This window comes from Schistocerca nitens, chromosome 4, assembly GCF_023898315.1.
Source record: "Schistocerca nitens isolate TAMUIC-IGC-003100 chromosome 4, iqSchNite1.1, whole genome shotgun sequence".
NCBI lineage: Eukaryota > Metazoa > Arthropoda > Insecta > Orthoptera > Acrididae > Schistocerca > Schistocerca nitens.
Genome location: NC_064617.1, coordinates 377,769,390 through 377,841,478, shown reverse-complemented (window position 1 = coordinate 377,841,478; position 72,089 = coordinate 377,769,390). Strand labels below are relative to the sequence as shown.

At 43.8% G+C, this 72,089-nt stretch overlaps 1 protein-coding gene across 1 annotated transcript; it reads left to right on the top strand.

Moving 5' to 3' along the window:
- The first annotated feature begins 13,230 nt into the window (after positions 1-13,230).
- On the top strand, positions 13,231-54,157 carry LOC126253145 (leucine-rich repeat-containing protein 51-like). The gene is made up of 4 exons (XM_049954289.1): positions 13,231-13,274; positions 25,619-25,722; positions 38,951-39,184; positions 53,784-54,157. Exons 3-4 carry the CDS (start codon positions 38,966-38,968, stop codon positions 54,093-54,095), a joined length of 531 nt encoding a protein of 176 aa, XP_049810246.1. The 5' UTR covers positions 13,231-13,274; positions 25,619-25,722; positions 38,951-38,965; the 3' UTR covers positions 54,096-54,157.
- The last annotated feature ends 17,932 nt before the right edge of the window (positions 54,158-72,089 follow it).

Below are 72,089 nucleotides of genomic sequence, written 5' to 3'. Positions count from 1 at the left end.
CGTATGGCACTGTTAGCCGGGAGGCCCCTTTCGGGGAAGTTTGGGCGCCGAGTGCAAGTCTCATTTCAGTCGACGCCACATTGGGCGACTTGTGTGCCAGTGAGGAGGATGAAATGATGATGAGGACAACATAACACTCAGTCCACGAGCAGAGAGAATCCGCAACCCAGCCAGGAACTGAACCTGGGCCCGCTGCATGGGAGGCAAGCACGTAACCACCCAGCTAAGCAGGCGGACATTGCTGGCGGTGATAAACACCCTCAAAGAACAGGACTTCCAGAAAACGTTTGACCAGTGGCAGAAGCACTGGGACCTGTGTGTACGTGCAGATGGGAACTGCTTCGAGGGTGATAGTGACCATTAGTTCAAAGATAAGGTTTCCAACAGATAGCAGCACCAGTCCCGAAAATTTTGGATAGCATCTCATATACTAAGGAGCCAACCGTTCTAAATAGCTCTAACACGGTCAAATATATAGACGTTGCGATGTAATGCACAACATTCATGGTCAGTTCTGAGCGTGTAGAGTTTTAACTAGTCGTGCTATGTTGGATTACGTCGCGATAATGGAGGTTCGGCGGAAAGAGCCATTGAACAAATATACGTAATCACATCCTGTGGAAACACAGTACCAAATTTGTGATTGGCAAAGAAGCAAGCGGAAGTCGTCCTGCACCTGGCGACAATATTTTCTACCTAACTGAGTTGCTCCTCCATGTAGTGGTAGATTAAAAAGAATGTAAGGCCGCTTATGTGTACACTGACATTGCCGTTGACAATTGCTTCAAAGAATGGACCACAATCGCATGCTATAGCCTTCAGCTACGCTGCACTTATAATACGTACTCGTAGGTTCTTGTCCCATCAGTATTTACTTCGTTTGATGCCACATAGTCTAATCTGACGATGGCTTGGGCCGAAACCGTAATCTTGTGAACTCATTATCAATCATCAGACACCCGTGCCCATATCTGAGTTGGTTCATTTTTAGGTAGATGCCCACACATACACATATTTCCATGCAGAAATGTAAATGGGCTATTCAATGGACTTTACACCTCTGATCCTCGTAAAAGTCTCTGTACTGGGCAAGAGAAAAATACGTTTCATGACACAGAGCTCGCCTCTTGTATGAATGCCGTCAACTCAACGCAATTTAGGGTATGGGATGGCAAGGTGTTCTTCAGAGCTCATTTCAGACACTATCTTTAACAGTAAACAAATCAGCGTATGAAACCGTCAAGTAGGTTTCACAACCTGAATACGTAGGGTATGGATACCTTCAACAGGGAACCATTCAGCATATGGCATGGCCAGGCAGTTCTCCTGACCCAAATACATATTTGAAATTGCTTCAGGAGATGCCTCACTTTATTAGTTGTTCATAGAATTGCGGGGATTGTTTTGGAATCAGATAACTCTATAGAGCGACAACCACAAATATATATGAAGACTTACTACGAACTGTACCATCTGATCAGTCCGTGAGTGACTTGAAACTGGTAATGAGAATATAAAAATTCTATCATTAAGAAAAGCGACTGATAGCAGTCACTTCTGAAAACATTTTTCATCGTAGTTGCAGTGTTGTACATCCGTAATGGATAAAGTTTTATTCCCTATGCAGCTTATGGGAATCTTCATTTAACAGCAGCATATGTTACTCAACGTGCTGCTACTAGAAACAACACAGCTCCGTACTGACGTTATTCGTACAAAACTCATGCGTGCATTTCGTTCGTTTCAAACACGTTGTACATTTGAACATAATTGATTTCTCTGAAACTACATTTCTATATTTTTTCATTTTGGCTAAATTAAATCAGATGCAATGTGGTATCGTATTTTAATGATGTTTTCTGACAACCGGTGTAGTTTGTCCTTTCTTCCTCTTACAAGCTGGAACACAAGTGCCCTAGATCCCGGTCAGCAATCTCGCAATAGGTTGTTGCAGCTACATATTTGGTAGGATGTCCGCCCCCCGGTAGCTGAGTGGTCAGCCGGCACGGTAGCTCAGCGTGCTCGCTCAGAGGGTTAGCTACCCTCGGTAATAAAAAATAAACTGAGTAAACGGATCAACAAATAACCTTAACGGGTGTCATCGGACGTCCGCCACGAACAAATCCAACCAACAATATAGAACAAAATGAGATCTTGCCGGCACGGTAGCTCAGCGTGTTCGGTCAGAGGATTTATCTACCCTCTGTAATGAAAAAGAAAACCTGAGTGAACGGATCAACGAACAACCTGAGCGTGTGTCATCGGACGTCCGCCACGAACAAATTCAACGAACAATATAGAATAAAATGAGGCCGGCACGGTACCTCAGCGGGTCCGGTCAGAGAACCGATTGGCCTCTGTAATAAAAAAACTGTGTGGAAGGATCAACAAACGAACTTGAACGGATGTCATGTGACGTCCGCAACGACCAAACACAACGATCAACAACGAACAAAATGAAAAAAAAAGTGGTCAGCGCGACAGAATGTCAATCGTAAGGGCCCAGGTTCGATTCCCGGCTGGATCGGAGATTTTCTCCGCTCAGGATCTGGGTGTCGTGTTGTCCTAATCATCATCATTTCATCCCCATCGACGCGCAAGTCGCCGAAGTGGCGTCAAATCGAACGACTTTCACTCGGCGAACGGTCTACCCGACGGGAGGCCCTAGTCACATGACATTTGCATTTATTTTTATTTGGTAGGATGCTCTTATGCTCTTTAGAGTAGTTCGTGTCGCTTTGTAACTGAATACAAACCAACAGTTTTTTGCAGTTGAATCACGTTATTGTACATGGAAACAGTTATTGCCAAAAGGACCCACTCGATCAGTACGACACATCAAATGCAAGTAATTAAAGGAATGATGATAACATACAATAAATAAGGATGAACCTGTAAAATCAGTCTCTCTTTACAAATTTCAGTGTCATTTCATCAATGTCGGTGTTATTTCCTGACATCTTATTTTTCCTTTTAGTTGTTTTGTCTTGATAACTTATCAGTGTTATATTAGTAACGAATGTTCATATACAACATTTTGTATCACAGTTATTAACATTACACTGAGAAAAAGAAAAAAAACATAGGAAGAAAATAATTCATTTCATGCCAGATAATTGCTCAACTCTACTGATAATCCTCCGAATTTTGAGAAGAAGTTCTCTTTTTGAGATACTGCCACGATGATACGTCAGTGTTTCGCCGTGTTAGTAAACCAGACTCTCGCAGCATGTCTTCAAACGTGCAAGGCAAATTGTGTTCAGTTCCAAAAGGGACAGTGTGAATAAATGACTTTTTCTACATTTAAGAATTTGAAAAGATCAACATTTTCTTAAGTCAAAAGAGGTGTTTTTTCACTTAATTATGAAGAGATAAATTAGTGTGAGTGAGAGCAACTCAAGTCGTAAGGATGACATCATGTGATCATCATCTTTAAGAACAAAACTATTCTCTCAAAAATTACTGCACGTGCTCGATGATGACATTTCGTTTTGTTCCGTTGACCATGAGTGAATGCTGCTGTTTAAAGTACCATAAAGAATATCTGACATTGCCGGCCGAAGTGGCCGTGCGGTTAACGGCGCTGCAGTCTGGAACCGCAGGACCGCTACGGTCGCAGGTTCGAATCCTGCCTCTGGCATGGATGTTTGTGATGTCCTTAGGTTAGTTAGGTTTAACTAGTTCTAAGTTCTAGGGGACTAATGACCTCAGAAGTTGAGTCCCATAGTGCTCAGAGCCATTTGAACCATTTTTTATCTGACATTGACATTAATTCCTGGTGTGGTTCTGTCTAGTGTGAATAGAGCTTAATTCTTTCTTATCGGTCACACTTACCAATCAAAGTTAAATTGCAGCCGACTTCCACACAAGCCAAATAATTTCATTCTGTTAAAGAAATGTTTTGATAAGGAAAAGTGAGCTGTGACAAGTCAGTTTTCAGGAGTAACTGTTGAGTCATGCAAATAATGTACTCAGTTTTAATGCGTCTACCGAGAAAAATATTGACCATCCAAACATCACATAACAACTAAATTCAGCCGATGTTGTTATAAAAACTCTCCGTCCGAACAGACCATGAAGGCCCAATGGAACCGACCGGCCGCCGTGTCATCCCCAGCCCACAGGCGTCACTGGATGCGGCTGTGGAGGGTCATGTGGTCAGCACACCACTCTCCCGGGCGTAAGTCAGTTTACGAGACCGGAAGCGCTACGTATCAGTCAAGTAGCTCCTCAGTTTGCCTCACAAGGGCTAAGTGCACCCCGCTTGCCAACAGCGCTAGGCAGACCACATTGTCACCCATCGAAGTGCTAGCCCAGCCCGATACCGCTTAACTTCGGTGATCTGACGGGAACCGGTGTTACCACTGTGGCAAGGCTGTTGGCGACGTTGATATAAACCGTGATAGGTTCTGTCACGCCCAAAGAACCGGAAACGCGCACTAGTCAGTAACTGCCCTCATATTCACAGTTTCAAAACGTGTTTATTCAGCAACATACAGAATGTCAGAAATTTCACGGTTTTTAGTAAAACCCGCAGAAATTTTCATCTCTCCAATAATGAGACTTGATCTGCAGGACACTTAAAGCGCAAGTTCGGCAATGACGATACTGTGAGCAATATGGGGAGGTACTGCGTTTGTACGAATTGCGAGCGTTTTCCTAATGAACATTCCTCATCTGCTGGCAACCATGTTGATAAATGGCCTGCATACTGCGCCGGTTAGTGACGGTTCTGGCACTCCCCCAGTATGTTCAATTGGCGAAAATTCTGTTAATAATACGAGCAAATAGAAGCCCCCACGTTTCCTACAACAAATAGAGCGCTACGGTCACGCGAGCTGTTGGACTTTGGGCATGCTGCGCGGGATTGGCTTGAAGTGGGGCTCCAGAAAATCTTTGACATACACCTCATAATATCGTGTCGGACCTTCTTTTGCCCGGCGTAGTTCAGCAACTCGCCGCGGCGTGGACTCAACAAGTAGCTGGAATTCTCCTGCAGAAATATTGAGCCATGCCACCTCTAAAGCTGTCCATAAAGGCGAATGTGTTGCTCATGAAGGATTTTGCACACGAACTGACGTCTCGGTTATGTCCCATAAATGTTCGATGGTATTCATGTTGGGTGAACTGGGGGCCAAATCATTCGCTACGATTGTCCAGAATGTTCTTCAAACCATTCGTGAACAACTGTGGCCCGGTGTCCTGACGCATTATCTCCCGTAAAAATTCCATCGTTGTTTGGGAACATGAAGTCCTTGAATGGCTGTAAATGGTCTCCAAGTAGCGGAACATGACCATTTCCAGTCAATGATCGAATCAGATCCATATAAACACAACCCATACCATTATGGAGCTGCCACCTACTTACACATGCCTTGTGGACAACTTGAGACCATGACTTCGTGGAGTCTGCACCCCACTCGGAACCTACCAGCTCTTACAAACTCAAATCGTGAGTCATCTGACCAGGCCATGATTTTCCAGTCGTCTGGGGTCCAACCAGTATGGTCACGAGCCGAGGAGAAGTGCTGCAGGCATTGTTGCGCTGTTAGCAAAGGCACTCGTGTCGGCCGTCTGCTGCCATAGCCCATTAATGACAGATTTTGATGCACTGTGCTAACGTATACGTCATCGTACGTCCCACTTTCATTTCTGCGGTTATTTCACGCATTGTTGCTTGTCTGCTAGCACTGACAACTGTAAGCAAACGCCGCTGCTCTCACCACTGCATTGTCCGTGGTGAGAGGTAAGGCATGAAATTTGGTATTCTCGGCACACTCTTGACAGTGTGCATCTCGGAATATTGAAACAGTTTCCGAAACGGAACGTCTCATGCGTCTAGCTCCAATTACCATTCTCCATTCTGAGTTTGTTAATTCCCGTCGTGTGGTCAAGATCATGCTGGAAGCCTTTTCACATGGCTCACCTGAATACAAATGACAGCTCCGCCAATGCACTGCCCTTTTATACCTTGTGTACGTGATAGTACCGCCATCTGTATACGGGCATATAGCTAACTTTTCAACTCAGTGTAGTGCTGTCCTGTTTCTTTGTAGGTGGGGAACACAGAAGGTGATTCATTGGCGTTCACAGGTATCTGACATCGGAATCTGAGCACCGTCACGTATCCTCTGGGTCATTCATCCTTGACTTTTCAGCAGTGTGCTGCATGTCGTCATTTGTGAAGAGAACGTCACAACTGGATACAGTGAGAGGCACCCACATGCCTTGCTCATACTGTGGCATCAAGCAGTCAGGCCTGCAAGATGAGTGGTCTGCCAAGCGAGTGGATTCATTCTTATTTACCAAGTAGCATGAGCTCTAGTACTCACAATTAAGTTACAAATTATTCTCCTGTCTGAATATTACGCAACGTAAAAGGATAACGCACATCTGACTATTAGTAATTCACACAACTGTGTTCACTACGCGCTGGCAATACCACATTTTCTTTCTTATTTAACGGCTTTGATCAACACGTGGCCATCGCACTGAATATGAATGGCGCACACATTATAAATTCTGGGTATCATGACAACATACTATTCGATGGAAAAGGCCACCAATCTTTTTCTTTTCACTATCTTATTTATTCCGATAAATTCTATAACCTAAACACAGAAATTCTATAACCTACAACAATAACACATGAGAAATTCCGCCCAGCGGGCATGGCTTTACATTGGTGATTCTCTATCTTATGGTCTCGTAATTATTTAACGCTACAGTGCACTTTCTGGATTGGATGGTGGATCTTTTTCTATATCTCACACTTCGACTCTCATACCCATCATCACGAAAATTTCCTCCAGACCGAGTGGTACAAAAAGGAACATGCATAACCCACTGCCTCTGAAACTATCTTGTTACTCTCCCATGCCAACCACACACACTTAAATTCCATGAAATACATCACACTGGCAACATACAATACAAAGAATAATCACAACGTTATAATCACATCACTTTCAGCTTTCACACTTCAATTAGTATTCATCCCAGTTTCACACGACACTGCCCCACTTCGTAACTTCTCTTTCCTACTATGAACTCTGGAGGATATATGCACGTGTTCCTGTGCAATGCAAGCCAAGTGGCGTTGCTGGATACACGGCTGACTCACCTTGTTTCACTCTCAGAGTATTATAATTTGAATCAAGCGTCACACGGAAACATAACACTCAAAGTAATATTAAGAACATATTCGTCACACACGCGAGTCCTCAACTGAGACTCACAAAGTACTCACCACGTGGAAGTACTCGTCTCTAATTTCAAGTCCTGCACACGCCATTTCTTAAATATTTCCAACTTATAGTACACACGCCAATAATTCAGCTTAACTTATGCACTCGGATGTATTTCAACTTATTGCTACAGGTGGTTTCATTGTGACCGTTGGTCACTTCCGAAGATTACTACCATCCCCTTAATATTACGTGCCTGACATTTAATTCTCCCCACAAAAGTTCCTGAAATAGAGAAGTTATTATTCAAACTACTCTTAAGTATTCCACATGCATACAATTCTATCCACTCTTTTGTCTTTACGGAGCACACCTAAGACAGGTCTTACCAACACAAGAACCAGCGCCAGAATGCTGAAAACATGGGCGTTCTTCAGTTCAGCTCGCACCTCCGTCGAGATGGGGGCGCACCATGTTACCGTATTGGTCAGCCACATTTCAGGCGCTCAAAGCTCAGGTAAATTTCATCTCTTTGGTTCCACCAAAGGTGAGCAAAGGACCGTCTCAAAGATGATCATATATTGAACATTCACTATCTGTGGTTAGCAGACGACCGTACATTCATTCATTTCGCAGATCTCACCAAATTGGATGTAGGGATTTATTTTGTGGGAGTGCACATGTTATCAATTAAATAAATAAATTGTCATTCTTTCCTAAACTGGTATCCGTCTTCAGTGTGTTAAGTGAAATTGAGTTATTATTACAAAAAATATATTGTTCTGACAAGAATAAGAAGAATGTTGTACCTATTTTCAATGTCAGGCGGTACTGTACCCTTTCAACAGGAATGACAACGGCTCATGTTCTCTGAAGAACCTCATGAAAGAACATTTCAGCACGGAGCTTTCCAGTAGAACCCAGTTTTTTTAGTTAGTTGCTCCTCTTATTTCTAAGATGGCTTGAGGACGCGAATAGGAAATGCTTATGTGTCTGTAAGGGTGCTGCATTTAAATCAACCTTTCCTTTTTGATACGTGCGTAAGTGACATCAGTTGTGACATCAATTGTCTGTATGTCTGTAGGGGTTCTGCATTTAAATAAGCCTTTCCTTTTTACTTAGTACGTATTACTAGTGGAACTGAAGAATGTTACTTGCCTCTTCTCTGAAAACTGATTTTTGAACTTGAGAAAGTAAAGGGTCAGGAGGCGGTCGGCATCGTCATTCAGGCATGTGGTATTGTTTTTGATCGACTCTTTCCCGTAAAGCTGTCAGACTTGTGTCTGTCCTCGGACGTTAAATATTTTAGCCAGTCCAACAGTGGACTGAACTAATCAGGTAATACGAAGGCTTACAGTAATACGAAAGCTTACAGACAAATCTACTCTGCTCTAGAGCAACTAAATTGCTTTTTATTTTTTACAGGGTTATTGCAACGGCAATGCTTCACTTATACACTCCTGGAAATTGAAATAAGAACACCGTGAATTCATTGTCCCAGGAAGGGGAAACTTTATTGACACATTCCTGGGGTCAGATACATCACATGATCACACTGACAGAACCACAGGCACATAGACACAGGCAACAGAGCATGCACAATGTCGGCACTAGTACAGTGTATATCCACCTTTCGCAGCAATGCAGGCTGCTATTCTCCCATGGAGACGATCGTAGAGATGCTGGATGTAGTTCTGTGGAACGGCTTGCCATGCCATTTCCACCTGGCGCCTCAGTTGGACCAGCGTTCGTGCTGGACGTGCAGACCGCGTGAGACGACGCTTCATCCAGTCCCAAACATGCTCAATGGGGGACAGATCCGGAGATCTTGCTGCCCAGGGTAGTTGACTTACACCTTCTAGAGCACGTTGGGTGGCACGGGATACATGCGGACGTGCATTGTCCTGTTGGAACAGCAAGTTCCCTTGCCGGTCTAGGAATGGTAGAACGATGGGTTCGATGATGGTTTGGATGTACCGTGCACTATTCAGTGTCCCCTCGACGATCACCAGTGGTGTACGGCCAGTGTAGGAGATCGCTCCCCACACCATGATGCCGGGTGTTGGCCCTGTGTGCCTCGGTCGTATGCAGTCCTGGTTGTGGCGCTCACCTGCACGGCGCCAAACACGCATACGACCATCATTGGCACCAAGGCAGAAGCGACTCTCATCGCTGAAGACGACACGTCTCCATTCGTCCCTCCATTCACGCCTGTCGCGACACCACTGGAGGCGGGCTGCACGATGTTGGGGCGTGAGCGGAAGACGGCCTAATGGTGTGCGGGACCGTAGCCCAGCTTCATGGAGACGGTTGCGAATGGTCCTCGCCGATACCCCAGGAGTAACAGTGTCCCTAATTTGCTGGGAAGTGGCGATGCGGTCCCCTACGGCACTGCGTAGGATCCTACGGTCTTGGCGTGCATCCGTGCGTCGCTGCGGTCCGGTCCCAGGTCGATGGGCACGTGCACCTTCCGCCGACCACTGGCGACAACATCGATGTACTGTGGAGACCTCACGCCCCACGTGTTGAGCAATTCGGCGGTACGTCCACCCGGCCTCCCGCATGCCCACTATACGCCCTCGCTCAAAGTCCGTCAACTGCACATACGGTTCACGTCCACGCTGTCGCGGCATGCTACCAGTGTTAAAGACTGCGATGGAGCTCCGTATGCCACGGCAAACTGGCTGACACTGACGGCGGCGGTGCACAAATGCTGCGCAGCTAGCGCCATTCGACGGCCAACACCGCGGGTCCTGGTGTGTCCGCTGTGCCGTGCGTGTGATCATTGCTTGTACAGCCCTCTCGCAGTGTCCGGAGCAAGTATGGTGGGTCTGACCCACCGGTGTCAATGTGTTCTTTTTTCCATTTCCAGGAGTGTATATTGGCTCTGTATAATAGATAATTAAACTTTCGATTCTTCCGCCACTGTAGACGGAAAACGATTTAGCGTGTGGGTATCGAACTTTATAAGACTGATATTTAGAGTGTGCGCTGCAGTACTTGCGTTGTTAGTAGTGTCAGTGTAATGACTTACCGTTAGGCACCGGTACTGGTACGGCGACGGATCATTGTGCATTAGAGTTGCAGACAGTCAACATAGGTCTTGTAAGGTGTCAGGCAAATCCAACACCTTCCATGAAAACCCTGACATGATAAGCAAATCCAGTAGTATGTCACATAGCTCCGAATAAATCGTGACATTAAATTAACCAAAGTAATACGAGTAACGAGTGAGCAAATGGAATACCACAGACTAAGACAAGAATGCCTAAATGCATGTCATACCTTCCCACAGTGAGACAGCCGCAGTTCCGAGGGGAGAAACGAGAACAGAAGCCGAGAGCAGAACCGTGTTAAGCTGGAAGGCCCTACAATAAGGGACGGACACCCACGTCGCCAGCTAACCGCTAGGACCACCCACCAGCCCATGTTAAAAGCTAGAGCCCTCCAGAAGAACAGTATAGATCTTGCGATAACACAAAAAGGGCTACCCCAGCCGCAAGTTTTAGCGTGAGACTTTTTCGCGTCTCTGTTACGTCAGGACCACCCCCCAGCCCATGTTAAAAGATAGAGCCCTCCAGAAGAACAGTATAGATCTTACGATAACACTAAAAGGACCACACCAGCTGCAAGTTTTAGCGTGAGACTTTTTCGCGTCTCTGTTACGTTGCAAACTTTAAAAACATTGCCCCACCACGAAAAGTATAACGTTTCTCATTGGATAGACAGAATTTTTGTAGGCGGAGTTTAAGGTTAAAACTGAGACCCTGATTGGTCAGATGAAAACACAGCCAGATAGTTTTTCTAAACCAACTTCGGTAAATTGTAGTAAGGAGAAGTTAGGAGAGAGTTGCTTCCGAGACGGCGAGGTGAGCGGAGCTGTGCTGTCTGCCGCCCCCTGACGAACACCGACAAGGTAATGAACGCACGCGATGCCGCATAACAGCGCATAAAGCTTCACTCAGAACTGCAGAAGTCTCATCTGTTACACCCCCTTTTTGCGTAATACTAGTGTCGATCGTCAATTAAAGCTCATGGTGTTCACATTTGCCACTTCAAGTAAAAATCTGAAACGCGATGATTTTTCTGTTATATAGTTATTGAGAAGCCACATCAGCCACTGTAATTTACGACAAGTTAGATAAGTAATTAAAGATAATTGAGGGTCACTGTAGACCATTTTGATAGTTTTCTCTCTTGTGAAACTTAATTTAAACCTAGATTATTGATGTGATATGGCATAGGTCATCCTTCGATCCATTGTAGAACTTGGAAACCCATTCAGGGAATATTCGTTCACATTTTTGTTGAACGCAGTTGGTTTTTACCATCCTGTATTAAAACATTTCCTTTTATCAACAGTGCAATTTATAAACAATGTTTTGTGAGTAGAATAAAATTTCCAGTGGTAAACTTAACTGCTTTTTCGACGTTATTTTACCAGCTAACTAAAGATAGGAAAGCCTTGAACCCCTTCCACTAAATTTAGTTAGTATTAAGATTCTTTTACAGGGAGTGCAGTGGAGCTGACGCTGAAATCATTAAGTATTTGGTTATATCATCGCTAGTCTCACTGAACTCTTCTGAACTCTACATGTCATGTGTGGTCTGGCGTCTCCTTACCAGCAACAGGTCCCAGGTTCAAACTAGTCAATTCCCTAAAAAATACGCTCAGAGCGTCGTTGCGCGAAAGTGGTAGGGAGACACGATATAGGACAACAGACACCACGCAGAATGTTAGAGTCTGGACAAGATGAACAGGGTTTTGCTCGTAAAGCTGTTTTCTCAAAACAACTGCAATAGTGCTCTTCTGGAATATCAACGCATTGAAGGATTCAGGGCATACTGTTGGTCCTCTTTCCACACCATGGTTGAAGAACATATTTCGGGAGTTCGAATTAACTGGCGATTTGGGAATTGCTTCTGGGAGAGACCGACGCCCGATTGCGTCACCAGTTGTCGAAGAAGATAATGTTGCCATGGCTGAAAATGCTGGACACCGTGCGCGAACTTCAAGCAGTGCACGAGCTGTGTCACGACAGCCATGGTTCACAGTTAGAAAAATCCTGCAAACAATTGTGGAAAGGTATCTCTAGTAGGGTTTCAGGTTGTCGTGGATACAGATGGTGCTCGCATTGAGCAACGTTTGTTACCCTATAACGTAAACATGGTACGCAATTCACAAATGTTACGCTCTCGTGTAGACATTGAAATTTGTGTTTGTTTCAATGGTTTATTTATTATTTCTCTTCCGCATGTCCTTACAAATGTTCCAACAAAGTTTCATTGTGCTATGATCACTCGTTTTTTCTGAGGGCCTTCTCAAGTAGCGGAAGTTTAATTATTAATTACTGTGTCCTTCCTGGTGCTAACAGTGCGTGCTTTGCATTTGAGACATTTAATTAATGGTAGTACTGTAGCACTCAAACCTTATGCAGCTAAATGGAGACTTTAAAAGAAACTTTGATTAGTAAGTAAAGGAGCTATGGTGGTGAAAAGCTTATTATCATTTGCCTGGGCGAAAATATTGTTAGTGCAAATTGAAATCTGTCCACAGTGTGAGTCTAAATATGTTAAAATCGGTTCATTCAGGGCTGTTGATGTTACTCCTGGTCCTTCTGGCGACTCAACCAACTTTTTTGTCATTTCTGCGAAGCATTAATCCATTGCGTGTTCGTTTCATTTAAAGCCTTAAACTGGATGCTCAGGAAGAAGGAGGCGGGGCTCGTCTCAGCAGGCAACGTGCTACGAGGCGACCCAAGCTTCCGCTCCCTGCATCCTCCCTCAGGGGCGAAGTAAAAGTGTGCAATGAGTAGAGGTATCTTCACGTAATACGAGGAGTCCTTCCAAACTACATAATAGTATAACCTTTGGGGGATCTTCCAGAAAACAGAGAGATGCGGTTCCTTTGTGGTTTCTACGAAAATTAAATATTCTAGAGAGGTTTTCTTATTTCGCAGGCAGAGCCAGAGGGATAATCTCACTAAACAGAGAATTTCAACAGCAGATACAGTAGAAGTTGCTGATGAAGAAAGCTTGCATGAAAGAAGACTGAGAGCTACACAGAGGAATAAAACGTTACTGAAGGTAAGTCTGTGTTACACATTAATGCAACAGACTGAATCCACAAAATACACTGAAGAGCCGAAGAAACTGGTTCACCTGCTTAATATCGTGTAGGATCCCGCGAGCACGCAATAGTGCAGCAACACGACTTTGCACGGACTCGACTAATGTCTGAAGCAGTGCTTGAGGGAATTGACACCATGAGTCCTGCAGCGCTTTCCATAAATTCGTAAGAGCACGAACGGGTGGAGACCTCTTCTGAGCAGCATGTTGCAAGGCATCCCAAATACCCTCAATAATTTTCATGTCTGGGGAGTTTGCTGGTCAGCGAAAGTGTTTAAATTCAGAAGAGTGTTCCTGGAGCCACACTGTAGCAATTCTGGACATGTGAGGTGCCGCATTGTCCTGATGGAATTGCCCAAGTCCGTCGGAATGCACAATGGACATGAATGGATGCAGGTGATCAGACAGGATGCTTACGTACGTGTCACCTGTCAGAGTCGTATCTAGACGTATCAGGGGTCCCATATGACTCCAAGGGCACACGCCCCACACCAGTACAGAGCCTCCACCAGCTTGAAAAGTCCCTTGCTGTCGTGCAGAATCCATGGATTCATGATGTTGTCTCCAAACCCGTACTCGTCCATCCGCTCGATACAATTTGAAACGAGTCTCTTCTGACCAGGCAACATGTTTCCAGTCATCAACAGTCCAGTGTCGGTACTGATGGGCCCAGGCGAGGCGTAAACCTTTGTGTTGTGCAGTCACCAAGGGTACACGAGTGGGCCTTCGGCTCCGAAAGCCCATATCGATGATGTTTCGTTGAATGTTTCGCACGCTGACACTTGTTGATGGCCCAGCACTGAAACCTGCGGGAAATTGCTGAAGCGTTGCACTTTTGTCACGTTGAACGATTCTCTTCAGTCGTCGTTGGTCCCGTTCTTGTAGGACCTTTCCGGCCGCAGCGATGTCAAACATTTCATGTTTTAGCGGTTTTCTGATATTCACGGTACATTCGTGAAATGGTCGTACGGGAAAATCCCCACTTCATCGCTACCTCGGAGATGCTGTGTCCAATCGCTCGTGCGCCGACTATAACTCCACGCCGGCCGCGGTGGTCTAGCGGTTCTAGGCGCTCACTCCGGAATCGCGCGACTGCTACGGTCGCAGGTTCGAATCCTACCTCGGGCATGGATGTGTGTGATGTCCTTAGGTTAGTTAGGTTTAAGTAGTTCTCAGTTCTAGGGGACTGATGACCACAGATGTTAAGTCCCATAGTGCTCAGAGCCATTTGAACCATATAACTCCACGTGCAAACTCACTTAAATCTTGATAACCTGCCATTGCAGCAGCAGTAACCGATCTAACATTTGCGGCAGACCCTTGTTGTCTTATATAAGCTTTGCCGACCGCAGCGCCATAGCTTGCCTGTTTGCATATTTCTGTACTTGAATAGGCATGTCTATATCAGTTTCTTTGGCTCTTCAATGTAGCTGGCATTGTCACTAAACAGTGAGGTGGATAAGTATATCAGTAATATCACGTTGTAAAGCAGTAGTCAGATATCCTCATTCTCTAATCAGAGCCTACATTCTGCCATTAAAATTAAGTTAGAACGGTCATAAGTCTCGAAATTCTTTTGCGAACAATGTCTCAAGTTCTTCTGCATATTACTTGCAATTCATATGCGTCTTATGAATGGCCAAAGGCTCTTTTCGGCTGAGCAAGAATAGGTTACTTGAGTCTCAGTGTGAGGCGAGCTTTCTGGTTTGATTCCGTTTCGTTTGTGCCTCTTCCGCTGCTTTCAACGGTATCACTCTGTGGATACCACCACTTAAGTCAGGGCCGGCCATGGCGTGGCAAACTTCACGCGGGCCCGGTCTGCAAGCCGTGTGTGGGCAAGGTTCTGTCTGCCTCTGCTTTGCTCGTTCCTTCCAGTAAGTACTCTGCACAGTGCGATATTTCATTTAGCATTGCGATGTGGCATTTTTCAGTCGGCACACCTATCCTCGTACATCGTTCAGGGCCACAATGAATTCAAATCTTGCGTTTTCTTTAACAGAGGCGAGCTTAGGGAACTCGACTGTATTTGTCAGAATGTGTTCCTTCCACAAAGGCATTTTTTAAATGCAACCCCATCAAATCAGAAAGACGTTGTTTCTCTCCGTGCAGTGCCTTATTGTCGCCAGTGTGCAGTCAAGCCCACTTAAAATGCGAGGTCTGCAGTTCATTTCAGATGTTCTAATTTACGGTGCTGCATTCCTTTTTCCTTCATAAATTCAACAATAGTGAGTTTTAAACCGAGAAATCGTTCCAAACGTACCCCTCGATCTAAGCAACGCACCTTTGAATAATGTACAAAGTCTCCATGCTTTTCGCTCAATGCCACAGAGAACTATTGCAACAGACAGTGGAATAATGCGTGCAAGCCGGCCGGAGTGGCCAAGCGGTTCTAGGCGTTTCAGTCTGGAACCGCGCGACCGCTACGGTCGCAAGTTCGAATCCTGCCTCGGGCATGGATGTGTGTGATGTCCTTAGGTTAGTTAGGTTTAAGTAGCTCTAAGTTCTAGGGGACTGATGACCTCAGATGTTAAGTCCTATAGTGCTCAGAGCCATTTGAACCAAATGCGTGCAACGTCACAAATTTTTCTATAAACACCACTAGTTTCTTCACGACTTCATGCCTACAAATGTAGCACAAAGTGCTTCTTGATGCAGAGAACAATGGATCTCATCTGTCGATTATTTTTGGCTTTTTCATTGTCAATTAACAAGGGGACCTTACGGTCTCAGAAATTCACTTCGGAATGAGACTTCGTACTCTAGTAGTATACTTCAATGGTGTCCGCCCACAAAAGTTGTAAGGCGCACTAGCCAGAAGATTCCCAGAAAAAGGGCTGTGAATTTTCAGGCGAAACGCTGTGGCAGCGCAGCGAAATGGCTGCAGCTGTAGCGAACTCACTTGACACGCTGGCGAACCAGTTTCGATCCTACCTCTAGATAACTTTTTATTTTATGTTTTTAATTTTGTTAAAAATTATAATACCTTTGAAGTAAAGTTAGCGACGTAATATATTATCAATTAAATCTTAAAAGTATGTTGTGTCGACTACTGTGGGAGTCGGCACCGATACAATCAAGGAAGGAGAGAAGTTGTGATGACTGGTGGCAGAAATCCAAAATGATCTGTACATAACACTTCCAAATTAACAGAAAACTTTATTTCTAAAAACAAAAGAAGCATAACGTCTCGTCATGAGGTAGCTTGGTGTGCTTCCTGTGCCTCCTAAACCAATTGCTTTACCCAATATTACTACTCACAGAATCGAGGCTAAGTATCGTCCTCCTATTACTCAGTACTGATGTTCTCGAAGTCTGCGATCAAACTGGGCCCTACCAGCTGTAGGCGGCTGGTTAAGCCAGAGTTGACAGGGGGTGCTGAATCTGTCTTCCTGGAGGTGTGGCGCTGCCCGCTCTTCCCATTGGTGCGCGGGTCAGCGCCTTCTTGGTGCCGTTTCGCAGCAATGCGCTGGTCCGTGTGCAGTCGATCTTTAGGATAGCACAAAGAATTATATATTTTTTTTAATGAAATGACTGTTACTATTGTCGTTAAAATGTTATTGCAAATTCGACAATATTATAAGCTGCAGAGAGATTAAGAATATTCTCTGTAAATTTGAGCAACCGTTTCTACGTGGAAGAACAGAGTATAGCTGTTGCCCTGTTGTACGTACAAGTAGGGAGATGGTCAGGAAGTGTCGATATCCTCACGGAACTATTGACCGTCCTTACCCGCTACTGATAATATTTTACGTATTTTTAAAACAATCAAAAAAGGAAATAAAAAGTTACCTGAAGGTAGGTTCGAATCTGGATCGCCCGTGTGGCAAGCGAGTCTGCTACAGGTGCAGCCATTTCGCTGTGCTGCCGTAGCGTATAAATTGACCGGTATATGAACTTCGCCTAAAACTTTAGAGCCCTTGCGAGGTGCCAGGGCTAGCAGTGTGTTTAACACTAAATTCTTCTAGAACCTTCATATGCAAATGATGCTCTAAGCCCCCCACCCCCTTTTTCTAACTCGGACTTTTGCTGTTGCAGATGGATTAAGAAGAAACGCGAACTGACTGTAAACGACCCTGCAAGTGGAGTAGAGTTTGGCATCTGCAATAATTTAATGAGTTTGGCATCTGCAATAATTTAATTTGATAGAAATTAATTTCATAAAGGAAAGATTCATTAACGTAGTGAGAGATGAAAGGGTTGCTCTACCAACCTACAGAATGAAAGTTCTGTTCAAAATAACAATTTAATTTATTATGACTAAACTCAAAATAAAAAAACACATGAAACATTTACAATACTTCAAATTGCATACTCAAATAAATGCTGTGAAGGTGAAGTTGTCCATAAACTAGCTCGTGACATTTATGACCAAGTGGTATGTGGAGCCAATTCCTTGCAACTCAAGTCTTAAGAGAAACACCCAGTCAACCCAACATTAATTGCTGCTGCAGTAGTGAGAAGTCAGACAATGAACACCCAAGACAGAACCACGATAGAAAAGACGGTAATAGGCGCGCTCTGTTTAGCTGTGATTATCACATAGCAAAATTCCCTATCTGCCGATGCTGCTACATTACGAAGCTGTCTTCTTAACTGCAAGGACACGACGTGGCGTACCGGAGGCGATGGCTGGTTGCTTCTGCGTCCCGTTGTGGTGATGATAATGTCGCGGGTATAGCCCGAAACAAATTATCCTGGTCTGGTTGTTCCAGACTAAAGACTTCCTAGGAATTCAAATGCGCCTCTGAGAGAGACGAAGAAGGCTCGCCACACAATCACTCACAACACAGTGATTGATTTTAACAAGCGAAGTCACACAGTAACTCCGATACAGTCAACTTTACCCAAAACTGCTCAAGACGGACAACATAGGCCGCTTGTTCACAGAACGCTCAATTGCCAACTCTATTCGGAAAGTTACGTTGAAGTCGAAACTTCAGCAACTTCGTCAAACGGGTATTACTAAACGAGAGTATATTAGACAGCCGTCGGAAAGCACGCTGTCCAGAGCATCGAGAGCTCAATGTTGTATCCTACTCGGACCTAAAAGCGAGACTCGACTCTACCAAGAGCACCTGTACAAGACAAACATAGAACATTACCTCCCCGGCCGGCCGAAGTGGCCGCGCGGTTCTGGCGCTGCAGTCTGGAACCGCGAGACCGCTGCGGTCGCAGGTTCGAGTCCTGCCTCGGACATGGATGTGTGTGATGTCCTTAGGTTAGTTAGGTTTAACTAGTTCTAAGTTCTAGGGGACTAATGACCTCAGCAGTTGAGTCCCATAGTGCTCAGAGCCATTTGACCCATTACCGCCCCCACGACACTGGCCGTGGTTAAACGTGCCAATCAGCAACTCGAAAACCGGTGGAAAATTCCACTCTATTACCGAAGCACTACTATTCCACCAATGGCGATACTTGGCGCCAATTTCTGCGCAGATTTTGCTACGTCACGGAGCTATCACCTGAACAAGCCAATCACAGTTATGATTTTTGCAGAAAACGCGGAAATTTGCCCTCCAAGATTGCCTGGGAACACAAGTCATTACCACGCCTCGCTCGTATCCCATCATAAAGTGTTTTCAAGAAGTTTCTGCGAAGTAACGGAATCTCTAACCGCAGCCGCTCCCTCAGACCCCTGTGGGCGTGTCGCCTCCGCTCTTATGACAATGTCGGCGTGTGGACAGCATCCACTCTACTCCCTCACACCCGTCGGCATAATTCTTTCATCCCCAGCAGAACGCTCCTGTCTTTCTGGACCACACAGGCGACGAGAGACGCAGCGTGGGAAGAAATAGCAACTCTTCACCGCATGCAATTAGAGAGGAAAATATTCATATCTTCTGGGTTCTCAATACAAGCCTCACAATGACCATATTCGGCTATACTTTCCCAAATCGAATTACTCAGCGCATGATATAAATATGAGAGGGGGCAACTCACTGTGTGCATTGTAAAGGCATATGCCACATCTCACCCGTTTCTTGGAATCTTATGGCTATTGCGCTTTACAACTTTTGTGGATGAGGTATACTACTACCTTGCGAAGTCTCATCCTGAACTGAATTTTCGCGACCGTAAGGTCCCCTTGTAAATCTTCAATTCTTTCTGCATGGTATTGTAATATCGTTTCATAGCAAATTTTCAATACCATGTCACTTTTGCGACTGCGTAATACATACTGAGAACTCTCACTCCTCTCTTCTGTCTTTCCCATTTATTTTTAAAGGCTTGTGACGATAGATTGCTTGTTTTTGTGCAGACTGCCACTGGACCTGTGAACGTCCTTCATACCACGAACAAACAGCGAAGGGTAAACGACGCTGAAACCACGATTCTCCCGAATCAGCCTTGACTGATCCCTACACCTTCTGTATTCCCGGTAAATGTCTTCCCTTACGCCTAAAAGCAGTGAAAAATATCGTTCGCCAGTCATCACAATGCGACATCTCACGAGCTACACGGTGTGGACGTCACAGCCCCGACGTGTTCATAATAATCAGACTCGTCAGAGTATTTTTAAGGCCATGTCGTGCACGACGGCGATTGTCCTTGTACTGCTGTAGTGGTCTATGAGTCTGCTGTGTGATACCTCATCTGCTCTGGAGACGGATGTTGCAGCTCTTGCTTTTCTTACTGAATATTCGTTCAAAGAAATCGATATTTCTTAAAGGTCTACTCCTTATTTTCGGAGTGAACAAACGGTATAATTTCAGTGTATTCAGTAGTACCTTGTTAACACAATCTATGCAGTTACGCCACATTCCAAAGTAACCATTTTCTAGCTGCTCTGTATGAGATTTAAAACTTTCACGGCGTACAGATCGTTCCATGAAATTTCGAGCGAACTGCTGCATGTCTGCAACTTGCTGCCGCGATATTTCGGCGAAGAGTTTTCTGACAATCTTCAGGCGAAAACTGAGAAGAAAGGCACTGAGGCCGCCATTGCTTAACATTGTATTTTCGTTGGTCATTCGATGAAATACTACCACAGCGAAAATTGGGGCCCATACGTCAAACTTTTGGAGCTCCGTCATCATTAAGCCGGCCGGAGTGGACGAGCGGTTCTAGGCGCTACAGTCTGGAACCGCGCGACCGCTACGGTCGCAGGTTCGAATCTTGCCTCGGGCATGGATGTGTGTGATGTCCTTAGGTTAGTTAGGTTTAAGTAGTTGTAAGTTCTAGGGTACTGATGACCTCAGATGTTAAGTCCCATAGTGCTCAGAGCCATTTGAACCATTTTTTCATCATTGATTCAGTGGAAATACGACTGTCTGAGTCCTTTATTAATCGAGACGGCGGTTTCCAGTTAAATTCTACGTGTAATCCCATTCTAGAAAAACTTCGTGTTCTGCGTAACCGGCGTCGTTTGCCATGCGAACAGAATCGATCTGATATCGATAATCCAGCTTTCACCACGGAGGGCGCGCGACGGAGCACACAGACTTGAAGAGAAACGGCGCATGCGCAACGCCAACTGGACACTCTACGCATGTAAACTGGAAATTTGTGGTAAGGAATATGGGACCAAACTGCTGAGGCCATCGGTCCCTAGGCTTACGCACTGCTTAATCTAACTTAAACTAACTTACGCTAAGGACAACACACACACCCATGCCAGAGGGAGGACTCGAACCTCCGACGGGAGGAGCCGCGCGCGAACCGTGACAAGACGCCTTACACCTCACGGCTACATCGCGCGGCACTACGCATGTGCCGGCGGGGTCTTAAATACACTGCTGGCCACTGTAAATGCAACACCAAGAAAGACAAGACGTAGCACAACAAAACTTATTTTGTAGATAACATGTTGACCAAGTATCAAATGATTACGTTTACAGACGTCTGTGACATGTGGTTCCTGCCAGAATCAGTAGCCAGAGTAGCCGCCATTGTTGGAGATCACCGCTGCCACACGTCTCGGCATTGAGTCAAAGAGACGTTGGATGTGTTCCTGGGGTACAGCAGCCCAAGCAGCTTCCACACGTTGCCAAAGATCATCTGGTGTGGCAGCTGGGGATGTAATCTGAGTCACTCGTTGAGCAACCATGGACCACATGTTTTCTATCGGCGAAAGATCCGGAGAGCGAGCCGGCCAGGGAAGCAATTCAATCTGGTCATTGACGAAGAACCTTTGGACAATGCGTGCCACGTGTGGTCGCGCATTATCCTTTTGAAATATGGCTGTGGCCGAGCCCTGAAGGTAAGGAAGGACAACTGGCTCCAGCACCTCGGATATGTAGCGCCGGCTATTTAAAGTACCGGCAATGCGTACTAGAGGCGTGCGAGAGTAATATCCAATACCGCCCCATACCATAATACCCGGTGCAAGACCAGTGTGGCGGTGCATAATGCAGCTGTCCAGCATCCTCTCTCCACGGTGTCTCCACACTCGAATCCGACCATCGTGGTGCTGCAGACAGAAGCGTGCCTCGTCAGTAAAGACAACGTCATTCCATTCTGCCGTCCACATCCGTCTGTCATCACACCATTGGCGACGGAGACGTCTGTGGTTCTGCGTCAATGGTAGACGAAGCAATGGACGTCTTGCGGACAGACCACTCAGCTGTAAACGGCGTCGAATGGTACGCGCAGACACTGGATGATGCGTTACAGACGCAATGTGCTGTGCTATGGTTCGGGATGTCACTGAGCGATCCGTCACTGCCATGCGCACAATTTGCCTATCAGCACGTGCAGTGGTGCACCGAGGTGAATGCGATCGACCACGTCGGTCCGTCGTACCCTCCTGCATCCAACGGTCACATATCCGCATTACAGTTGTTTGGTTTCGTCCAACACGACTAGCGATTTCTCTGTATGATAATCCACAATCTCGGTAAGCCACTATCCTTCCTCTGTCGAACTCGGATACTTGATCAAACGATGTTCGCTGTTGTCTACGAGGCATAACTGATCCTCTTGTGAAACAACCACAAGGTAAACACACGTGCCGAACGTACACTCGTCGAAATCGCCAAGCCTTAAATGGCGCTATGAGGTGGCGCCACAGGCGCGCGTGATGTGCGTCTGCGCTGAAATTCTAATCAGTTGCATATCTCATCGCTGCAAACCCATGGTGTAAATTTCACTTGATTCGGATGCTTCCTTCAGGGTGTTGCATTTACGGTGGCGAGCAGTGTACATGAGCGCAGTGCTTTACCTGTCAGTTTTCAGCTGAAGACGGTCAGAAGACTCTGCGCCGAAATATCGTGGTAACAAGTAGAAGACATCTGGCAGTTCGCCCTAAATTTTATAGCTTGCAAAATAGCAATTTATTCATCTCACATGAATCAGATTCTTTTCTTGCATCGTGAAGTCACAGATTCGTGACCTGTGTTTGGTAACATACTTATACATTTCCTTTATGAAGCAATGTAGAAAAGTAATGCCTCTGAATTTTTTATGTGAAAACTCATAATGCTTCGTATATAAAACAAGCACAGTGGACTCGCATTCGGGAGGACGACGGTTCAATCCCGTGTCCGTCTATCCTGATTTAGGTTTTCCGTGATTTCCCTAAATCGCTCCAGGCAAATGCCGGGATGGTTCCTTCGAAAGGGCACGGCCGACTTCCTTTCCTAATCCGATGGGACGGATGACCTCGCTGTCTGGTCTCCTCCCCCCAAAAAAACAACATAAAACTAGCGTTATTAACATTCTAAGTGTTTACTCTTCATGTCTACGTATTTATTTCTCAACATAGTCACCCTGGCGACGAACACATTTCTCCCAATGAGAGAGAAGTTGGTTAATACTGTCGCTGTAAAATGTCGGAGCCACAACGTCACCTCTGCTTGCACCGCTTCATCACTATCAAAGTGAAGTTCTCGAAGACGTTCTTTAAGTTTTGAAACAGACGAAAATCGTATGGAGCCAAAATGGGGACTGTATAAAGGATGATCGATGACTGTGAGCCAAAAAAGAAAGGCATCTCATTGTTGCAGATGTCGCAGCGCTCATGTGTGGTCTGGTAATAGTACTGTAATGCTGGAAGAGAGGGTGCTCCATGTGTGGACGAACTCTTCGAATTCACAACTCGATCACAGCACGCTGTTTCTCAACGCTGATGTAATTACATTCAAACGTTCAAATGTGTGTGAATTCCTAAAGGACCACACTGCTGAGGTCATTGGTCCCTAGACTAACTTACAACTTAAACTAACATAATCTAACTTATTCTAAGAACAACACACACACCCATGCGTGAGAGAGGACTATAACCTCCGGTGGATGGGGCCGAGCAATCCGTGACAAGGCGCCTCTAACCGCGCGGCCACTCCGAGGGGTTGTAATTACATTACACATCGCCGTGTTACACGCAACAATTTTGAGCGCTCTATCGTCAGAGGACTGAAAATATGTAGGCATGGGGGACAAATATATAAAATGCTAATTACGTTTGTTTTATTTAAAAAGCTTGAAGAGGTCTCGCATAAAAAATTCGAAGATATTACTTTACAGCAAGCCCTCTTTTTAAATTCCAGTGCTGCTTAGTTATTTGCTTTTGTTTCAGTGCTCCCACCAGTAAGAGCGTCACCAATTATTGTAGCAACACAAAAAACTATGGTTTCCACACTAATATTGGTCGTTTTCGACTCTTTTAACGTTTTGCCCCAAGAGTATATTTTTCCATATACCAATCCTTAAATACACCCAGTTTAGTTGAAATAGCGCCAGACATAGCAGTGTCATGCCTATATGTCACCACTTTCTCAGCCACACTTCCACAAGTACGTATTTCTCCAGGTATCCCGAACCTATATTAGAACACATTCACACACACATACATGCACACACCCTTTTTATATGCAAAGACGTTAGTTTTTCTTAATGTTCAAGCAAAGAAACAGTTTCCAATCCTGCAAGTTTTCTCTATCGGCCCCCAAACAAAGATGAAAATTAATAATATAAGGCATTTTCCATTTTTGATACAATCATAACCGATTTCGATCTAAAAAGGTCATCTTTAGATGCTAGAATAGAGAAAACGGAAGCTTATATTAAGACCTGAAACAAGTACAAATCTTTTCACTAGGCCTACTTGTAAGGCAGGTAAAGTACTTTTAGCATGCGTATGGTTCACATCTAGGAGCGGCATTGGTGTACACAAGTTCATGCGTTCACCAAATGCCGTCTACATCTACATGATTACTCTGCAATTCACATTTAAGTGCTTGGCAGAGGGTTCATCGAACCACAATCATACTATCTCTCTACCATTCCACTCCCGAACAGCGCGCGGGAAAAACGAACACCTAAACCTTTCTGTTAGAGCTCTGATTTCTCTTATTTTATTTTGATGATCATTCCTACCTATGTAGGTTGGGCTCAACAAAATATTTTCGCATTGGGAAGAGAAAGCTGGTGACTGAAATTTCGTAAATAGATCTCGCCGCGACGAAAAACGTCTTTGCTTTAATGACTTCCATCCCAACTCGCGTATCATATCTGGCACACTCTCTCCCCTGTTACGTGATAATACAAAACGAGCTTCCCTTTTTTGCACCCTTTCGATGTCCTCCGTCAATCCCACCTGGTAAGGATCCCACACCGCGCAGCAATATTCTAACAGAGGACGAACGAGTGTAGTGTAAGCTGTCTCTTTAGTGGACTTGTTGCATCTTCTAAGTGTCCTGCCAATGAAACGCAACCTTTGGCTCGCCTTCCCCATAATATTATCTATGTGGTCTTTCCAACTGAAGTTGTTCGTAATTTTAACACCCAGGCACTTAGTTGAATTGACAGCCTTGAGAATTGTACTATTTGTCGAGTAACCGAATTCCAACGGATTTCTTTTGGAACTCATGTGGATCACCTCACACTTTTCGTTATTTAGCGTCACCTGCCACCTGCCACACCATACAGCAATCTATTCTAAATCGCTTTGCAACTGATACTGGTCTTCGGATGACCTTACTAGACGGTAAATTACAGCATCATCTGCGAACAACCTAAGAGAACTGCTCCATCCGATTTCATCTCTTTTAAAACTTAAAGAACGCTTTCGAGAACTTCACTTTGATAGTGATGCAAGCAGAGGTGAGGTTGTGGCTCCGACATGTTTGTACTTGTTTTACCCTTAGGTTTTGTTTTCTCTATTCCAGCATCAGAATGTACAGGCCGAAATCGGTTATGACAGTGTCATAAGAAAAGTGATTGTATCAAAAGACAAAAACAACAGTATAATAAGTCAATCACAGTTTCCTCAAACGGAATGTCGTTTTTCTCCAAAAGAAGTGCCTCCTGAGAATGAGTTCCTGTCCCGGCCTCGACTGCAGCTGTGCCGTGCTGTGTTTCCGCAGGAGCTGGAGGTGTCCGCGGCGAAGCTGAGGTCCCGCACCTGCTACTGCCCCACCGACTCACAGCTGGCCGTCCTGCTCAAGCGCTACTGCGACCACGTGTCCAGGTGAGGCGCCTCCCTGCCGCCTTTTCTTTCCGTTATTGTAAGAAACTGTGAATTAAATGAGAACTCTGCTGAACATGAAATTCAATTCCAGTGTGGAAGGTTTTTGAATCGCCATTCGCCCTGCACTGGATTCGACGGTCGTCTGGGAGTTAACTATGAGACTCCCATGAATGTCTCGAAGAGTACGGAAAGAAACGTAATAAAAATGCAATCACACTTATTTTACTACTTAAAGGAATGCATTTCGCCACGACTATTAAAAATTTTGTTTTCCATAATGGGCCAGTTTAGGTGGAAATACACTACTGGCCATTAAAATTGCTACACCACGAAGATGACGTGCTACAGACGCGAAATTTAACCGACAGGAAGAAGATGATGTGATATGCAAAAGATCAGCTTTTCAGAGCATTCACACAAGGTTGGCGACGGTGGCGGCACCTGCAACGTACTGACATGAGGAAAGTTTCCAACCGATTTCTCATACATAAACAGCAGTTGACCGGCGTTGCCTGGTGAAACGTTATTGTGATGCCTCCTGTAAGGAGGAGAAATGCGCACCATCACGTTTCCGACTTTGATAAAGTTCGGATTGTAGCCTATCGCGATTTCGGTTTATCATATCGCGACATTGCTGCTCACGTTGGTCGCCATGCAATGACTGTTAGCAGAATATGGAATCGGTGGGTTCAGGAGGGTAGTACGGAACGCCGTGCTCGATCCCAACGGCCTCGTATCACTAGCAGTCGAGATGACAGGCATCTTATCCGCATGGCTGTAACGGATCGTGTAGCCACGTCTGGATCCCTGAGTCAACAGATTGGGGCGTTTGCAAGACAACAGCCATCTGCACGAACAGTTCGACGACGCTTGCAGCAGCATGGACTATCAGCTGGGAGACCATGGCTGCGGTTACCCTTGACGCTGCATCACAGACAGGAGCGCCTGCGATGGTGTACTCAACGACGAACCTGGGAGCATGAATGGTACAGCGTCATTTTTTCGGATGAATTCAGGTTCTGTTTACAGCATCATGATGGTCGCATCCGTGTTTGGCGACATCGCGGTGAACACACATTGGAAGCGTGTATTCGTCATCGCCATACTGGCGTATCACCCGGCGTGATGGTATGGGGTACCATTCGTTACACGTCTCGGTCACCTCTTGTTCGCATTGGTGGCACTTTGAACAGTGGACGTTACATTTCAGATGTGTTACGACTCGTGGCTCTACCCTTCATTCGATCCCCGCGAAACCCTACATTTCAGCAGGATAATGCACGACCGCATGTTGCAGGTCCTGTACGGGCCTTTCTGGATACAGAAAATGTTCGACTGCTGCCCTAGCCAGCACGTTCTCCATATCTCTCACCAATTGAAAACATCTGGTCAATGGTGGCCGAGCAACAAGCTCGTCACAACACGCCAGTCAAAAAATGGTTCAAATGGCTCTGAGCACTATGGGACTCAACTGCTGAGGTTATTAGTCCCCTAGAACTTAGAACTAGTTAAACCTAACTAACCTAAGGACGTCACAAACATCCATGCCCGAGGCAGGATTCGAACCTGCGACCGTAGCGGTCTTGCGGTTCCAGACTGCAGCGCCTTTAACCGCACGGCCACTTCGGCCGGCCGACGCCAGTCACTATTCTTCATGAACTGTGGTATCGTGTTGAAGCTGCATGGGCAGCTGTACCTGTACACGCCATCCAAGCTCTGTTTGACTCAATGCCCAGGCGTATCAAGCCCGTTATTAATGCCAGAGGTGGTTGTTCTGGGTACTGATTTCTCAGGATCTATGCACCCAAATTGCGCGAAAATGTAATCACATGTCAGTTCTAGTATAATATATTAGTCCAATGAATACCCGTTTATCATCTGCATTTCTTCTTGGTGGAGCAATTTTAATGGCCAGTAGTGTCTCATTATCAGGTGGGAACTGCAGTGACATTACATAAATGTAGGGAACATGAAATAGCAAACATATATAAAAGAGAGGAAAAAAAAAAATCTTACATCCAAGTCTTATATGGTGTGAATCAGCACGTGTCCACTATACTGCTGTTCACACATTTGTCAATTTGTAGAATGAGTGATACGTGTACCACATGGAAAACTATATAAACATACAGAAAGCCTGACGCAAGCCTAGATTAGATGAACGGTTCAAACAGAAAACTGACGTCAGGCATTGAACACACAGGGTAAACTCCAACATAGGCCGATATACACATGTCTTGTACAGAGGTAATTGACGACTAACTCTTCGCAGAGAGAAAGAGAGCGTTGACAAAGATGGTCTCCGAGGTTGCACGTGACCTAAGTGCAAAGGGTAGAGGGACGAACCGCCACGGCGTTTCGTTACCAGCTTGAGATATTACGTAAATGGCGATCAAAAGGTTCCGTATGAGGGCACTGCCACAGCACATATGCAACATAGCGCGATTCCGATGCAGGTATAGAAGCACCGTTATATAGGCAAGGGATTAGTGCGTCATTCGTGTCTTTCCGATGTGCGTGCGGTAAATGTGGAAGCGTGAACTATGGCGAAGTTTTTACAAAATGCAGGACAAACACCAGTAGACATCCATCGAAGAATGAAGAATGTGTATGAGGCAGCATGTCCGTCGAAAACCACTGTTGTGGAATGGAGCGGGAAGTTCCGTGCTGGTCGCGATTCGACGGGAAGCCAGCCTCATCCGTTACGCCATTCCTAGTAGAAGACACTTAAGCACCTGCCCTATAGTTGGAATCTCTTCCCATGCTATTATCGCGCGTTCGGCCCCTTAAAAAAGGCCTTGAAGTGTCCACCCAAGGATGTGTAGCATTAATCAAATGGGTATCTTCAACATGACGCATCGGTAGGATGATTGCCTCAATGGTCACGGTGATTTTACCTGATTTGGCACACCGATTCGGGAGTGTACGGCTTCCTAACGGAAACTTTTTTTATCGCCCCTTATAAATAAACTATGAACAGCATGTCAACTGTAGTGGTATGGGCCGAGACAGCAGGACGGTGTCATATTCAGGGCACGAACTTCAGCCAGGCCACACAGCATTTAGCCATACGGACAACTTCTTCAACAGCGACTCAGTTCTCCAGGCAAAGAGCAGCATTGTTAAGTTTTCACGGTACTGAAGTATACGGTAGTATACGCCTTCGGCATTAACATGCACGATTTCTGGGCCATCATTGGTTGGCAAGGCAAGGCTAAGGGAGTCATTAACGCTCTCCTGATGCAGCTCTCATCAGCGCAGCGGTGATACGAATCAGTGACGGCTGCTGCACAACCTCCGCCATCTGGCCGCTTGCGCCCTGCTGCCGCTTCCAGTTGACAGCTTGTCAGAGGTCCTGCGGCCGCTTTTGGTCCGCGATACGAACTGCTTCCTAGCCCCAAACCTGCCACCCACTGCTCTCTAGCCACCGTTCCAGGGTTTGACCGTGGGCACCGACTATCACTGACGCTGAATGTCGGCTCGCTCCACCTACAGCCACGGGAACTGAGACGCCGTCCACTGACTGCACGGTGAGTGCTCACACGGGCGCGTCCACGCCAGCCCACTTCCGTCTGCGGTTCATCACCCACCACCTGACGCCCGACAGCCGTGAGCACGTAGTTTCTACTCTTGTTTACTGAAGAATCAACAAACTGTTTCATGCCTACATCTACATCTACATACATACTCCGCAATCCAACATACGGTGCGTGGCGGAGGGTACCTCGTACCACAACTAGCATCTTCTCTCCCCGTTCCATTCCCAAACAGAAAGAGGGAAAAATGACTGCCTATATGCCTCTGTACGAGCCCTAATCTCTCTTATCTTATCTTTGTGGTCTTTCCGCGAAATGTAAGTTGGCGGCAGTAAAATTGTACTGCAGTCAGCCTCAAATGCTGGTTCTCTAAATTTCCTCAGTAGCGATTCAAGAAAAGAACGCCTCCTTTCCTCTAGAGACTCACACCCGAGTTCCTGAAGCATTTCCGTAACACTCGCGTGGTGATCAAACCTACCAGTAACAAATCTAGCAGCCCGCCTCTGAATTGCTTCTATGTCCTGCCTCAATCCGACGTGATAGGGATCCCAAACGCTCGAGCAGTACTCAAGAATAGGTCGTATTAGTGTTTTATAAGCGGCCTCCTTTACAGATGAACCACATCTTCCCAAAATTCTACCAATGAATCGAAGACGACTATCCGCCTTCCCCACGACTGCCATTACATGCTTGTCCCACTTCATATCGCTCTGCACTGTTACGCCCAAATATTTAATCGACGTGACTGTGTCAAGCGCTACACTACTAATGGAGTATTCAAACATTACAGGATTCTTTTTCCTAGTCATCTGCATTAATTTACACTTATCTATATTTAGAGTTAGCTGCCATTCTTTACACCAATCACAAATCCTGTCCAAGTCATCTTCTATCCTCCTACGGTCACTCAAAGACCTTCCCGAACACTACAGCATCATCAGCAAACAGCCGCACATTGCTATCCACCCTATCCAAAAGAGCGTTTATGTAGATAGAAAACAACAGTGGACCTACCACTCTTCCCTGGAGCACTCCAGATGATACCCTCACCTCCGATGAACACTCACCTACATGTTCGGCACCTCCTCTCCATTTCCTCCAGAGTACCACTAGCACATAACCACCTACGCTTTTACACAACCAACAAATGTATAAAACATTAAATGAAAACCATTACTACTAAAACATGACATTACTTGAGGCAGCCTGATTGACAAATTATGCTTGAAATTACTTTGCGTGTCAGCCTAATGGCTGTCAGTTAGGAATTAAAGTATCAGTCCTATTCACATAAAATGTGACTGAAGTTTTTCAAATACCTCCTACCTCATAGAATGACTTTGTGTGTTTTCTCTCCAGTCTTTCCCTCTTTCTTATGCCTGTTCTTTCATGTTTCCCACATTATGTATAGCTTTTTTTGTCTAATTGCAATTGACCCTTGATAATGGTGTTTCTACCGATACTGGTTCATTCTGGGGAATAAAATAAAAACTTTACAGTCGTGGTGAGACGATTTCCTTCAAGAGATACAGTGCCCCTGTCGGATCCTGCAAAAGTCAGTTATTTTACTACTTTTATCAGCTGTCCTCACGATAACTAGGACTGGTTGAGGGGTGGTGGGTAATGGCTGAGGGAGAGTTTCACTGAAACCCAGTGGTGCTTCTTCACTTAAATGTGAGACGCGGATCATGCATATTCAACATGAACTTCATATAACATTCGCCCTATCGTGAGTCACTGTCATCACGCAGTGTCCTTTCTAAAAAACAGTTCCAAAGCACAGACGCATAAATATCTGCCCGAGTGGCTTTTTAATTCACAAGGACCTCTACTGAACCTTACGCAGCCATGATTGTTAAAGTGAGGCTCTAATAATAAGCTGCACTCACATTGAGCACAGAACACTGCACAGGCTATGAACCTTCCCCCTAAAATTTCAGTACATATTACATACATAGGGGTAATGCAGGAGTAGGTTTAATAATGAATAAAAAAATAGGACTGCGAGTAAGCTACTACAAACAGCATAGTGAACGCATTATTGTGGTCAAGATAGACACGAAGCCCACGCCTACTACAGTAGTACAAGTTTATATGCCAACTACCTCTGCAGATGATGAATAAATTGATGAAATGTATCGTGAGATAAAAGAAATTATTCAGGAAGTGAAGGGAGACGAAAATTTAATAGTCATGGGTGACTGGAATTCGACAGTAGGAATACGAAGAGAAGGAAACGTAGTAGGTGAATATGGATTGGGGCTAAGAAATAAAGGAGGAAGCCGCCTGGTAGAATTTTGCACAGAGCATAACCTAACCATAGCTAACACTTGGTTCAAGAATCATGAAAGAAGGTTGTATACATGGAAGAACCCTGGAGATACTAAAAGGTTTCAGATAGATTATATAATGGCAAGACAGAGATTTAGGAACCAGATTTTAAATTTTAAGACATTTCCAGGGGCAGATGTGGACTCTGACCACAATCTATTGGTTATGAACTGTAGATTAAAACTGAAAAAAACTGCAAAAAGGTGGGAATTTGAGGAGATGGGACCTGGATAAACAGAAAGAAACAGAGGTTGTAGAGAGTTTCAGGGAGAGCAGTAGGGAACGATTGACAGAAATGGGGGAAAAGAAGTACAGTAGAAGAAGAATGGGTAGCTCTGAGGGTTGAAGTAGTGAAGGCAGCAGAGGATCAAGTAGGTAAAAAGACGAGGGCTAGTACAAATCCTTGGGTAACAAAGAAATATTGAATTTAACTGATGAAAGGAGAAAATATAAAAATGCAGTAAATGAAGTAGGCAAAAAGGAATACAAACATCTCAAAAATGAGATCGACAGAAACTGCAAAATGGCTAAGAATGGTTGGCTAGAGGACAAATGTAAGGATGTAGAGGCGCATATCACTACAGGTAAATTAAAGAGACCTTTGGAGAAAAGAGGTCCACTTGCATGAATATCAAGAGCTCAGATGGAAACCCAGTGCTAAGCAAAGAAGGAAAAGCAGAAAGGTGGAAGGAGTATATAGAGGGTCTATACAAGGACGATGTTCTTGAGGACAATATTATGGAAATGGAAGAGAATGTAGATGAAGATGAAATAGGAGATATGATACTGCGTGAAGAGTTTGACAGCGCACTGAAAGACCTGAGTCGAAACAAGGCTCCGGGAGTAGACAACATTCCATTAGAACTACTGACAGCCTTGGGAGAGCCAGTCCTGACAAAACTCTACCATCTAGTGAGCAAGATGTATGAGATAGGCGAAATACCCTCAGACTTCAAGAAGAATATCATAATTCAAATCCCAAAGAAAGCAGGTGGTGACAGATGTGAAAATTACCGAACCATGAGTTTAATAAGCCACGGCTGCAAAATACTATCACGAATTCTTTACAGACGAATGGAAAACTGGTAGAAGCCGACCTCGGGGAAAATCAGTTTGGATTCCGTAGAAATGTTGGAACACGTGAGGCAATACTGACCTTACGACTTATCTTAGAAGAAGGATTAAGGAAAGGCAAACCTACGTTTCTAGCATTTGTAGATGGCAGATGGCAGTTATAAGAATCGAGGGACATGAAAGGGAACCAGTGGTTGGGAAGGGCGTGAGACAGGGTTGTAGCCTCTCCCTGATGTTATTCAATCTGTATATTGAGCAAGCAGTAAAGTAAACAAAAGAAAAGTTCGGAGTAGGTATTAAAATCCATCGAGAAGAAATAAAAACTTTGAGGTTCGCCGATGACATTGTGATTCTGTCAGAGACAGCAAAGGACTTGGAAGAGCAGTTGAACGGGATGGACAGTGTCTTGAAAGGAGGGTATAAGATGAACATCAACAAAAGCAAAACGAGGATAATGGAACGTAGTCGAATTAAGTCGGGTGATGCTGAAGGAATTAGATTAGAAAATGAGACACTTAAAGTAGTAAAGGAGTTTTAATATTTGTGGAAGCAAAATAACTGATGATTGTCGAAGTAGAGAGGATATAAAATGTAGACTGGCAATGGCAAGGAAAGCGTTTCTGAAGAAGAGAAGTTTGTTCACATCGAGTATTGATTTAAGTGTCAGGAAGTCGTTTCTGAAAGTATTTGTATGGAGTGTAGCCATGTATGGAAGTGAAACATGGACGATAAATGGTTTAGACAAGAAGAGAATAGAAACTTTCGAAATGTGGTGCTACAGAAGAATGCTGAAGATTCGATGGGTAGATCACATAACTAATGATGAGGTATTGAATGGAATTGGGGAGAAGAGGAGTTTGTGGCACAACTTGACTAGAAGAAGGGATCGGTTGGTAGGACATGTTATGAGGCATCAAGGGATCACCAATTTAGTATTGGAGGGCAGCGTGGAGGGTAAAAATCGTAGAGGGAGACCAAGAGATCAATACACTAAGCAGATTCAGAAGGATGTAGGCTGCAGTAGGTGGGGGAGATGAAGAAGCTTGCACAGGATAGAGTAGCATGGAGAGCTGCATCAAACCAGTCTCAGGACTGAAGACCACAACAACAAACAACATTTCATACATACACTGATAGCAAAAAGTGTCACATAGAAACTTCCTGGCAGGAAGTTTCATATCAGCGAACACCCCGCTGCAGAGTGAAAATCTCATTCTAGTGTCACATAGATTTGAAACTCTCATAAATTTCAACCGTAATTGATATACACGATGTAGCACCCGCAATATAGAGTCTAAGACAAAAGAAAAAGAAAACTACGCACTGCGAAGAAATTATCCGAATGGGCACGAAGAGAAAGAGCTTCACAGATTGAGTAAGTCAGTAACGCATTGGTCCACCTGTGGCCCTTATTCAAACAGTTATTTGGCTTGGCATTGATTAAAATAGTTGTTGGATGTCCTCCTAAGGGATATCGTACCAAATTCTCTCCAACTGGCGAGTTAGATCATCAAAATCCCGAGATAGTTGGAGGGCTCTGCCCATAATGCTCCAAACGTTCTCAATTGGGGAGAGAGCCAGCGATCTTGCTGACCAAGATAGTGTTCGGAAAGCAGTAGAAACTCATGCTGTGTGCGGACGGGCATTATCTTGCTGAAATGTAAGCTCAGGATGGCTTGCCATGAGGGGCAACAAAACGGGACGTAGAAAATCGTTGACGTACGACTGTGCTGTAAGGGTGCCGCGGATGACAACCAAAGGGGTCCTGCTATGAAATGAAGTGGCGTCCCAGACCAGCGCTCATGGTTGTCCGTCACATAACGGACGATATTCATGATGCGTCTGTTTTTGTCACAGAAGAGGCAGCAGGGCACTCATTGACCTGGACCCCGTTCCAGATGGTGGATGGAAAGCTGCAGCAGGCTGCGTCGGGCACAGCGGCCCAGGCCGAGGAGGCCTCATTTCGAGCCCCCGAACATGTGAAGGTGGTCTGTTTCACAGCGACTAGGCCCATTGTGGCGGCGGAGTTACGGGCGGCCAAGTGCCTAGGAAGTCAGGCAGCAATCGGAGGCTCGAGGCTGGGTGATGATAGCAGCTGCACCACATGGACGACGTCGTCTTCACGTCAGCATTTGGGACAGTTTGGGCGTCGTAACATAGCCTAGCTATCCGATGGTAATTGGCTGGCCCCAGAGGGTACAAATGCTACCTTCTGGTACCTGATTACGCGGAAAAAGTGTCACGGTCACATTCCTCTGTGTCGCCGAATACATCTGTTTCAAAGGGTGATCAGTGCCCGACAACTCAGTCGTTGCCTTGCGGAAGTAGATCGGATGCGAAGGTTGCAGAGTGGCAGAGCGTGCTGTGACAGCAGGTCGTTGACTGCGGCAGTCAGTCCCCAGAACCTTGTGCGGCTGCAGGACCATTTGGTTCACTACATTTTATCAAATGTAAGTAATCTGTATACATTTGTGCTGATTGAGGAAACTACATACGTCATCGAAAAAAAACTTTCGTGAGCATGGACAAACTACTTTAACTTTAGTGGTAAGTCTTACGTACTAGAAAAGGTTTTTAACAATGAGTTGTGCGTCAGTAGGGCAGATGGTAGACGTCTTTTTGAATGCACATGAAACAGCTTTTTTAAAGAAAAATGTTAAGTAGAGCGATAAACTACATACGTAAAGAAGATATATTGACGGTTTCAAGGATTCGAGGATGAAATTAATGGATTGGTGAGTGATCGTAACAAGATTCATAACAATATTGTAATTACAGTAGAGCATATACAACATTGATGTTTAAATTATCTTGCTTAAATGATCACGAACTAGAATAACAGACTACAGTTAGGAATACACAGGGCACTCACGTTCATAGGAGCAGTAACTGATAAGATATCATGGAATACCCATAAAAATAAAATATAATTCTTTAAAAATGCAGTGCGTATGAGTAACGTCATTCTATTAAGCCCTAAGAACAAGGATGAAAAAATGAAAGCACTTAGAAAATTAGCAGTAGAAAATGTTTACGAGGCCTGTTTAATAGATAGGATTGATGAGCTGTGGGACACAGACACCAGCAAAACGAGATAAATCCGCAAAAATACAGTCATATCATTTTGGGGAATCATCTGCTATAAACGGACGCAGTTATTCAACAAGAGATAATTTAAAAGTGCATTGTTGGAGCAAGGGCTGATGCATAAGATTATCACAGGTGAGAAATGGATGGTGAAAGTGAGAGTTTATGTAATAAAATGTCAAGGTTGTGAGATTTGGCGTGCGGATCAGACAGGAGGAATTTAAAATAAATTTCCAAGCGCACAAGAATAAAGAGAATGGTTCAATGGCGGTACCAAAGCACCTTCACAATGACCAACGTTTGTTAGGAAGCTTTACTGACGGCATGAACGTATTGTATTTAGAAAGAAAAGGTTGGCTGCTGTCAGATTTGGAGGAAATAAACATATTTTTTGCTTTAACAGAGGGATGTGTGAATGATTTAAATGTAAAGACTGAAGAATTCAAGGCGCATTTCTGAACCCACTTCAGCGATCTTCTCGTGAAAATCAACCACCAACCTAATCTTCTTAATTTTAGTAACGTGAATGTTTCCTGTGGGTTATGTTAAACGGATGCAAACATTACAACCTAGGTGCAAGATTGTTTTTAGAATTTAAGAGGTCCAGAAGAAGAAATAGATAAATCCAATTTTACATTTTTTTTAGTTCTCGCCAGTATGTAAAAGTATGGAACAGACTCAATATTTCTTACTATAATAAATGGGAAAAAACTAGCTCAGTCATACTGGAAATGAGCTTTGAAAAGAAGCCGTCGGAATGCACAATGGACATGAACGGATGCAGGTGATCAGACAGAATGCTTACATACGTGTCATCTGTCACAGTCGTATCTAGACGTATCAGGGGTCCCATATCACTCCAACTGCACAAGCCCCACGCCATTACAGAGCCTCCACCAGCTTGAACAGTCCCCTGCTGACATGCAGGGTCCATAGAGTCATGAGGTTGTCTCCATAGCCGTACACTTCCATCCGCTCGATACAATTTGAAACAAGACTCGTCCGACCAGGCAACGTGTTTCCAGTCATCAACAGTCCAATGTCGGTGTTGATGTGCCTAGGCGAGGCGTAAAGTTTTGTGTCGTGTAGTCATCAAGCATACACGAGTGGACCTTCGGCTCCAAAATCCCATATCGATGATGTTTCGTTGAATGGTTCGCACGTTGGCACTTGTTGATGGCCCTGCTTTGAAATCTGCAGCAATTTGCGGAAGGGCTGCACTTCTGTCACGTTGAACGATTCTCTTCAGTCGTTGTTGGTCCCGTCCTTGCAGGATCTTTTTCCGGCCGCAGCGATGTCGGAGATTTGATGTTTTACTGGATTCCTGATATTCACTGTACACTAGTGAAATGGTCGTACGGGGAAAACCCCAGTTCATCGCTACATCGGAGATGTTGTGTCCCATCACTCGTGCGCCGACTGTAACACCAAATTCAAACTCACTTAAATCTTGATAACCTACCATTGTAGCAGCAGTAACCGATCTAACAACTGCGCCAGAGCCTTGATGTCTTATATAGGAGTTGCAGACCCCAGCGCCGTATTGTGCCTGTTTACATATCTCTGTATTTGAATACCCATGCCTGTACCAGAGACTTTGGCTCTTCAGTGTAATATACACTACTGGCTATTAAAATTGCTACACCAAGAAGAAATGCAGATGATAAACTGGTATTCATTGGATAAATGTATAAGACTAGAACTGACGTGTGATTACATTTTCACCCAATTTGGGTGCATAGATCCTGGGAAATCAATACCCAGAACAACCACCTCTGGCCGTAATAACGGCCTTGATACACCTGGGCATTGAGTCAAATAGAGATTGGATGGCGTGTATAGGTACAGCTGCCCATGCAGCTTCTACTCGATACCACAATTCATCAAGAGTAGTGACTGGCGTATTGTGACGAGTCATTGCTCGACCACCATTGACCAGACGTTTTCAATTGGTGAGAGATCTGGAGAATGTGCTGGCCAGGGCAGCAGTCGAACATTTTCTGTATCCTGAAATGGCCGTAAAGGACCTGCAACATGCGGTCGTGCATTATCCTGCTGAAATGTAGGGTTTCGCAGGGATCGAATGAAGGGTAGAGCCACGGGTCGTAACACATCTGAAATGTAACGTCCACTGTTCAAAGTGCCACCAATGCGAACAAGAGGTGACCGAGACGTGTAACCAATGGCACGCCATGCCACCACGTTGGGTGATACGCCAGTATGGCAATGACTAATACACGCTTCCAATGTGCGTTCACCGCGATGTCGCCAAACACGGATGCGACCATCATGATGCTGTAAACAGAACCTGGATTCATCCTGAAAATGACGTTGTGCCATTCGTGCACCCATGTTCGTCGTTGAGTACACCATCGCATGCGCTCCCGTCTGTGATGCAGCGTCAAGGGTAACCGCAGCCATGGTCTCCCAGCTGATAGTCCATGCGCCTGCAAACGTCGTCGAACTGTTCGTGCAGATGGTTGTTGTCTTGCAAACGTCCCCATCTGTGGAGTCAGGGATCGAGACGTGGCTGCACGATCCGTTACAGCCATGCGGATAAGATGCCTGTCATCTCGACTGCGTGATACGAGGCCGTTGGGATCCAGCACGGCGTTCCGTATTACCCTCCTGAACCCACCGATTCCATATTCTGCTAACAGTCATTGGATCTCGACCAACGTGAGCAGCAATGTCGCGATACGATAAACCGCAATCGCCATAGGCTACAATCCGAACTTTATCAAAGTCGGAAACGTGATGGTACGCATTTCTCCTCCTTACACGAGGGATCACAACAAAGTTTCACCAGGCAACGCCGGTCAACTGCTGTTTGTGTATGAGAAATCGGTTGGAAACTTTCCTCATGTCAGCACGTTGTAGGTGTCGCCACCGGCACCGACCTTGTGTGAATGCTCTGAAAAGCTAATCATTTGGATATCACAGCATCTTCTTCCTGTCGGTTAAATTTCGCGTCTGTAGCACGTCACCTTCATGGTGTAGCAATTTTAATGGCCAGTAGTGTAGGTAGAGAATTTAGAGCGTTAAAATAATCCACGACTGTACAGCACTTGTTATGCTAGCCAAAGCAAACACAATAATGGCACAAACATGGCGTCCGGACTCTGAGGTCTCACTCAGGCACGACGTCATCGACAACCAGTCTGACTAGAAATGCTCTTCACCCGCTTCCTGTGCTTTAGGTAGCGGACGCCGGTATGCAGCATCAGCAGCAGCAGCAAGTGTGCTGGCTCGGCCCGCCGCTGGACTACTCGTTCCGCGGTCTGCGCGCCGTGGAGGAGCTGTCGGCCAGGGGACCACGGCGCGGCCGGCGCGGCTACCGCAGGGCGCCCACTGGCCACTACCGCTGCCAGGCGCTGCGCCTCAACAACAACGCCATAGCCACCGTGCAGGGGCTCTTCTCTGTCGCCCGCCTGGTAAGCTCACTCTCTTCTCCAGCCCCTCTATCAGGGGTGTTCAAGAAGTAAGGCAACACATTTTTGTTTCTCTGCCAATTTCGGTAGAGAAAATAGGGAATCTGTTGTGGGACATCGTGGAATATTCCCCTTCACCGTCCTAGAGTTCCATGAAGTACTGACAGGTGGTGGCGCTACACTTACTCTTCAATATGGCGTTTGTAGCGGAGGTGAGTTCCAAGCAGAGAGTTGTCATCGAGTTTCTCTAGGCGCTTGCAGAATGTCTGCAGAGACCTGGCAGTGAACAGAAGCACGGTGAGTCGTTGGGCGAGGTGTCTCTCATCATACCAACAAGGTCGCGCAAACCTGCCCGATCTCCCTCGTGCAGGATTGCCGCACACAGCTGTGACTCCTGCAATATTGGAACGTGAGGACACTCTCATTAGGATGATCGACAGATCACAATCAAACACCTCGCTGCTCACCTGAATGTCCCTGCTGGTAGTGCTGACGCACTCGTCCACCAGTTGAGGTATTTAACTGTGTCTGCCCACCTGGTTCCTCGCTGCCTAAAAGAAAACTTCCATCTGTTTCGCCCAGTGAAGGATGCACTCCAAGGGATACAGTACGTTGATGAACCAAGACGTTGGCTCTGACGTCGACCAGTAAAACCTCAACGTACAGTTACACAGACCCTCCAATTAAGGTGGCATAAGGCCGTCGCACTGCACAGACATTTTGAATAAAGCGGTTTGTAACCAAGACACTTGGGAATTATAGGGTCTATTCCAATCCTGAATAAAACCAACCTGCTTTCAGAAAAAAATGTGTTGCATTACTTATTGAACGCCCCTCGTACGTTAGTGGGACGAATATCTCCATAATACATACGATGATTTTGCTAAATCTACATCTACATACACACCCCGCAAGTCACCCTGTGGTGCACAGCACAGGGTACCATGTACCATTACTAGTCATTTCCTGTCCTGTTCCACTCCCAAATGGCACGAGGGATAAACGACTGTATTGTGCCTTTATATGACTCCTAGTTTCTTTTAACTTCGCGGTCCTTACGCCAAATGTATGTTGCCGGCAATGGAAAGAATCGTTCAGCAGTCAGTTGCAAATGGCTGCTCTCCAAGCTTTCTCAAGAGTGCTTCACGAAAAGAATGTCGTCTTCCTTCCAGGGATTGCCATTTGAGTTCACGAAGTATCTGCGTAATATTCGCGTGTTACTCGAACCCACTGGTAACAAATCTAGCAGCGAGCTTCTAAATTGCTTCAATATCTTCCTTTACTTCGACTTGCTGCAGATCCCAAACACTCGAGCAGTATCAAAGAACGGCTCACACAACTGTTCTACAGCCGATCTCCTTCGTAGATGAGCTTCACTTTCCTAAATTTTTCCCAGTAAATCGATGTTGGCCATTCGCATTACTTACTATCGCCCTTATGTGCTCATTCCGTTTGTTATTGCCTTACAACATTGCGTCTACATATTTAATCTACATGCCTTTACCAAGAACCACATCACTAATACTTCACTCGAACATTACAGCATTCTTTTGCCTACCCACCTGCATTACCTTAACTTTTTCCACATTTAGAACAAGCTGCAATTCATCACACCTAGTAGAAAGTCAAATATATCCTGTCTCCTCCTGCAGCGACTCAATTTCGACACATTCCCGTACACTACAGCATCATCAAAAAATTTATGTGTACAGAAAATAACAGTGGTCCTATCACACTTCCCTGAGGCATTCCTTCTCTGATGAACACTCACCGTCGAGGACAAAATACTGGGTTCTGTTGCTTATGAAGTCTTCGAGCCGCTCACATGTCTGGGAACCGTATGTTAGTACCTTCGTTAACAGTTTTCAGTGTGGCACCACGTCAAACGCTTTCCGAAATCTAGGAATATTGAACGTCCTTGTTGCCCTTCATCTATGGTTCGCAAGATATCGTGCGAGGAAAAGGCAAGCTGAATTTCGTACGAGCGATGTTTTCTAAATTCTTTCTGATTTGTGGACAGAAGTTTTTCGTCACAAGTAAATTTATTATATTCGAACTTAGAATACTTTCAACAGTTCTGCAGCAAACCGATGTTAAGGATATTGGTCTGTAATTTTGTGAATTCGTTCCTTTATCCTTCTAACATAGAGGATTCGCCTGCGCTTTTTTCCCAGTCGCATGCGACTTTGCGCTGGGCGAGAGATTCTCTATAAATCCAAGCTAACGAAGGGGCAGTTCCCGTAGGGTACTCTCTGTAAAATCGAATCGCGATTCCGTACGGACATGGCGACTTATTTGTTTTCAACTCTTTCAGTTGCTATGTCCTCCGTACGACAGTCTGTGCGACGGTCAAACGATGGCATGTCTGTACGATCCTCCTGCGTGAATGACTTTTTTAAACGCGAAATTTAAAACTTCGGGTTTCCTTTTGCTGTCATCTATTGCCGTACCAGACTGGTCGACGGGTGTCTGGATAGAAACTTTCGACCCGCTTAGTAATCTTACGCAGGACCAGATTTTTTTTTTTTTTTTTTTGTTGGCAAGATCCTTCAGTAAGGCATAACTGTGCATTCTTTTCCAGAAGCATGAATTTCTACTAATTTCTGCCTGTCGACATTTCCAGGTTCTTTTTTGACCCAAGCTAGCCTCTCAGCATTTTCCGAATTTTGTTATTGGGTTTTTTCCTTCCCCTAATCTTCTCATTATTTCTCCACAGTGCCATTTACATGAGGAAAAGATTAGTGTTTAACAACGAGGTCACCAGAGAGGGAGCACAAAGTTGGCTTAGGGAAGAATGAAGAAGGAAAATGGCAGTTCCCTATCGAAGAACAATCCCGTCATTTCCCTTAACTCACGGATGGCCGGACGCGGGTTTGAATCGTCCTCGTCCCGAACGCGAGTCCATTATGCTAAGCACTGCGCTACCCCGATCGGTCGCGATTTACAATCAGTTTAAAGTTCACACATAGTTCCTCTAAGTCCATTAATGTGGAACAAAGTAATGTCCATTCACTGTTAAGTAGGATGCAAACAATTGCTTATCTGCTCTTTCTGGTATAAATACTCTTGCGGACAAATTGCATAAAACTGACCTTGTGAGGATAAGGACGCAGGAAGGTCACACGGACATACGGCCAGAAAAACGTTCCAGCAGGGAAACACGCACTTGAAGGCGGAGATCAAAGATCTTTGACAGGGTAGGTGTCAATGACCGAAAGCACCCACGAGAAAACATCAGGCAAGTACAAACGCTCTGTCTGTACTAGTGTTTTAGCTTCACACTCAAGAGGGCTGTGACGTGGAGCACCTTCACGTACTAGCCACATTGCCTTTCGTACCATCAAAGTCAAGTGTTCCAGCAGGGAAGGCAGGGTCGCGCGCAGTAAGTGAAGATACAACTCGTCTCCGGGAGTTGTGGAAGAGTGACTGGTTCCACAAAGTGGTCACCAATAATCCCCGCCCACATTTTGAGCCTGAACCCGTGCTGATGGTGCGCTGTAACCACACATACCATGAGGTTTCTCTGTAGGCAGCAGGTGGCTGTTCCGAAGACTGGCGCCTATCATGACTAAGTGACTGACAAACCCAGCACTGCCCGGCTATTCTCTTTGCGAATTTTCTATTCGAAAAAATGCCATACATTTGTGAAAACATTTTTGAAATTATTAGAACATTTTTGAAATTATGAAACAGTCGTACAGAGAAATATGCATAATGTGAAATGTTCGAAATGGTTCAAATGGCTCTGAGCACTATGGGACTTAACATCTTTGGTCATCAGTCCCCTAGAACTTAGAAATACTTAAACCTAACTAACCTAAGGACATCACACACATCCATGCCCGAGGCAGGATTCGAACCTGCGACCGTAGCGGTCACGCGGCTCCAGATTGAAGCGCCAGAACCGCACGGCCACACCGGCCGGCTAATGTGAAATGTATAAGTACAGTATGTAAATTAAGGAACATCATCCCGGACAGTTTCTCTACACTGGGAGCAGCTGCTTCGCGGGTCTACAACGCAATCTGTAAATGTCTCTATGGCAACGACTCTTCATAGTTCTGTAGAGGGCTATTGCCTTCGCCTCCAGCCGTTTGCGCTTCGCAATTGAAAGCTATCACAAGAGCTGCCAGTTGTCAGGGATTTTCTTAAGTTGACTGGACTGTTACGAGTGTCTTAGTAGTAAAGAATAAATGTATGAAAACTTTATGCATGATACAACAATTTTTCAAGCATCTTAGTGCTTATGACGTCATACCTCTTGAACTGTGTGTCATTCAATGATGTATTTGGGTAGGTACATTCATGCAGTATATGTGGATAGTGTCTGTTCTTGTTGTTGTTGTTGTGGTCTTCAGGCCTGAGACTGGTTTGATGCAGCTCTCCATGCTACTCTATCCTGTGCAAGCTTCTCTATCTCCTAATACTTACTGCAACCTACATCCTTCTGAATCTGCTTAGTGTATTGTTCTCTTGGTCTCCCTCTACGATTTTTACCCTCCACTCTGCCCTCCAATGCTAAATTTGTGATCCCTTGATGCGTCAGGACATGTCCTACCAGCCGGTCCCTTCTTCTTGTCAAGTTGTGCCACAAACTCCTCTTCTCCCCAGTTCTATTCAATACCTCCTCATTAGTTATGTGATCTACCCATTTAATCTTCAGCATTCTTCTGTAGCACCACATTTCAAAAGCTTCTATTCTCTTCTTGTCCAAACTATTTATCGTCCATGTTTCACTTCCATACATAGCTACACTCCATAGAAATACTTTCAGAAATGACTTCCTGTCACATCTATACTCGATGTTAGCAAATTCCTCTTCTTCAGAAACGCTTTCCTTGCCATTGCCAGGCTACATTTTATATCCTCTCTACTTCGACCATCATCAGTTATTTTGCTCCCCAAATAGCAAAACTCCTTTACTACTTATGTGTCTCATTTCCTAATTTAATTCCCTTAGCATCACCCGACCTAATTTGACTACATTCCATTACCCTCGTTTTGCTTTTGTTGATGTTCATCTTATACCCTCCTTTCAAGACACTGTTCATTTTGTTCAACCGCCCTTCCAAGTCCTTTGCTGTCTCTGACAGAATTACAAAGTCATCTGCGAACCTTAAAGTTCTTATTTCTTCTCCGTGGATTTTAATACCTACTCCGAACTTTTCTTTTGTTTCCTTTACTGCTTGCTCAATATACAGATTGAATAACATCAGGGAGAGGCTACAACCCTGTCTCACGCCCTTCCCAACCACTGCTTCCCTTTCATGTCCCTCGATTCTTATTACTGCCATCTGCTTTCTGTACAAATTGTAAATAGTCTTTCGCTCCCTTTATTTTACCCTTGCCACCTTCAGAATTTGAAAGAGAGTATTCCAATCAACATTGTCAAAAGCTTTCTCTAAGTCTACAATGCTAGAAACGTAGATTTGCCTTTCCTTAATCTTTCTTCTAAGATAAGTCGTAGAGTCAGTATTGCCTCATGTGTTCCAACCTTTCTGCAGAATCCAAACTGATCTTCCCCGAGGTCGGCTTCTACCAGTTTTTCCATTCGTCTGTAAAGAATTCGCGTTCGTATTTTGCAACTGTGACTTATTAAACTGATAGTTCGGTAATTTTCACATCTGTCAACACCTGCTTTCTTTGGGATTGGAATTATTATATTCTTCTTGAAGTCTGAGGGTATTTCACCTGACTCATACATCTTGCTCACCAGATGGTAGAGTTTTGTCAGGACTGGCTCTCCCAAGGCTGTCAGTTGTTCTAATGGAATGTTGTCTACTCCCGGGGCCTTCTTTTGAGTCAGGTCTTTCAGTGCTCTGTCAAACTCTTCACGTAGTATCGTATCTCCCATTTCATCTTCATCTACATCTTCTTCCATTTCCATAATATTGTCCTCAAGTACATCGCCCTTGTATAGACCCTCTATATACTCCTTCCACCTTTCTGCTTTCCCTTCTTTGCTTAGAAATGGGTTTCCATCTGAGCTCTTGATATTCATACAAATGGCTCTCTTTTCTCCAAAAGTCTCTTTAATTATCCTGTAGGCAGTATCTATCTTACTCCTAGTCTGATAAGCCTCTACATCCTTATATTTGTCCTCTAGCCATCCCTGCTTAGCCATTTTGCACTTCCTGTCGATCTCATTTTTGAGACGTTTGTATTCCTTTTTGCCTGCTTCATTTACTGCATTTTTATATTTTCTCCTTTCATCAATTAAATTCAATATTTCTTCTGTTACCCAAGGATTTCTACTAGCCCTCGTCTTTTTACCTACTTGACCGTCTGCTGCCTTCACTATTTCATCCCTTAGAGCTATCCATTCTTCTTCTACTGTATTTCTTTCCCCCATTCCTGTCAATTGTTCCCTTATGCTCTCCCTGAAACTCTCTACAACCTCTGGTTTAGTCAGTTTATCCAGGTCCCATCTCCTTAAATTCCCACCTTTTTGCAGTTTCTTCAGTTTTAATCTACAGTTCATAACCAATAGATTGTGGTCAGAGTCCACAGCTGCCCCTGGAAATGTCTTACAATTTAAAACCTGGTGCCTATATCTCTGTCTTACCATTATATAATCTATGTGATACCTGTCAGTATCTCCAGAATTCTTCCATGTATACAACCTTTTTTTATGATTCTTGAACCATGTGTTAGCTATGATTAAGTTATGCTCTGTGCAAAATTCTACCAGACGGCTTCCTCTTTCAGTTCTTCCCCCCAATCCATATTCACCTACTATGTTTCCTTCTCTCCCTTTTCCTACTCTCGAATTCCAGTCACCCATGACAATTAAATTTTCGTCTTCCTTTACTACCTGAATAATTTCTTTTATCTCATCATACATTTCATCAATTTCTTCATCATCTGCAGAGCTAGTTGGCATATAAACTTGTACTACTGTAGTAGGCATGGGCTTCGTGTCTATCTTGGCCACAATAATGCGTTCACTATGCTGTTTGTAGTAGCTTACCCGCACTCCTATTTTTTTATTCATTATTAAACCTACTCCTGCATTACCCCTATTTGATTTTGTATTTATAATCCTGTATTCACCTGACCAAAAGTCTTGTTCCTCCTGCCACCGAACTTCACTAATTCCCACTATATCTAACTTTAACCTGTCCATTTCCCTTTTTAAGTTTTCTAACCTACCTGCCCGATTAAGGGATCTGACATTCCACGCTCCGATCCGCAGAATGCCAGTTTTCTTTCTCCTGATAACGACGTCCTCTTGAGTAGTCCCCGCCCAGAGATCCGAATGGAGGACTATTTTACCTCCGGAATATTTTACCCAAGAGGATGCCATCATCATTTAACCATACAGTAAAGCTGCATGCCCTCGGGAAAAATTACGGCTGTAGTTTCCCCTTGCTTTCAGCCGTTCGCAGTACCAGTACAGCAAGGCCGCTTTGGTTGGTGTTACAAGGCCAGATCAGTCAATTATCCAGACTGTTGCCCCTGCAACTACCGAAAGGGCTGCTGCCCCTCTTCAGGAACCACACGTTTGTCTGGCCTCTCAACAGATACCTCTCCGTTGTGGTTGCACCTTCGGTACGGCCATCTGTATCGCTGAGGCACGCAAGCCTCCCCACCAATGGCAAGGTCCATGGTTCATGGGGGGAGGATAGAGTTAGTATCCAGGATAGAGTTAGTATCAAGGAGTAATAAATTCAAACGTCAAGCATGATGCGACAGTTTTCAAGCATCTCATTGTTTATGACGTCATATTTCCTGAACTATGTTAGGTATATGGTTCTTATCGCCGCAGCGATTGTTGCTTGACAGTGAAGGACATGAGGGCCAAGTCTGTCTGAAATCGCTCAACTGCTTTAGGAGCAGAGATCAGCAAGAATGTTCCTACTGCGCTACTTTTTTGGGACGCTTTACTTGGCTAACAACAGTCATGAAGCTGTAAAGTGCCACAGATTCCGTTAAGTACCACGATTTCCTTTGACTATTTATATCTGTTATGATAACCATCTCTCGGGACAGTCATAGCTGCTAATATCAAACTTTTCTCTCAGCACATTACGCATACGTTTTTCCGTAACGCGACTTGCAGCTTCATGCATATTCATGTAAACCAGGATGAAAAACGCTACTATCATAGCACAAAAAAGGAGATTGTGTATTGGGAATGTAAAAGACGGGAACTAGCTTTACGGCTTATATAGCAACTTCAAGGACATTAAACCAAAATATCTTGACATATCCGCGCTTTTTTACTTTTTAGTATTAGTATGCATGTCATGTGAAACAATGCACCGTGTCAAATAAAGTAACATGATTCACAATCTCATGTCGTACCACATGATATTGATCCCAAAGTTACCATTTTACCTTAATCCGGCGGAACAGATGAGTGCATGGATGAATTCTTCCTCTTTAAGGCTATCTAGGCACCTCAGTAATTACCTGTTGCTAAAGTAGCAGCGGCTATCTGACAAGTTCATAAAGTTCAGTGCACCTCCGTAAGTAAATTAAGCAACACTGGGATCCACGTGAATTATAACTAGAGGTTATTCCATTAAGCAAGAATAAGTGTGATCTTTCCAAACATGGGAGCATCGACTTTACATAAGCAAGGGCGGGATAAAATACCGGCAATCAGATCTCCTGAATACAAAAATTCATTTAATGAAATTGCACCATTAATTTATCAGATTTCCAACATAATTCTATTGTCTACTTCTTAGCATCAAACTAACATCATTGTTCATAAGAGCTATTCACTTCTCAGCATAATACACGTGAGACCAACTTTAAACCCTTTATAAATATCGAAGAACTTTGTTGGGTATAGACGATACTAGTGAACGCGGCAGAGTCGCCGCCCAAACCACCGAACTACAGTGGCTCACTGATCTCATTTCCATCGACAAACTCCCCAGGCGCTCCACAGATCCAGCTGCCTTAATCCCTCGTAGCTCTCTGTCTACAGGTTGTTCCATCTCTCTTGTTTCTAACGTCACAAAACGAGTGTCCCCAGAACAACACAAATTATTAAATAAAAGTATATTTCTCAAAAGTTACTAACGGCGTTGCATGCGTGCTATCAGGAAAAGAAAAGTGAGACTAATTGGTAGATTCTGTATTAATTGGAAAATGAGATAAACTGTTGTTAATTTTACTGATACTTGTGTAAATTAGTCGTATAAAAGAAACATATGTAACTCATTTGGTGTAAAGCGTCTTTCTTATAGGAAATGTCTCGTCTTTCTATTCTACCATTCAGATTGGTGATATCTCTCGCCATTCCCTCATTTGTTCATGTATTTAATTTTAAGCTTATTATTTTTCACTTTTTCTAATAAGTAAATATATTACATCGTCTTAAGGTGCATTAAAATGCCATAGTGCCTATAAGTTGACTTGTCTTGGGTGTCAATACGTTTCTTATGGTTACTTGATTACTAACAAATTAATTGTGTGCCGGCCGGTGTGGCCGTGCGGTTAAAGGCGCTTCAGTCTGGAACCGCGTGACCGCTACGGTCGCAGGTTCGAATCCTGCCTCGGGCATGGATGTGTGTGATGTCATTAGGTTTAAGTAGTTCTAAGTTCTAGGGGACTTATGACCACAGATGTTGAGTCCCATAGTGCTCAGAGCCATTTGAGCCAAATTAATTGTGGAATTACGAAAATTTGGGCTTTTGCACCAGTCTAGTAGATTGTATTGGAAGTCTGAATAGTTGATTGACAGCTATACGGCGATACCATGATGCTTGTAGTCTGAAAAGTACTCTTTGTGTTATTAATTTTCGAAGTGCTAGCGCACCTACCTGCCATTCATTGCGAATATCTTTTACGCAGTGTCTTCGTACAGAGAACTTGTTTTAATCAACAGTTTTTTCTTCATTCATTAAAACACCTGTACTTGCAAATTATGAAGCATATAGGTAACCTACACTGTACTTGATGATGATGATGTTTTGTTTGTGGGGTGCTCAACTGCACGCTCATCAGCGCCCGTACAAAGTCCACATTTTTACGCAGTCTAGTTTCCTTTCACAGTCCAGTCTAGTCACTGTCACGAATGATTGTGATGATGATGATGAAATGATTAGGACAACACAAACACCCCGTCCCCGGGCAGACCACAATGAAGTGATAAAAGTCATGGGATAGCGATATGCACATATATAGATGACAGTAGTATCGAGTATACAACGTATAAAAGGACAGTGCATTGGCGGAGCTGTCATTTGTACTCAGGTGACTGATATGAAAAGGTTTACCACGTGATTGTGGACGCACGACTGGAATTAAAAGACTTTGAAAGCCGAATGATAGTTAGACCCGGAAGCATGGGACATTCCATTTCGGTAATCGTTAGGGAATTCAATGTTCCGAGATCCACAGTGTCAAGAGTATGCCGAAAATACCAGATTTCAGGCATTACCTCTCACCATGGACAACGCAGTGGCCGACAGCCTTCACTTAACGACCCAGAACAGCGGCGTTTGCGTAGGGTTGTCAGTGCTAACAGACAAGCAGCACTCCTTAAAATAACCGCATAACTCAATATGGGACGTACGACGAACGTTCCGTCAGAACGGTGCGGTGAAATTTGACGTTAATGGGCTATGGCAGCAGACAAAGACACGAGTGCCTTTGCTAACGGAACGACATTGCTTACAGCGGCTCTCCTGGGCTCGTGACCACATCGGTTGGACCCTGGACGACTGGAAAATCGTGTCCTAGTCAGTTGGTAAGAGCTGATGGTAGGTTTCGAGTGTGGCACAGACCCGACCGAGCCATGGACACAAATTTTCAACAAGTCACTGTACAAACTTGTGGTGGCTCCATAATGGCATGAGCTGTGTTTACATGAAGTGGACTGGGTCTTCTCGTGCAACTCAACCGATCATTGACTGGAAATGGTTATTTTCAGCTAGTTGGATACCATTTGCAGCCGTTTCTTGGACTTCATGTTATAGATGGCAATGCGCCACGACACCGGGCCACAATTGTTCACGATTGGTGTGAAGAACATTCTGGACAATTCGAGCGAATGATTTAGACACATAGATCGCCGGCATGAATCCCATCGAACATATATGGGACGTAATCTAGAAGTCAGTTCGTGCAAAACATCCTACAGCGGCAATACTTTCGCAATTATGGACAGACATAGAGTCAGCATAGCTCAATATTTCTGTAGAGGACTTGTTGAGTCCACGCCGCATCGAGTTGCTGCACAACGTCGGTGAAAAGAAGTTCCGACATGGTATTACGAGGTATTCCACGACTTTTGTCACCTCAGTGTATGTTTATCACGTTCCTCTGTCACATTATTTGTCGAATTCTGCCAGTGTTCAGGACAGAAGCCATTATGCATCTTCGACTAGTAGTGACGATCGGATTGTCTGCTGTGCCTCTGCTATCGTGTTGCTGAGTACCTGTTTTCAACAGACGCACCTGCCTGCTGTCTGAATGCATCCTCGAGTATGCTGATATTCGCCACCGTTAGCGGGTATGTAGACGAGCGAGGCCACTGGTAGATTGCGCCAGTGATCCGCCAACTCAAATCTCATGCACAGAATAAGTGCATCATGTTCCAACCATCGAGCAACTTCAATGAACTCGCCCTCTTAAGAAACTGGATTTAAATCCCTATCATGCCATTACAACGCTTCCAAACTCTTCTTAAACGATTATTTAATTACATCTACATCTACATGGATACTGCGCAAGCCACCTTATGGTGCGTGGCGGAGGGTACCCTGTACCACTACTAGTCATTTCCTTTCCCGTTCCAATCGCAAGTAGAGTGAGGGAAGAACAACAGTCGATATGCCTCCGTATCAGTCCTAGAAGACTTCGTGGTCCTTACGCGCAATGTATGTTGGCGGGAGTAGAATCGTTTGGCAGCCATCTTCAAATGGCAATGCAAAATGCCGAAGTCAGCGTCTGATGAAAGGAGATGAGACCAATAATGTGGCGTGCAGACACTGCACACCAAACCCCGACCTTCTAATCGTGCAATTACGTTTTGCGGAAGTTACACAGAGTCTCCGTTGCCCAGATCTTGTGATTCTGGGAGTTGACATAACCACTTAGGTGCAATGAGGCTTCGTCAGACATAAAGAACAGATCCATGTCCAAGCCATTCGTAGTTAACTTAGTGAACAGCCACTCCCAAAACTGGAGGCGCTAAGGAGCATCTGCTGGTTTTAACGCATGAAGAACAGATACTTGGTAGGGATACATGTACAGGTCCAAGTGGAATATTCATCCACATGATCGATGTGATATGCTAGTATCTTGCGACAGGTGGCAGGTTGATCTGATAGGACTTGAAGCATTTTGTGGTAAGCTGCAGCCACATTTTCTGGTGTGTGGAATTTTTTCTGACTTGTTCAAAGCAGATCCTGTCGGACGCCGTTTTCGGACTAAGTGATGCATGGCACTCTTTGCTGGCACTTTGACACCATTCACTTTCTCAGCAAACAACTGACCACACCATTTCCATGGCATTTTTGATACATAATTTCCCACAACGAACACTTGCTCACTGTGAGTGCCATGGTCTCCTTTGCACTGCTCCACTCACACTGGCACAGCCCACACTATGCTCTGAACTGGTGTGGATCATGTCCTGGGCGTATGCGTGGTGTGCACATCATGGGGTGTTGTTATATGCATACATCCATGTCCAATTGCACCACTTTTATTTGCCCCAAACTGTATAAGGGATAGGACTGGACCCAAAATTGAACTCTGTAGAACTCCCTTTGTAATTTTTTTTTCCCAATCACTAAAATTTTCTATCTTTCAGCCATTGAATTCCAGAATGAAATGTTCACTCTGCAGCAGAGTGTGTGCTGATTCCTGACAGATTAAAACTGTGTGCCAGACAGAGACTTGAACTCGGGAACTTTGCCTTCCATGGGCAAATGCTCTACCAGCTGAACTACCCAAGCACAAGTCAGGATACATCCCCACAGCCTTACTTCCGCCAGTACTTCGTCTTGTACCTTCCAAACTTCACAAGAGCTCTCCTGTGAACGTTGCAGAACTAGCACTCCTGGAAGAAAGGATACTGTGGAGACATGATTAGCCATATCATGGTGGATCTTTACAGAATGAAATTTTCCCTCTGCAATAGTGGTGCTGATATGAAACTTCCTGGCAGATTAAAACGGTGTTTCATTTCAGAACACGCTCCACTGCGGAGTGAAAATTTCTTTCTGAAAACATCCCCCAGGCTGTGGCTAAGCTGTCTCCACAATATCCTTTCTTCCAGGAGTAATAGTTCCGCAAGGTTTTAATGTTTTTTGTGGGATCTGAAATTTAAAAACCTCTCTCACACCGGCCTGATTTAGCTTCACTGATCAGGGTGGTAAAAAACATGAGTATATTAAGGGAATTTTCATTCACAAAGCAGGCTTATCACATTCACACAGTTCAATACTGTTCCATCCTGATTAAATTGAGCTTAACTTAAATTCCATAAGGCAGTGAAGCAATTTAGAAGTCTCGGTGCGACGAAAATTGTCAGTCGATCTCCTGAAAACATTTGTAATAATTATTAACTTTCGGTAATCACATGGGGAAGACCGGAGATCTGCTGGTAAGACCGTGTTAGCCCATTTATTGAAAGTAATAAACTGGATATCTTGAGCGTACAAAACGGCAGGTTCGTCCAGTGTAAATCAGACGTTCCCCACTGATCCCGCGCAACACAGAGTAGTAGGCAGACACAGTCAATAATAATCAGTTAAATAATACGCGAACACACTTACCTTAGTTTAGTTCATGTATTAAATTCCTTCACATACAGAATCTCATCAAGATGGCGACTAGCTCAACAATAAATACATATACATCTTCGTTCTTTCACGGCTAATCGGCAAGATCTGAATCATTCTTTTCATAAGAGAAAACATAGATAGCAGAGAAGCTATTCCATGGAGTAAATGAACGCTCCAAGGAATAATAGGGCTTGAAACTACTCTGCATTGATAATCATCGTATATTAAAGTTTAGGAATCGGTAAGATAAGAAGAGATATTTCGAGATATGTACTGAGTTATATAATGTATAAAATTTCTGAAAATATCGCTGAGAGACCGCTGCGAGAGACATTACAAGGTTCACAGGAGGGCTTCTGTAAAGTTTGGAAAGTAGGAGACGAGGTACTGGCGGAAGTAAAGCTGTGGGGACAGGTCGTGAGTCATGCTTGGGTAGCTCAGTTGATAGAGCACTTGCCTGCAAAAGGCAAAGGTCCTGAGTTCGAGTCTCGGTCCGGCACACAGTTTTAATCTGCCAGGAAGTTACACTATCTGAATTATTCAGGAAAACTCTTCGAATTCTCTTTGTTAAGTTTGATTCAAATCAGCTGTGTGTGAAGCCATCAGTCCCATAAAACTTGATTATTTCCAAGAGAGTATTGTGATCTACACAGTCAAAAATTACTCTCACGCAAGTTCACAATCCTTCAAGAGCTACTCTCGCTAACGGCCAGTAGTCAGAACAGTCAGAGATGCATCAGGATGACCTTTCGATTCTCGTCCCAGCAGTCAATATTGTTTCATTGCCACCAGATTTACTAAAACATTGTTGTTAAAATTTCCCGCTTTGACACGGGTTCTCGTTCAAGGTGCTGGAGAAACCAGGACAGCTCACTTGGCTGGACCTGTCGTTCAACCAGCTTTCGAGCCTGCCTGATGACCTGTGCCACTTCTTGGGGCTGAAGATCCTGTACCTGCACGGCAACCGGCTGTCCGAGCTGTCGCAGGCGCTGCGCGTGCTGTCGCGGCTGCCGCAGCTGTACAGCCTCACTCTGCACGGCAACCCCGTGCAGCAGAGGCCCGACTACCGCGCCGCGGTGCTCGCCGGCCTGCCAGCGCTGCGCTGCCTCGACTTCACCAACGTCACCGCGTCCGAGAGGGCCGCCACCAGCCAGCGGTGACTCGTATTACCACTCCAGCTGGCAAGCCTACCCAGCGGTGGCCCACAACAGTGTGTTTGTCGATTTATGGTAATCGACAGTGAGATTATTGGTGCCCTACCAGAAAGGGTACCTAAACTTCAGTGCCTCGACTTCTCCAATGTTATTGCATCCGGGAGAGTCATCGCCAGCCCACATGAACTCCTGTTCCTGTCGCAGTCAGCAACCCCATCCAGGAGCGGCTCAACTATCAAACAGGCTGCGCTGCCTTGTCTTGAGTTTACCAACATCAGTGCCCCTGACATGGCCATCATCAGCTCCTCTCCTGACTGCTGGCAAGTTGAGGAGCTTCCACTTCACCTGAACGCCACCAAGAGAGACAGTCTTCCGCTGACTGATGTTCTCTCAGTGCTGAAATAGCCTTCCCTGACGTTACTGGTACTTCAGAAACCCCCTTTCTCAGTTTTTACTGATTTTCATTTCAGTCCTTCATGGACAGTGCTGCGTGTACTTCACCATTAGTGCTCCATAGCACTGGCATGTGCTGACACTGTACCTGCTAGCCTCGTCATTTCTTTGCAACACTGTGATGTAGAGAAGCGGAGACAGAGCAGTTTCAAGTGCGCAACAAAACCTCATTAGTGCCTCTGTAATATACAGACTTATTAATGTTTAAAAAGTCCAGATATTACGTAGATGATACTCAGACACGTAATTTAATATAATTACTTTTGAATACATTATGGGAGTGGCAGTGATCAATGAGTTACAAATATTTACTATTAAAAACAGCCTTGATCACGTTTTATTTATTAAGTCGACCGGTTTCGACCACTACTGTGGTCATCTTCAGACCATTGAGTAGGAACCTCTTAGTGCTGGAGAATCATTACTGGTTCTAGTGATTCTCCAGCAGTAAGAGGTTCCTACTCAATGGTCTGAAGATGACCACAGTAGTGGTCGATACCGGTCGACTTAATAAATAAATCGTGATCAAGACTGTTTTTAATAGTAAATAATTTAATATAAGACACATGGGGACGCAGATCTAGATAAATAGTCCAAAAGTGGATGACAAATTTAAATAGGTGACGTCACCAGATGATGTACAGTCGTGGACAAAACGAGCGAGACCCCTCGCCTTTTCGTTATGCTGATCCGCACGGCTTTAAAGTCTGCTACACAGCATAACAGGCAAGGCGACGAAGTGCTACCAACATACTATGCGCAGGCGTGAAATTGACAAACTATCTGAACTTTTTTAGACTGTATTCCATTATTTGTAAGACTATATTAATGCTGATTAGTGTGTTAAATACAACACGTAAATATAAGACAGAACTGAAAGAACAAACGCTAATTGGTATGAACTGGACAAATAAAAATGAATTTCAACTTATCGAGATGACTCAACTGTTTCAGTAAGACAAAGAACCCCAGATCGTTACGAAGTAGCAAAATATTATCCGCATTCGGCCGCGAAACGGTCTGTGTCAACGTTCAGACCAGTCATACTGGATTACCGTTGCTGACCTACCATGAAAGTGTGCAAATTTAGCAATGCGTGAAGATTCATAACGAAATTCAGTTAAAAATCATTCAGTGCCACGCTTAAGTCAATTCCATTATTGACAGAAGCGGAAAAAGTAGGCAGTAACATGTATGAAATTCTACAAGAGTGTCATATTGACATGCACAGGGCGCCAGTACAGAATAAAGGTAGCGATAAAACGTATTGGGTGCGCGAGAATTTCTTAAAATTGCTTTACTGATATTCTACCTGCCTCCATAGAGATTAGAACCGAAAACAAACCAGACCTTCCTTTCACTATGCTAGCAGACAACCTAGGCAAACAGCCCTCTATTATTACCCCAGACATGAACAAGCAGGCAATTTCGAAATGAAAATCTGCAGTTTCTGTTGCATAGAGCTTTCTGGACTCAAAAACATGAATTTTCTTCCTTTATGTCACCGCTTATGTGACAATCATTCGGGATGTTTATCGAAATAACAAATTACTGTTATTAGAGAGTAAATTTTGTAGGATAATTCTGCACCACCCCAGGAAATAAACGGCTACATAGCTGCCAAACGTATTCTGCATTGTTTCGAATTCTCCACTAGACTCGCCACAGCCAGAAAACGTTCATTAGCAGAAGTGTTTCTTAAGCTAGCTAGCAATGAGAATGTTCGTACTTCTAAAACGCGGTGGCATTAATACTGGGATGTGAATTACCACGTGTATAGGCAAATACATTCTATTTGCATTCCTGTAAACGTGATTTGGATCGAAAACGTAACTACGACTAATATGCTTATGTATCGACAGCAACTAGAACATTTCGAATAAAGAGTAGCGGGTGTTATTTATGCGGCCCTCATCTTCAGTGTTTTCGTTGTTAGGATTTCGTCACCTAAACCGGTAAAAACGGAACCCTACTAGTCTCACTTTCTTGACCGTCTATCGGTCTACCCAACCCTTAAAACCCGTTTACCTCCAGAACGGGTGGACATAATAAGCGGAAATGTATCGCACTTCTTGCTGTAACCGGTCCCATGCTGGTGTAAAAAAGTGAGCTTCTATGTCAACGCAATCAAAAGATACGACGGTTTATGTAAAGAAAATTTACGCGAAAGGTCAAAAAATGGCTTCAAGAACTATGCGACCTAACTGCTTAGGTCATCAGCCCCTAGACCTAGAACTACTTAAACCTAGCTAGCCTAAGGGCATCACAGACATCTATGCCCGAGGTAGAATTCCAACCTGCGACTGAAGCAGCCGTGCGGTTCGTCACTGAAGCGCCTGGAACCGCTCGGCCACCGCAACGCGGCGAAACCCTACTCACCTCATGTATAATGATAATATATACTGTCTAGTGAGGATAAACTGTATTCGCCAGCAACTCAGATCGTTTGCTCACGGAACTTTTACGAAGCTACATTCAAACTTTGTCGAAGTCGTCTGCAATATCAATTACAAACACCCTAGGAACTTCGTATGCGATATCCACTTCTGAAGACGCTGGCAGATACTGCAGTACTATAACAAGTAGGTGGGAATTTATTGTTATTGGTCCACGCATGACACTTTATTTCAATATCAATTTAACGCGCCTAGGTGTTTGTATATGCCTGAAACTATTGAACAAAAAGTAAATAAACAACAAACGAGCCGGCCGCGGTGGTCTCGCGGTTCTAGGCGCGCAGTCCGGAACCGTGCGACTGCTACGGTCGCTGGTTCGAATCCTGCCTGGGGCATGGATGTGTGTGATGTCCTTAGGTTAGTTAGGTTTAAGTAGTTCTAAGTTCTAGGGGACTTATGACCACAGCAGTTGAGTCCCATAGTGCTCAGAGGCATTTGAACCATTTTGAAACAGCAAACAACTTCGATGTTTAAATCAAATGAAAGTCACATGTCGTAATTAAAACATAATTTCGTCGTTACATCTACATGACTACATCAACAGGATTTCTTGGCAATCCGGACTTACGTGCCTGGCAGAAGGTTAGGGTTATTTCTCTACCGTCCCACTCATTAACAGTGTGCGGGAAAAAGGACCACTTAAATCTTTTCTTGCGAGCCTTGAATTACATTATTACTATGGTTTCTCCCTGTGTTCCCGAGGAAATACCCCGATCTTGCTGAAACTTCGCTCAGTGAAAGCGGGGACAAAATAAGCGAACACGTGTCTCGGCTTATCTGCTTACACTCTACCGCTTCTGAGAAAACGACGGTCAAAGTTTTCAATGCGCTGTTACTATAGTGTAGACACCTCTTAGCGGGTAAGCATTCAACTGGAGCGGTGGCTCTGCGGCTACCATAGCGATTTCTGAACTTTGCGCTGCGAGTTCGAAACCCGGTTTTTCCTTTTTTTTCCCCTCACTCTCTGAATTATCTACGAATGTTTATTCCAATTTATGTTGAAACACTGTTGTCGTTATTCGTCAGTTAATTTACTGTGTAAAGAAATAAGTTAAAAAGGGAACACACAGTGCGTAGTGGGGCGATCACTCTGTTGTAGAAATAATTCAGAAGCCAAGATCGCTTAAATATTGTTTACTGGATAACCGGTTTCAACACACTAAAGGTGCCATCATCGGATCTGAATGTAGATTAACATTTATAAAATATTTGGTTATAACGATACATGAGGCAGCCCAGATGATGTTAGATCAGCTTGTCTCATTCGTTTATTACTTTTTAATTCATTAATTACACATAAAGTTAATTGGCGAATAATGACAACATTATTTCAACATAACTTAGAAAAAAACATTCGTAGATAATTCTGATAGAGAGGCAGGAAAATAAAATAATTAAAAAACCCAATATGGTATCGAACACGGGAATCAGTGTTAAGAAGGAACGACGGTAGCCACCGCTTCAATTGCGTTCTCGGCTGCAGAAGGTATCTACACTAGAGCAACAGCGCGTTGATAACTTTGACCGTCGTTTTCTCGGAAACGGTCGAGTGTCTGCAGATAAGCCGAAACACATGTTCGCTTATTTTGTCCTCTCCTTCACTGAGCAAAGTTTCGGGACAATCAGCCTATGACATTTGGCGAGTTCCCCTCGCTCGTCGAGTCGCTTCTTACGCCCGGCGAGAATTATGTATGCCTCCGAGTAAACTGCGCCACCTGGAAACACGGCGAGCGGGGATAAACACGTTTTCCTTCTTATAAGGCAACCTTCTACAGATAATATTCACGAAGTGTTCTTCAGGTTGCCTCAGATATTTCAGAAATGTTTCTTGCCTCAGGCCTGCCGCATATGCAAAACGTAAACATTTCATTTCATGTAATATTTATCAGGATAAGACATGACAAGAGTGGACCAGTCACTTCTGAGAAAAATTAGAGATTCTAAGTTGCTCCACTATGTAATGACACGGGCACGGGCTTGCGATCTGTCTTTTATGCCATCGATTTCCGTGTTACACATACTTGGCCACTGCGTTGCGGCTGCCATCTTGGAGGAGGCAGTCTGTTTCCTGCCAGCGCTGTTTCCGCAGCCAATATTAACCGCGACGAATCATTCAGTCAACGCTAAATGGCCCATCTGGCTGAGGCAGACAAGGGCGCTATAATACTCCATGCAGAGGGATCTTCAAATGCCGACATAGCGAGAACTATGGGTCTTCACAAGTCGACGGTAGCCAGGTGGATCAGACGAAAGGAAGAGAGTGGTAACTTGAATGGGAGGCCTCATGGCCGTCGCCGCAAAACAACGCAAGCTCAGGATCAGCAGATACGCCGTTTCAGTGAGAACCACCCATTTGTCAACGCACGACAAATCAGCAAATTCATGAAGCTTGGAATGAGTTACTTGAATCTCCTAGTTCTGTGGCTCGAGTTGTGGGCTCAATGCCCAACAGACTTCCAGCTGTTGTGGAAGCCAAAGGAGGCTATACGCGATTTTTTTTTACAGACTTATGTTTTATATAATTTCAAGGAAACGCAATAAGTGGAATGGGGACAAACAAATTAATTCACAGCAAGATATGTAATATTTAATTTGATAAGAGAAGAAATACTCACCTTATATATTCATTCAGTCTCTATAAAATACGTGACACACGTGTGTATGCAAGAAGGGTACAAAACAGTTCAGCACAAAATAAAAATGTTGAGGAGAAGCTCCCCGATGAAGACGTAATTGCAGAACAAAGGTTGGGCTAGAAGGAGAGGTAAGGAGGCCCGAAAAAGCAGAACAAAATCAAATACCCAATAGACTTTGAGTAGTTGTCGCAGCAAAGGGCGGTTGGTATATGCGATTCGGAGCAACTGTACAAGAATAGTTTTATTTACTGATTTTTGAGGCTTTATTTTGTGACGGCTAAACAGTGCTGCATCATGAGACCCGCTATTTTTCCACATGTGGCTAAACATCAGAGCTGAAAAAATTTTGAGAGGTACCGAAGTTCTCTGGAAGAGTAAAGTGTTTTAGACAAGAAGATGATTTTTAGTTCATTTCATTTTAACCATTCACACTATGCTTCGACATTCTAATCTTTGATTTCATTTTATTATTACGTATCTTTCCTTCAGTGAAAGTCAACGGTAGTAAGTTTCAAGATATGAAGAATAACTGGAAGTTTTTAATTTGTGGAATAGCGTATTTAACAGTTCATATTTTCTACAAATCTGTAGTTATAGGACATATTAAGAAGCAAGTAAAAATGGCACTGTGGAAAGATCAGGTTGGCCTCTAAAGGGTAACGACGGTAAAATAGCAAATACTAAACAATGGGTAACAACTATTGTTGATGGTGAGTAGCCGTAATCGATATGTCACTTTTCCGTAATTGTATTTCTGAAGTTTATCGTCAATCCTAGGACTGACATCGATACTCTGTTTTACGTAAAGAATACAACCTTCAAAATTTATTTAGCAACGCAGAATATTAAATCACAGTTTATAGATCAGGAACCTAATCCAACTGCCTTTAATTTTATTCTCACGGATGACTTTGGGACAGTAAATAACAAGAGAAAATATATAGAATTCAAGTGTCCAGTGGATTCAAAAGTTTGCTATAATAGCGATTAATTGCTTTTACAGACTCCTTCATGCCTACATTTTCTATCAGACAATGTTTGAAACTGGGACTAAGAAGATAAACAATTTTTCCACAAATTGTCAAATTGGAAGTCGGAGAGACAGTTACACAAATTACGATGACAACAAACGTTTTTCAAGTAAACTGATCACAGGAGGAATCCAACGCATTTATTGTGAGTTACATGCACAGTATGTAAACTGGCAACGCCACCAACACACAATACCACTAACAAGGGAACATCCCCATCGCACCGCCCTCAGATTTAGTTATAAGTTGATACAGGGGATAGGCCTTGAAAAACTGAACACAGATCAATCGAGAAAACAGGAAGAAGTTGTGTGGAAGTATGAAAAAAATAAGCAAAATATACAAACTGAGTAGTCCATGCGCAAGATAGGCAACATCAAGGATAGGGTGAGCTCAGGAGCGCCGTGATCCCGTGGTTAGCGCACGCAGCTGCGGAACGAGAGGTCCTTCCGTCAAATTTTCCCAGGAGTGAAAAGTTTAATTTTTATTTTCAGACAATTATTATCTGTCCGTCCGTCTGTCCGATGCGAGGTAACCGCGCCGTAGTATGATGACGCTACACCTAAAAAACATCGAAAGACATGACGTCAGTCGACTATAGCGCACGGAAGAGAGAGTATTCCTGCTAATGAGGCTCCCTGGCTGGCAGTTAACTGTTCGCTACTTTGGACGAGAGTGCATTAAATACGTGCGATGCATTGCGTGGGCAATATGAATCCAGCAAATATAGCTCGTGACTCCAATAACAATGTCAATGAATATTTTCCGAACTGTAAGGCATCGGAAAGTTCCTTAAGGGATCGAACGATTGTCGAACATTTGTATGATTATTTCCTACATTTGTTGAATAACAGTACGTGTGGTGATGATTGTCTGAAAATAAAAAAAAATCAAACAACTAACCCGAGGGAAGACTTAAACCAACGACCTCTCGTTCTGCAGCTCCTCACGCTAACCACGCGACCACTGCGCTCCCGTGCTCAAGCTATCCTTGATGTTGCTTATCATGCACACGGACTACTCAGTTTGTTTGGTTTGAATATTTTTTTCATAGGTCCACACAACTTCTTCCTGTTTTTCGAATGATCTGTGTTCAGTTTTTAAGGCCTATCCACTGTGTCAACTTATAACTAAATCTGAGGAGGGTGCGATGGGAAGGTTCCCTTGTTAGCTATGAAACAACTGTAGCAAAACGGAGCATCCTCGTTATCCATGTGATGGATAAGACGACTAATTCGCAACATAAATGTCAATGTAAGCATCAGTTTCTGTTGGAACGTGCTTCCCGGACCAAATAACATACATTTCCTACGTCTTCAATGCGAATCATGTAGCAAATGTAATTTAAAGGACATAAAAATATCGAGTGAATTTACTAAAATAATTATGAACCACTTGAATTTGCATTCAACAGGCAATGTTCAGAAGTCTGGTGTAGGAGTAATGCATGCTCTAATTCGAAACAACAAAAATCAACAGAGTAACTATTATTGAACGTCATCAGGTCACTCATCGAGCATTCCTATGCAGTACTGTTACTGGTGACGTGTTATGATGCCTTTATCGTTAACTTCCTAAGAAGAAATGAAAGGCTGAGCCCCACCAAAAGACGTAAACTCGAGGAGAGAGTTGCGTGAACATATTATTTCACATCTGATAAATCCAAAAGTGTGTTTTGGGCTACGAATTCTGCCCCCAGGGTGTGTGCAACACAGCTGGAATTTGTTGCCAACAACTGAGTCACCTTTCGGTCACAGTGTAAGAAAATCGAGCAACAAAACTACATCACCTGTGCTACTGCATGATAACGCACTATGTTGATTTGAGAAACAAAACTATCCAGGAGATTGATAGGAAAGTCGTCTCTCAGGCACATTTGTATTGATAGGGAAGTCCTCTCTCAAGCACTTGTCCCTCTCGTCATATATTTGTAAAATTTTACCTTTCCCACTCTAGATCGATCAACCGTCAAGGCAATTCATTTCTAGACGAAAATACTTTTAAAACTACTCTGGTTTATTGACATCGTTAGAACAAGTAGGTTTCTACAGGCGTAGAATTTGTAAACAACTTTAGCATTGTCATATCGTTTTAGATATCGTGAAAGAAAATTCTGCTGCTAATTAATTTCTCTTTGATAATTACTGTTGCGTTTAGTAAACTAATGGAAAATGCAATTAAAATATTCACTGTACTAATACAAACTAAAGTCAGCTTAATACAGAAACATCACGACGGCAGTCTATCTTAATAAAGCATTAAGTTTCTGTGAGACAATTGGGCTTATTTTAACACGAATTAGTAGGATATTACAGACTTTACACTTAGAAAAGATCTGTATTTATTTCATTTCCTGTACCATTCGTAAGTGTTATGAAAATGGGGCTTTTCATAGATAAAATTATGTATTCACAACAACAAAAAAATGTCGGCAGAAAACAAAAGTGGCATTATGAATCTGGCAGTACCGTAAGGTTTTCACTCTGACACTAAGAGTTACTGAAAGTAGCAAGAAGAATTTTGCTCGAGCGTTGTCTTACGATTCCCTTATTAAGTTTTTATCTGCCTGCTTGTAGCTGTGCTACAAAAGAATTAAAAATCTGGCTTTCAGCAAGTCTCGAAAGGCGAACAAAAGCAGCTTGCACCTGGTTACTAAGCATGTTACCTGGGGACTGGTTTTTTCTTAAAGCGGGAAGACATCCTTTTGTGGTTCAATTGGCAAATGTCAGTCAGACGTGTGACGTTAGTCTAAGCGTTTCGGTGTGTTGAATTTGTACCAATGATTTTTCTACACGTTTTTTCTGTCCCAAATAGAGTTGAAGTCTCCCATTAGTATTTTCACGTCATCTTGGTGAATTTTGCTCATGGTATTTTCGAGTGTGTTCCAGAATTTTTCAACATTGTCGGTGTTTTTCTTATTTTCGATGTTGGTGGGTTCAAATGGTTCAAATGGCTCTGAGCACTATGGGACTTAACTGCTGTGGTCATCAGTCCCCTAGAACTTAGAACTAGTTAAACCTAACTAACCTAAGGACATCGCACACATCCATGCCCGAGGCAGGATGCGAACCTGCGACCGTAGCGGTCGCGCGGTTCCAGACTGTAGCGCCTAGAACCTCTCGAACACTCCGGCCGTCGATGTTGGTGGGGACACGTGCATTGATGAGTGTATATGTTTTACTGGGGCTCTGAATGACCATAGTCATAAGTCGCTTGTTGACGGGCCAGCCGCGGTGGCCGAGCGGTTCTTGGCTCTTCAGTCCGGAACCGCGCGACTGCTACGGTCGCAGGTTCGAATCCAGCCTTGGGCATGAATTTGTGTGATGTCCTTAGATTAGCTAGGTATAAGTAGTTCTAAGTTCTAGGAGACTGATGACCTCCACTGTTAAGTTCCATAGTGCTCAGAGCCATTGGAACCTTTTGATTGTCGATCGGTGTGAATTCTTTGGCAGAGTTGATAGATCGGTGTTCGAGAAATGCAATGCCGAAGATTGGTACGCCTTTCGTTACCTTTTGTTGTATTCTGCTCTTGAAGATGCAATGGTTTCCCTAATACACGGTTTCATTGTCAGTTAGTCGTGGTTCTTGAAGTGCAAGGATGAGAATTTTTTGTCGGTCCATTTCTTTTGTGAAATTATTTAGTTTTCGTGTTTGGATCAAGGTATCGATGTTTACTTTTAAATGCATGTTTTTTGCTTGTAGGGAAATTTACCAGAGATCTTCGATATTCTCTGTCGTGCTAACCTGGACTCCCCAGAATCCGAAAATCCAACTGCCGCCTGTCGACAGCCGGGTTGTGTACCACCTGGGATAAAGTTGACTTTGCTTGCATAGTTTACGTTTGCTTGTGTTTCATTGGTTGTGCTTGGGTGATACCAGGACCGGACAGGACCAGAGGGTGTTGAAGCCTTTGAAAGCAAATATTTTCAGCCAAGCTCATTGAGCTAACACGGTGACCAGAGTAACGGTGATTTTCACTCAGACGTGTCTGGATTTTGCGTTCAACGGATTGAGTAGCCGTTCAGGATTGTGTTAGTATTTGGTTCACCCCTAGTATTTGATTTCCTCGGTACCACCCATATGGGGGAGGGTTTCCACTATCCGCCACACGCGATTATTATTATTATTATTATTATTATTATTATTATTATTGTCATTATGTCTCAGCAAATCCCATATGGTGTATCTTCCCACCACTGAAATAGATGTGTCTTGTTCGATTCAGTATTTCCATCACATAAATGTGGTTTATAATTACGTTACATTGCTACTAGTAGACATATTTCTCACTTTTTCTTAGACAGTTGCTACCTGTTACTCCATCATAGGAATTTATGTGCGAAGCATTGTTGAAATACAGACGTTCAAATTATCCGATTTCTGTAATTTCATTTCGATACCAGATCGTTCTAATCGGATTCAGCCAGGTAGTCTTAATGTGGATATCCGACCACGACTGTCATCATATGATAGACTGTGTAAACCACATTCTTTATCGGACTGTTGAATATAGATCACTTATCTATGACAGGACCTGAATTCTTAAACACTGTGGAAAATAATAATCCGATGTGCTTATTACAAATACGTTATTCCAATATAAATATGTGAACTAACGAGATAACAGTTTATTTACAGGAGCAGAACTAATGTTCAAATGTTCAAATGTGTGTGAAATCGTATGGGACTTAACTGCTAAGGTCATCAGTACCTAAGCTTACACACTACTTAACCTATATCATCCTAAGGACAAACACACACACCCATGCCCCAGGGAGGACTCGAACCTCCGCCGGGATCAGCCACGCAGCTCATGACTGCAGCGCCCCTGACCGCTCGGCTAATCCCGCGCGGCTACTAAAAGTATACTCGTCCACAAAACCCATGTGGACAATTATCTGATAATCGGTCAAGCTTTGCTTTGTCGCAGCTCTTTAGGATACAAGTCCATTTACTTTCAGGCTCTTACATACAATTCTTGCAATGCAAGGTAATTGAAAAAACTCATCCACTCGACGCCAACTGAGGAACTGACTGGTGCATGTGTTGTTCAACACACAGTAGTTGTCACCCTCACTGGAATCAATGAGTGTGTGCGTGTGTGTGTGTGTGTGTGTGTGTGTGTGTGTGTGTGTGTGTGAGTGAGTTTTCGTGTTAATGCACAATCTGAATCAATACTATTAACATCAGACAGACAACCGGGCATCAAATATGACTGTAAAGTATGTTAATGCGATGGGAAGTTACAAACTGAATTTTCACCTAACCCACGTCCTGCATATTACGTTAAGTAAGATGTATTAACTCCATAGTATCGTTAGCAGAGAGTGCGCTCTTGTTGTCGAGGCCTGCGACAAGCGCAGCGATCAGCACTGCCCAATGCCGCCGCGATTTGTTTATGTTGGCTGAGCGTGGACACTGCAGCAGACGCTTCGCCATAAACAGAAAGAAATCACCTTGGCTCTGACTGCAGTGAGCGGATATCACTGCCTGCGTGTTCTTATAGTAACCAACGTGAGACTCTACTCACAGGTGCCATGGAGCAATTGCAACGGGTATCATGTCATTAGTCATGAGAATATTAACCAGTGATGAAATGTCCACTCTATTTGAATCCTAAGAAAATAGGAACCTTCTCACAAAGGAATGTGAGGTGATATCAAAATTTATCCAACATACAAAAATTAACTGCAGGGCTTTCATGTATGCAGTAGTAGCACACAAGGAAATAATATGTCTTGGAAGCGTATATTTCATTTCCTCTTCTCATATTAACGTCCTTGTTTTAGAATGAAGTGAGAAAATTAACGCGAAAAACTTAAGTTCCTGAGAAGCATATAAGTCATTTCCTCGTCTCATATCATAGCTTTTGTTTTAGTATGAGGTGAAAAAATAAACAGTTTACGGCTCTGAAACATAATATGACACCAGATTCTTATCGTAGGCGCTATCGGAAACGCAAAAAGCAGGGAGCTGTCCATTCTTTTGTCCTAAAGAGCTGCGACAAAGCAAAGCTTGACCGATTATCAGATAATTGTCCACATGGGTTTTGTGGACGAGTATACTTTTAGTAGCCGCGCGGGATTAGCCGAGCGGTCAGGGGCGCTGCAGTCATGAGCTGCGTGGCTGATCCCGGCGGAGGTTCGAGTCCTCCCTGGGGCATGGGTGTGTGTGTTTGTCCTTAGGATGATATAGGTTAAGTAGTGTGTAAGCTTAGGTACTGATGACCTTAGCAGTTAAGTCCCATACGATTTCACACACATTTGAACATTTGAACATTAGTTCTGCTCCTGTAAATAAACTGTTATCTCGTTAGTTCACATATTTATATTGGAATAACGTATTTGTAATAAGCACATCGGATTATTATTTTCCACAGTGTTTAAGAATTCAGGTCCTGTCATAGATAAGTGATCTATATTCAACAGTCCGATAAAGAATGTGGTTTACACAGTCTATCATATGATGACAGTCGTGGTCGGATATCCACATTAAGACTACCTGGCTGAATCCGATTAGAACGATCTGGTATCGAAATGAAATTACAGAAATCGGATAATTTGAACGTCTGTATTTCAACAATGCTTCGCACATAAATTCCTATGATGGAGTAACAGGTAGCAACTGTCTAAGAAAAAGTGAGAAATATGTCTACTAGTAGCAATGTAACGTAATTATAAACCACATTTATGTGATGGAAATACTGAATCGAACAATACACATCTATTTCAGTGGTGGGAAGATACACCATATGGGATTTGCTGAGACATAATGACAATAATAATAATAATAATAATAATCGCGTGTGGCGGATAGTGGAAACCCTCCCCCATATGGGTGGTACCGAGGAAATCAAATACTAGGGGTGAACCAAATACTAACACAATCCTGAACGGCTACTCAATCCGTTGAACGCAAAATCCAGACACGTCTGAGTGAAAATCACCGTTACTCTGGTCACCGTGTTAGCTCAATGAGCTTGGCTGAAAATATTTGCTTTCAAAGGCTTCAACACCCTCTGGTCCTGTCCGGTCCTGGTATCACCCAAGCACAACCAATGAAACACAAGCAAACGTAAACTATGCAAGCAAAGTCAACTTTATCCCAGGTGGTACACAACCCGGCTGTCGACAGGCGGCAGTTGGATTTTCGGATTCTGGGGAGTCCAGGTTAGCACGACAGAGAATATCGAAGATCTCTGGTAAATTTCCCTACAAGCAAAAAACATGCATTTAAAAGTAAACATCGATACCTTGATCCAAACACGAAAACTAAATAATTTCACAAAAGAAATGGACCGACAAAAAATTCTCATCCTTGCACTTCAAGAACCACGACTAACTGACAATGAAACCGTGTATTAGGGAAACCATTGCATCTTCAAGAGCAGAATACAACAAAAGGTAACGAAAGGCGTACCAATCTTCGGCATTGCATTTCTCGAACACCGATCTATCAACTCTGTCAAAGAAATCACACCGATCGACAATCAAAAGGTTCCAATGGCTCTGAGCACTATGGAACTTAACAGTGGAGGTCATCAGTCTCCTAGAACTTAGAACTACTTATACCTAGCTAATCTAAGGACATCACACAAATTCATGCCCAAGGCTGGATTCGAACCTGCGACCGTAGCAGTCGCGCGGTTCCGGACTGAAGAGCCAAGAACCGCTCGGCCACCGCGGCTGGCCCGTCAACAAGCGACTTATGACTATGGTCATTCAGAGCCCCAGTAAAACATATACACTCATCAATGCACGTGTCCCCACCAACATCGACGGCCGGAGTGTTCGAGAGGTTCTAGGCGCTACAGTCTGGAACCGCGCGACCGCTACGGTCGCAGGTTCGCATCCTGCCTCGGGCATGGATGTGTGCGATGTCCTTAGGTTAGTTAGGTTTAACTAGTTCTAAGTTCTAGGGGACTGATGACCACAGCAGTTAAGTCCCATAGTGCTCAGAGCCATTTGAACCATTTGAACCCACCAACATCGAAAATAAGAAAAACACCGACAATGTTGAAAAATTCTGGAACACACTCGAAAATACCATGAGCAAAATTCACCAAGATGACGTGAAAATACTAATGGGAGACTTCAACTCTATTTGGGACAGAAAAAACGTGTAGAAAAATCATTGGTACAAATTCAACACACCGAAACGCTTAGACTAACGTCACACGTCTGACTGACATTTGCCAATTGAACCACAAAAGGATGTCTTCCCGCTTTAAGAAAAAACCAGTCCCCAGGTAACATGCTTAGTAACCAGGTGCAAGCTGCTTTTGTTCGCCTTTCGAGACTTGCTGAAAGCCAGATTTTTAATTCTTTTGTAGCACAGCTACAAGCAGGCAGATAAAAACTTAATAAGGGAATCGTAAGACAACGCTCGAGCAAAATTCTTCTTGCTACTTTCAGTAACTCTTAGTGTCAGAGTGAAAACCTTACGGTACTGCCAGATTCATAATGCCACTTTTGTTTTCTGCCGACATTTTTTTGTTGTTGTGAATACATAATTTTATCTATGAAAAGCCCCATTTTCATAACACTTACGAATGGTACAGGAAATGAAATAAATACAGATCTTTTCTAAGTGTAAAGTCTGTAATATCCTACTAATTCGTGTTAAAATAAGCCCAATTGTCTCACAGAAACTTAATGCTTTATTAAGATAGACTGCCGTCGTGATGTTTCTGTATTAAGCTGACTTTAGTTTGTATTAGTACAGTGAATATTTTAATTGCATTTTCCATTAGTTTACTAAACGCAACAGTAATTATCAAAGAGAAATTAATTAGCAGCAGAATTTTCTTTCACGATATCTAAAACGATATGACAATGCTAAAGTTGTTTACAAATTCTACGCCTGTAGAAACCTACTTGTTCTAACGATGTCAATAAACCAGAGTAGTTTTAAAAGTATTTTCGTCTAGAAATGAATTGCCTTGACGGTTGATCGATCTAGAGTGGGAAAGGTAAAATTTTACAAATATATGACGAGAGGGACAAGTGCTTGAGAGAGGACTTCCCTATCAATACAAATGTGCCTGAGAGACGACTTTCCTATCAATCTCCTGGATAGTTTTGTTTCTCAAATCAACATAGTGCGTTATCATGCAGTAGCACAGGTGATGTAGTTTTGTTGCTCGATTTTCTTACACTGTGACCGAAAGGTGACTCAGTTGTTGGCAACAAATTCCAGCTGTGTTGCACACACCCTGGGGGCAGAATTCGTAGCCCAAAACACACTTTTGGATTTATCAGATGTGAAATAATATGTTCACGCAACTCTCTCCTCGAGTTTACGTCTTTTGGTGGGGCTCAGCCTTTCATTTCTTCTTAGGAAGTTAACGATAAAGGCATCATAACACGTCACCAGTAACAGTACTGCATAGGAATGCTCGATGAGTGACCTGATGACGTTCAATAATAGTTACTCTGTTGATTTTTGTTGTTTCGAATTAGAGCATGCATTACTCCTACACCAGACTTCTGAACATTGCCTGTTGAATGCAAATTCAAGTGGTTCATAATTATTTTAGTAAATTCACTCGATATTTTTATGTCCTTTAAATTACATTTGCTACATGATTCGCATTGAAGACGTAGGAAATGTATGTTATTTGGTCCGGGAAGCACGTTCCAACAGAAACTGATGCTTACATTGACATTTATGTTGCGAATTAGTCGTCTTATCCATCACATGGATAACGAGGATGCTCCGTTTTGCTACAGTTGTTTCATAGCTAACAAGGGAACCTTCCCATCGCACCCTCCTCAGATTTAGTTATAAGTTGACACAGTGGATAGGCCTTAAAAACTGAACACAGATCATTCGAAAAACAGGAAGAAGTTGTGTGGACCTATGAAAAAAATATTCAAACCAAACAAACTGAGTAGTCCGTGTGCATGATAAGCAACATCAAGGATAGCTTGAGCACGGGAGCGCAGTGGTCGCGTGGTTAGCGTGAGGAGCTGCAGAACGAGAGGTCGTTGGTTTAAGTCTTCCCTCGGGTTAGTTGTTTGATTTTTTTTTATTTTCAGACAATCATCACCACACGTACTGTTATTCAACAAATGTAGGAAATAATCATACAAATGTTCGACAATCGTTCGATCCCTTAAGGAACTTTCCGATGCCTTACAGTTCGGAAAATATTCATTGACATTGTTATTGGAGTCACGAGCTATATTTGCTGGATTCATATTGCCCACGCAATGCATCGCACGTATTTAATGCACTCTCGTCCAAAGTAGCGAACAGTTAACTGCCAGCCAGGGAGCCTCATTAGCAGGAATACTCTCTCTTCCGTGCGCTATAGTCGACTGACGTCATGTCTTTCGATGTTTTTTAGGTGTAGCGTCATCATACTACGGCGCGGTTACCTCGCATCGGACAGACGGACGGACAGATAATAATTGTCTGAAAATAAAAATTAAACTTTTCACTCCTGGGAAAATTTGACGGAAGGACCTCTCGTTCCGCAGCTGCGTGCGCTAACCACGGGATCACGGCGCTCCTGAGCTCACCCTATCCTTGATGTTGCCTATCTTGCGCATGGACTACTCAGTTTGTATATTTTGCTTATTTTTTTCATACTTCCACACAACTTCTTCCTGTTTTCTCGATTGATCTGTGTTCAGTTTTTCAAGGCCTATCCCCTGTATCAACTTATAACTAAATCTGAGGGCGGTGCGATGGGGATGTTCCCTTGTTAGTGGTATTGTGTGTTGGTGGCGTTGCCAGTTTACATACTGTGCATGTAACTCACAATAAATGCGTTGGATTCCTCCTGTGATCAGTTTACTTGAAAAACGTTTGTTGTCATCGTAATTTGTGTAACTGTCTCTCCGACTTCCAATTTGACAATTTGTGGAAAAATTGTTTATCTTCTTAGTCCCAGTTTCAAACATTGTCTGATAGAAAATGTAGGCATGAAGGAGTCTGTAAAAGCAATTAATCGCTATTATAGCAAACTTTTGAATCCACTGGACACTTGAATTCTATATATTTTCTCTTGTTATTTACTGTCCCAAAGTCATCCGTGAGAATAAAATTAAAGGCAGTTGGATTAGGTTCCTGATCTATAAACTGTGATTTAATATTCTGCGTTGCTAAATAAATTTTGAAGGTTGTATTCTTTACGTAAAACAGAGTATCGATGTCAGTCCTAGGATTGACGATAAACTTCAGAAATACAATTACGGAAAAGTGACATATCGATTACGGCTACTCACCATCAACAATAGTTGTTACCCATTGTTTAGTATTTGCTATTTTACCGTCGTTACCCTTTAGAGGCCAACCTGATCTTTCCACAGTGCCATTTTTACTTGCTTCTTAATATGTCCTATAACTACAGATTTGTAGAAAATATGAACTGTTAAATACGCTATTCCACAAATTAAAAACTTCCAGTTATTCTTC

Bases quoted from the DNA above. Each gene is read 5' to 3' on its own strand.
- LOC126253145 (XM_049954289.1), top strand. From the start codon at position 38,966: ATGCAGCATCAGCAGCAGCAGCAAGTGTGCTGGCTCGGCCCGCCGCTG. The intron at 39,185-53,783 runs GTAAGCTCACTC...TTCTCGTTCAAG, and splicing joins TCTTCTCTGTCGCCCGCCTG to GTGCTGGAGAAACCAGGACA.